Source organism: Rhea pennata, chromosome 25 (assembly GCF_028389875.1).
Source record: "Rhea pennata isolate bPtePen1 chromosome 25, bPtePen1.pri, whole genome shotgun sequence".
NCBI classification, from domain to species: Eukaryota; Metazoa; Chordata; class Aves; order Rheiformes; family Rheidae; genus Rhea; species Rhea pennata.
This window is the reverse complement of record NC_084687.1, coordinates 2,167,724-2,230,298: the sequence shown is the minus strand read 5'-3', so window position 1 is coordinate 2,230,298 and position 62,575 is coordinate 2,167,724. Positions and strand designations below refer to the sequence as shown.

The 62,575-nt window shown below is 52.2% G+C and overlaps 2 protein-coding genes across 2 annotated transcripts; one reads left to right on the top strand and one right to left on the bottom strand.

The window, feature by feature from the left end:
- The first annotated feature begins 2,132 nt into the window (after positions 1 to 2,132).
- Positions 2,133 to 6,062, top strand: MYOG (myogenin). The gene is made up of 3 exons (XM_062595112.1): positions 2,133 to 2,612; positions 5,053 to 5,134; positions 5,941 to 6,062. The coding sequence occupies exons 1-3, from the start codon at positions 2,133 to 2,135 to the stop codon at positions 6,060 to 6,062; spliced, it is 684 nt and encodes a 227-aa protein (XP_062451096.1).
- Positions 6,063 to 7,036: 974 nt separating this feature from the next.
- On the bottom strand, positions 7,037 to 44,783 carry PPFIA4 (PTPRF interacting protein alpha 4). The gene is made up of 29 exons (XM_062594763.1): positions 44,547 to 44,783; positions 34,690 to 34,791; positions 34,403 to 34,567; positions 33,425 to 33,499; positions 32,068 to 32,163; positions 31,340 to 31,561; positions 30,640 to 30,786; positions 29,534 to 29,617; positions 27,663 to 27,794; positions 26,083 to 26,145; positions 24,628 to 24,719; positions 21,859 to 22,000; positions 21,388 to 21,593; positions 20,682 to 20,922; positions 20,384 to 20,419; positions 19,565 to 19,698; positions 19,230 to 19,393; positions 18,402 to 18,495; positions 18,018 to 18,099; positions 17,159 to 17,359; positions 15,547 to 15,609; positions 14,396 to 14,422; positions 13,366 to 13,541; positions 12,358 to 12,455; positions 11,454 to 11,629; positions 11,113 to 11,181; positions 9,788 to 9,965; positions 8,470 to 8,561; positions 7,037 to 8,178 (listed from the first exon to the last, which is right to left on the bottom strand). The coding sequence occupies exons 1-28, from the start codon at positions 44,781 to 44,783 to the stop codon at positions 8,503 to 8,505; spliced, it is 3,561 nt and encodes a 1,186-aa protein (XP_062450747.1). The 3' UTR covers positions 7,037 to 8,178; positions 8,470 to 8,502.
- Positions 44,784 to 62,575: the final 17,792 nt, after the last annotated feature.

The window sequence follows — 62,575 nt, the reverse complement described above, 5'->3', positions numbered from 1 at the left end:
TGCCACATGTTCTGCAGACCTCTAAGCCTGTTATGTCACTACTGGTTTCTTTATCCTCCAAACAGACCTCTCAATTAAAAAAAATTCCATCTATACAGCAAAGCCTGAGTGGTCCTATGGTGTCCAGGTCAATGAGCTCATGAAGACTGCATCCACCAGCAAGGACAAAAGTCCACAAAAGGAAGGCAAATTTCTTCTCAGTCAGTTGATGTAAAGCTCTCGGGCACGAGTTAGCCTCTTGTCATGGCTTTGCGCCCACAGCCGTCTCTAACTATGGTAGTGTAGCAGCGCTGCAGCCCAGCCAGCTCCTCTGCAAACTCTCAGCGACGTAACTGCTTTACTGCTTTTACCTAATGCGTGAGCCCAGCTGGGGCGTTGACATGTCCTTCTTATATATTGAAGGAGTTTTGTTTGATGTCAGGGTTTGCAGGGTTTGCACAGAGGCCAGACTGGACTTGATGCTGCAGTTCCTGCTCTTACTACTGTTCTTCTCCGGTAGTTTTATAGATGTAAAAGTATAGGCTAAGAAATCCTTGTGGATGCAATGTTCCCCATATCTGGGGCATGCAGAGATCAGTCCTTCAAGCCCAGTCCTCAAAAAACTCCAATGATCTCCATGGGACAGCAAATCCCTGGTGCTAAGACCCCCAAGAGAGCTAAAAGCAGGTGTAGGCCACATTGTAAGGCTCTTAGCGCCAAAGAAATCACTGCCACAGGGCTGAGTGGGCAGGAGGTTTGTGGTGGGCTTCCCGTTCACCAGCCCATGCTGGACCAGCCAGGCTTTGGGGGCTTTTAGTGGGTGAGGGGCAAAGAGAAAGCCCTCAGTGGAGGTGGGAAAGAATGTGCTTGGTTTAGATGGGTGGCCAACCCCTCGACATGGCTTTCCTGGGCAGCCTGGTTTAGGAGTCAACAAGAAGCCACCTGGCAGCAGTTGGAGCTGGCAAACAGCCAGCCCCTGGTCAGAGACCTTCCTTTAATGGTGACAGGTTTGAAACAGCCAGAAATCAACTCAAAGTCACTGAGGGCTCAAGCAGGCAGGCCCAGAGAATGCAATGTGGCACAGCCTCCGCAGGGAGGGGGATTTGGGGAAGGAAAATCTCATCATATTTTGTCCTTCTCTTTGCTGACATTCTTTCCGCTGACCGATCCCTTGGCTGGAATTTGGCCTGGAGCAGGAATAGGAGGAGATGGGAGATGGTTTCTTCTGTTCCCAGGGGAAAATCCCCCTTTGAATTGAAGACAAAGCTGGAGAGGCACAGTCCAGAGGTCAGAGTCACCAGAAAGGGCAGGGAACCAGATAAAATCCCAACCCTGCTCTTGCTCAAATGAGGCCCATTGTTGTGCCCCGGTTTCTCCATTGGCAAGGTGGGCATGATGTGCCTCTGCCAGGAGAGAGGGGTACGACAGGATTGCCTAGGCTTCTGGACAGGGGCTTTTACTATACACATGTGCAGCACCTAGCACCAAAGGCCAGCTTGGATTAGTGGTGGCAGAAGGACAGTGTCAAGATGGGAGGGGACCAGCCCCTTGCTTGGTTCATCTTCCAAGCTTGGCCAGAGAAGGGGTCCTGGAACAAGCAGGAGAAGGTGTCCTTTGGTTTTAGGGATCCAGCAGGATCCCATGAGGCCGAGATTGGCATGAGACTATCTGGCCCAGGGTGGGCTGGAGCCGCCTGGGGGCTGCTGTCCCCCAGCCCAGCCACGCTGGCTGCAGGTAACTGAAAGCACCAGATGATGCAGGAATGTGGGACGGAGCTGGCAGCCCTGCAGCCGCCCGCCACCCCCAGTGGCACCCAAAGGGCTCAGACGAAGCCCTTGTTTGCGGGGCGGCCGAGCTGCTCTTCCCGACGTGCCAGCTCCCCCAGACCACCCCCACCCCCCCCACCACCACGGCATGGCCGCAGCGTGGCCCAGGCAGCGTAATCCCCGCGGGGAGAGCACATGAAATCAGATGGACAAGTTTTGATGTGAGGCAGCAGCTTAGGGCAGGCTCAGGTTTCCTTTAGGTTTTCTATATTTATCTCCGTGATTTAATGCCAGCGCCGGGGTTTAAATGGCACCAACCAGTTGGCGTGAGGAGACGGAGCAGCCGTCCCCGAGCCGTGCACACGTCTCCCCGCCGCCCGCCCGCCCATGGAGCTCTTCGAGACCAACCCCTACTTTTTCCCGGACCAAAGGTTTTACGAGGGGGAAAACTTCCTGGGCTCCCGCTTGCAGGGCTATGAGCCAGCAGCTTTCCAGGAGCGGCCTGATGTGGCCCTGTGTGCCGAGGGCAGGGTGGGCATGGAGGAGAAGGACTCAGCCCTACCTGAGCACTGCCCGGGGCAATGTCTGCCCTGGGCCTGTAAGATCTGCAAGCGGAAGACGGTTTCCATCGACCGGCGCCGGGCGGCCACCCTGCGGGAGAAACGCAGGTTAAAAAAGGTGAACGAGGCCTTCGAGGCCCTGAAACGGAGCACTTTGCTTAACCCCAACCAGCGGCTGCCCAAGGTGGAGATCCTGCGCAGCGCCATCCAGTACATCGAGCGCCTCCAGACCCTGCTCAGCACCCTCAACCAGCAGGAGCGGGAGCAGAGGGACCTGCGCTTCCGCAGCACAGCCTCCCAGCCAGGGGTAAGTGCCTCTGTCCACCCGGGGTGTGCAGTCCCAGGGTACCCAGCTTTGGGCTGGGGCCACCACTGACCTCGGCAGCGGTAGGATAAACTGCTAGTGGTTCTAGAAAGAGGAACCAGACCTGGTGCATGGGGTCAGGGACCTGAAGGCAGCAGACCCAACCCTGCTGGGGGGATCAGGACCTGGACCCCCGAGCCCTTGAGACAGCAGAGCCAAAGCAGATGATGCTACCGCGGGCTGGCAAATATGCTCTGCGTGGGGCAGCAATGACCCAGCCCAAGCCATGCTCTCCTATCCCCCGGCAAAGTGGATCTATAACTCTCTTTCCCTATATACACACATAAATATTTATATATGTGTGTAGTGTGGGCTGCATGCTCCAGTGCTGGATACTCTATGGAGCATGGCACATGCGCCCTTAGTTGCCAGAGCTAATAAAGGCATAAATAAAATAATAAAATATCCTGGATGGCCAGTTTGGTGTGTCCTGGGCGGGGGACAGGGTAAAAGGACAAGGAGGCTTGAAGCAGGGCCGCCTGCTGACCCCTTTTCTCAGCTCAAGGAAGCCAGTTTGAGAGCCAGGCGGGGATGCTTGCAGAGGCTGTGTTTTGCCATTAGGGCTATTGGCCCCAAGCAGACACACGCGGTAAGCCAAGACCCTTTGAATCACCAGATTTTGGAGGTTTAACCAGATTTTGAGGGTACATTTTTTTGTCTGCCCTCTGATTCCTGGGAGGGAATATGTGGGCATACTTTTCCCTGCTGCCCTGAGAGTGACAAATGGACTTTATAAGAGGCATGGAAAATTGGGATTCACAGAGATTCATCTGATCCAGGGCCAAGGGATTTAAGGGAAAAATCATCAGATATTAAGGTAGCCCAGTAGGGTACATTTAGAGGCTGTGTAAAGGACTGAAAATAGTCTTAGGCATCATTGCAAAAAGTTATTGAGACTTCCCAGTGTATTACCAAGCTATGTACTCACATTGATTTGGATTTTTTTTCTGCTGTCCCTGCAAACATATTAATGGCAAGCGTTTGCCCAAAATATGACCCATGCTGAGCAGTTCTTGTGTAACTGCTCCTCCTTGCGGTCTCCTTCTCTAGCTGTGAACTAGGCAGAAACAGGGAATTCACGGAGTAAGTGTGAAATTCAGTATTTTTGGCAAAAAAAAAAAAAAAGTCTGCATGAATGTCCTCTTGTAGTGAGAAACAAAGTGAAGTGAAAAAAATCACATTCTCATCCCACTGCAGATGGACTTTATTTCTCTTTGTTTCTGTACAAAAGGCAAAAATCTAACCCATCCTAATGTTCACATGTGGTGTGAAGTCTTTAATTCAGTGCAGAAGCTTTGTGGAGACAAGCTGAGGTTGTTTCTCCCTCCATTTTGGCAGCCAAGGTATACTAGTGACACCAAATTTGAGGTTTTGCCAGCTAGCTCCCTGGCTATGAGTTACCACAAACTAGCTCTATACAGGTGAACTATCTACCTCCATTTTCGGTTTGCAGTCGGTATTACTGTTTTTTTTTCTTTTTTTTTTTTTTTTTTTTTAATCCCTGAGGAGCTGTTTTTAGACGGCTACAAATAACAGATGGTGCTTTGGCATTGCTGCCTCAACTGGCAACACAAAATTGCATTTCAGGCTCAACACAGGTCAATGAACATCCAGACTGAGAGATGAAGACAAAAAAAAAAAAAATTAATCTAGAGCTTTGCTGAGTAATTGTCTCATTTTTTTAGGTTGTCACTTCCTCTCAGTGAAACATCCAATTGACCTAAAATCCAAAAATCAAAATACCTAAAGACCTACTCTCCAGAAGTTTCCCTTTGATGGTCAGAGGATTATCAGCCCATATGACAGCTCTATTATGCTAATTAGGTAATTTTTCAGTAAAGAGTTGTTTTGCCCAAGGATGGGCATCTATCTGTAGCCCTTTCTCCCAGTCATTGGGTGAAAAGACACTTTTTCATCTATAGCGAGCTGATGGCAGCAGTTTTCACTTGTTGACCACAGTGCCAAGCCCATCCAAATGTTTCTCAACTGCTTTGATTATTAACCAAGCAAAAAGATACCTTTTCTCTCCCTCCCTAGAGCAAACCACCACCAGTAGCCTTGATCCCAAGGTTTATCCCTGCAGGTTGGGCTGGACCGTGGTGCTGGAGATGCTTGGAGGGAGTGGGCAGGTTAGCCTGTGATGGATGTTCTCACCATTTGGGGATCATGTTTCCATGGAGACAGCCAGCTCTGGCTTCCCTCGCACTGGTATTGGGCCTCGATTGGTCCCCGGGACCCTGAATGTTTCACCTGGTCCTGCCAGCAGCTTTGCAGGGAGGATGGCAAAGATGCTGTGCTGAGGCCAAGAGCGACAGATGGGCTCTGGGGTGTTTAGGGAGGCAGAGGCAGCAATGCTCATGCTCAGCATCTCGGCTCCTTGCAGGCGGCTGGCGAGTGCGGGTCCGGCAGCTCCTCCTGCAGCCCCGAGTGGAGCACCCAGCTGGAGTTTGGCAGCAACCCTGCAGGTAGGAGCCTCCTCGTGTCACCCCAGGGTCCCAGGGACCTGCAGCCTCGCTGGGCCTGGGGCGAGGGCAATGAGGGAAGATACTGACTCCAGGCAGTGCTCAGAGAGGACAAAGGGAGCCTTGTCCTTCTCGCTCTGTTCCGCAGACTTCTGCTCGTGCAGAGACATGAGCCCCCAGAGGCCCATAAATCCTCCAGTGCCTTCTTGGCTCAATGATCAGTGAGTCCTCACTCCTCTTAGTGCCTGGAGACTTTGATTTCCCCAAGATGCCTGCTCCTAACCAGCCAAGAAGCTGGACTAGAGCAGCCCGGAGCCATGCTGGCTTGGGCCCCATGAAGAATTTGCTCTTTGCCTTGGCTTTGCTTTGCCCACTGCACCCACCTGAGCATCTCCGTTCCTGGGCTCCCCTTCCCTCGTCCCCAGCCCACCCCTAGAGCAGCTGTTGATTTTCTTCAGTTTTGCAATTACTCCCTGCTTCCATCTCAATTCCACCTGTTTTTTCCCAGGAGGCAGAAGCTTGCTCTTAAGTCTCATTTGCCAAAAGGGAATAAAAACAAAAAAGTGTCCCAAAGTTTTGCTCCCCATTGCCCTCTCTGAAGGATAGTCTCATCTCCTAACACTCAGGCACAAGCCAAGAGCAGGTCCCCAAGTCACTCTGGCCATGGGGGGCATCATGGGACATGCCCTTTATGGGAGCCAGGAGCTGTCCCCAACCCTGGAGATCCCAAACAGGAGAGCATCCCTTGGACACATGGTCCTTGTCCCACCCCCATCTCCAGCAAAGATGTTATTCCCTGTTCCCTGCAGATCACCTCTTGGCTGATGATGCTTCGGAGGACCGCAACCTCCAATCCCTCTCCTCCATCGTGGAGAGCATCGCTGTGGAGGATGTAGCAGTGACGTTCCAGGAGGAGCGAGTTCAAAATTGAGCCAGCAGAAACCCCGATGGCTCTTCAAGCTGGTAACAGAGTGGAAATAAGATAGTGTAACAGTCCAACTTCTGGAAAACATATTTACTTCTCTAGTGCCATGGACTGCACCGCTTAAACCACTCGCCTCCTTTCCTACTCCTCGCAAAACGCTCCCACTTTACCAGCTGACAAAAAAGGGGAGAGGTGGGATTTCAGCAGCGCTGTGTCCCCATGCTGGTGGCAGCCCCAGTTCCCGTGGAGGGCGGCCGGCTGGCGTGGGGTCTGTGTTTCGTTCCCCGTCCAGGGGCGTTCGTTTCCTTGGGGGCCAATGTGTGTGTGCTGGGTTCGCTTTCTAATTTTTCCAAGATGCTCTTCGACCAACGTCTTTTGTCAGCTGGCATCTCGTGGGTGCTGAGGTTCCACGAAGACTGCCCTTGCCGTCTTTTCTACTGAGCACTGTGTGGAGTTGCCATTTTTTTTAATTATTATTTTTGCTAACTTATTTGGACTTTTTTAAAATAAAGGCATTCTTGTTTGAACAGGCTTGGGGGTCTCTTATCACTTGAGGTCTTTTTTATTGTGGCTCTCTTTTGTGATGGTCTCTCCCACTTCTAAGATTGGGGATTTTTCCTGATTAGAAAACTCCAGGCTCCCAGGCTGTGGCTGGACCTCAATGTGGTCACTCCACAGTGGGAACATAATGGGTCCCACAGTTAAATCAGCCCCGCAGAGACCAGTCATTTTGCTGGATTGCAACTGGAGCCCAGGCCTGTATCCCAAAAGTGCTCAGGGAAGCAGAGGATACCAACTCCATGCTCCAAAAAGCTTGTATTTTTTTTACTTCAGCCTCTAGAAATAAGGCACAAACCAGAACTGCTTTAAAATCCTGTTTATTGGAACACACATACATCCTTTCCTGACCCGATTCAGGGTTTGGAGTCCATGCAGTACCAATAACATGATGAAAGAAATAGGGCATCGATATAAAGGGGTCACCAACTCTTCAAATTAAAAAAATATTTAATACTGTATTAGGCAAATAATACACCGAAAAGACATCGTGACTGTATAGCCTCTCAGATATTGCACTTCCAAACAGCACATGATAAGTATAGGTCATTCCAGCCATCAATAAATATCACATCAGAAATAGGGGCCACACAAGGCAAACGTGGCATGAGGAGATGAATAGATCCTACCCTACGAGGATGAAATGGGAAGAATTAAGAGCTTCCTGGATTGATTCCTGCCTGTAGCCTGGAGGCAGGAGGGGAGAGCCTCTCCTCTGCACCCAGAGAGGAAGGGATGGGTATTTCCTGGGCCCCTCCCAGGTGCCCACAGAGGGCCCCTATCCCATGGGTGCTGGGCACCGTCCCAGCTGGCAGCAAGCCGTATGGGGCGGTTCCAGCCCTTCCCCATGCAGCCCTTCGCGGACCCGCTGTGCATGCGCAGCCTCTCCCCAAGCAGCATCCAGTCCCGAAACACAGCACCCCGACTGCCTGCCCCTCGGCAGATGGCTCTCATCCTCACCCCCGCAACAGCTGGGGCCTCTCCATCCTGCCTGTGCACGGCGTGCATAGCACCGACCCTGGTGCTGACCCTGGCCCCTTGGCCCCTCCAGCATGGCAGCCCATCCAGGGGGCAGCTCCTTGCCCAGTGGCTGTGGCATGTGCATTTTGATGCCGAGTTGAGCCTGAATCCTCATCTTTGAGTCCTCTGGGCAGTGGTGTTCCCGATGCCTGGAGCTAGGGCGAGCCAACGTGGCAGCCGATGGCGTAATGGCAAACAAACCAGTCAGGAGAAAGGTTTACACGTATCACAGCCCACTTTCAAGGTGTCTCTGCAGCTCACGTGACCTCCGCCAGTGACGGAGCAGGCGCCCAGCAAATGTGTCCGTAACCTGGCTGATGCAGGAAAGGTAGGCAGAGAAGCCACAGATGGGAGCTCAGCCATGGGGAGCCAGGGGAAGTAGTGGGTGCACAAACAGAAGGGAGAGCAACCTTTTCAGTCCATGTGGCCCAAAGCGGCAGGACTGCATTGTCTGTTGTTTTGGGCCAAGGAACAGGCACGGGCTGGGCTCTGGTCTAGTCCCCAAAGGCAGTCAGCACATGGCCATACGGATAGTGCAGATGTGCTGAGAAATAAAGCAGAAAAGGCTCCTTAAGGACAGCAGCTCACCTCCATCTGGGGACCCATAGACCAGCAAATCCAGCCAGAACTGGTGGTGAACCCTCCTGACCCATGAGTCTCATGCAGTGGTGGATTGTTCCTCCACCATCAAGGTCTCCATACACCCTGCTGCAGAGTCAAACCTCAGCAAATGAAGAAACTCTGCCTGAGTGATGCCCAGTAGAGGACACCAGGCCTCATGCTTCCCTCTCAGCCCCTAGTCCAGCTCTAAGGCCTCAATCCTCCTCGCACTTACCCAGGGCTGGGCTGGTTCCTGTCACGCTGACCCTCAGCAGGAGTACGTCCGGACTGTGGAGGTCTCCAGTCTTGGCGACCCAGAGGCACCAACTAGAAGTGAGTCAAACAGAAGAGTATGCAATTAGTGACTGCTCCAATTAGCCCTGAGATTCCCATCAAAATGTTCATTGCTGCTCCCATTAGGCAGTGTCCAAGTACTGAAGCCATGTGAAGATGAGGGTCAAAGGAAGAGATATGTCAAGCCAATTCCAATGCCCCCAAGGCTCCAGGATATTTGGAAAGTCGATCCCTGCCATCTTTAATCTGGGTGCTGTTAATCCTTGGAATTTTGTCCAAAGTGGTACTCAGCTGGGTGGGAATCACAGTTTTCAGGTTTGGGGTGGAAAGGGTTAAGCAGAGGATTGACTCAAACTGTTGGATGAAAAGACATGAAAATTGAGTGAATCAAATCTGAAGTCAAGTAAAGAGCTGAGCTCAGAACTTGGAACTATAAGGTGACAGCACAACTTTTAAATTCTCTTCTACACACTTATTTCTGAGTGTGTTGAAGCCAGCTCTGTACCTCTAGAGATGGTGGGTGATTTGGGGCAGTGTCACCAATGTACCTGGTTCCAGGGAATAGACCAGGAGTGACCTGGCTGGAGCTTGCACCTCCTTGCAGCTTCTGAAGGGACCAAGATAACTCGTAGAAAGGAGTTGTATGATCATGGCATCCTATGGAGCCCCAGAGCCAGGGACAGCGCTAAAGTGTCCCAGGCTCTGCTAAAACATGCATGACAACCAGCAGGACGAGGAATAAGCACGTCAAAGCAGGTGCCTGCCAGCCCTAGAAGAGTGGCTGCTCAGCAGTGCTCAAATCAAGTTGAGTAGGTTATTTCGAAGTCCTGCTCTTTTGGGGATGGTTCCCAAAAGGCAGGATGGACAAGCGTGGCCCAGATCTAGTTGCCATTTCCTGGCAGCCCCCAACACTATCCCAACACGTTCTGCCTTGGATGCCATTCCTGGAGTGGGTAATACAGATCCCCATTTAATGTTATAACTTGTCACGGTCCTAGTCCAGTCTCACCCCCATTTTGTTGCTTTGAACCGAAGAAACCACACACCAGACCAGAGTTTGAAATAAGCCCCATGAAGTAACATCTACAGCACACAACAGCTCAAGCATTGCATGGCTTCAGCCTTGCAGGTGATCAGCGAGCTTCTTCCCCTCTCCTTTCTCAAGGGTATGTCATTCCCTGGCGGTACACACTGGAAGGTCTGGGCATATGACCCCACCACAGTGAGAGAGGAGCCCTGGGAGAAATGAGGCAACCTACCTTCTGGGGGCATTTTCTTGGCAGGGGCAGATGGAGGTGGCAAGGGAACCAGGCTGGTGACACGGAAGCCAGCAGGCAGTGTCTCAGCTGAGCCACTGAGCATATTGATGCTGTGAACATCTCGTGGGCGGAAGCGCTTTCGCCAGGATGGGGTTCGCCGGAAGGTTTTGTCATCGCTCTGTGAGGGAAAAGCAGGTTATGTGGCATTGGATAAGCCCACACTTCTGAGTAGTGGTTGGACCTTCCACTCTTTGAGATACTGGCACCCTTTTCCCTTAACTGAGGGTCTGTCCATACATGGAGACCAACTGTATGGTGCAAAGTGCACAATCAAATTGGGCTGAGGACATTGGAGACATCTCTCAGATCCCATAACAGGAGCATAAAACTTTTCAGCTTACCTACCTCTTCTCTCCAGCCTGCCTGTGAAGATGCCCTCACAATATTGACACATGAGCTGCCATAAACACCCAAAGGGAAGCATTTAACTTAGGCCAGATAATGGCATCTGGAAGTGTGTATTTCTCTCTATGCTACAAAGAGAGCCCAGACTAGCTCTGCTATCTTATCTCATGGAAGAAATCTATACGTAGGAGAGGTCTAGATGAATTCTCATCTCCACTGGCTCAACGACAACCAACTGTGCAGCTTTCTGGCTGCCTAATGGGGCACCTCTAACATACCATCTTTTCTGGTCACAAATGTGCCATGTCCAGAACATCTGTGCCTTTGGAAGGTGATATTAAAGCAGCTGGAAAGGAAAGCCATGTGGGTCCTCTTGAAATTCAGACCACCGAGTGTGAGGTTAGGAAAGATGTGCAAGACTCCACCTCTCCTGCTTCCAAGGCCTGGCAGCTCATTCATTAGGGCCTCATCTCTTGGGGACTTTGGGACTAGGCCTCTCTTAACTTATTCCACTGACACTGTTCTTGCAACTCCTCTAGAGTCTGTGACGTCCTACTTGGGTCTCTTAGAGAAGAGGGAAAGTGCAGAGGCCTGTACCCACTGATGTTGTAAAGGGGTGCTGGGATGCCATAAGCGTTTTCTTGATGCAGAAAGCATCTGCTCACTAGCATGAATCTCTCCAGATCAGTAAATCAACATCATGCTTCCCAGACAATGCCACCAGATGTGACTACAAGAGTCAGAAGATTTTGCCAGCTGAAGTACTCTCCCGCAGAAGGTGAAAAGAGCAAGCATTACTGCATTGGCCTAGTTACCGTATCCCTGTCAGACTCCTCCTAGTTTTTTTTTTTTTGTTGTTGTTTCTTGCTCAAGAATAGGTGCCCATCATGATCTCAACTTGGAAGAGGTTTGGTACTCACATCATCCAGCCTCCGATCGGTGCCTAAGGCAAGCAAGTTGTTGAATTCCCTCTCCAGCACCTGTCGAGCCTGCAAGTAACATCAAATGAGTGTTCCCTGTTGGTGGGAATAGGTCTCAGCACAAATCCTCATCCCAGGAAAACTCTGAGAATGACAGAGAAAAAGCCCACATGCCAACCGAGACCTCCACTTTGAAAAGCAGAGTCAAATTGGTGAGACTGGTGGAGCTGCAACACAGCCACATCCATGCAGCACCCAGTGCAACCTGGGGTTTGGATAAGGGGACATGGTGAGTTGGCTGTCACTGGGCCCCTGAGAGCCCCCAAGGCTGCTCCCTGTACCTGTGTGTTCTGTGTGGGGATTTGCAACACAAGCGCCAGACTATTATGGTCAAAGTTTTCATCGAGGGCCAGGAGCGCCCCATGCACCCCACTCTCAACGAGGTTGTTCGCGTACTCGCGGAGCCCAATGGACTGGATCCAGTGAATGACTTGGTCATTGGTCCACACCAACACATCTGCAAAAGAACGAAGGCATGTCTCAGGGGCCTCGGCCAGCTCAGGTCACACTCCTGGTTATGCAGGGACCTGATGATATCCTAGAGCCCTGTCACATGGTCTCATGCTGATTCTGGGATGGAATAAAGGGATCATTCCCAGATCAACGCTGGGGATGTTCTCCTTCCTTGGCCAGCAACAACACTGAGTGCCCAAGTGCCAGGGTGGCTCCCTTCTATTTATCAAACTAAATGCAGAAATTAAAGGCAGAAAGCAACTGTAGAAATTAATCCTAAGAATCCAGGGCTGCTGCTATAATTAAGGGCATTATCAGTAATGAGACATAATCTAAGCAGCAGCCAGATGTGCAGGGAATCCCAGGCTAGCCAGCAAGGAAGGAGAGGCTGAGCAAGCTCAGGGATGTCCTGAACATCTGAATGGGGTTGGAGAAGCTGATCCAGAGTCTTTCCCATCTTGACACTCTTCCTCTCTTCTCATGCCTGACTAGGTAAACTGCCTAAGGGTAAACTGCCTAACTATAGCTGGAACAGAGTCTGCTGGGGAAGTACTGCAGGGAGGTACTCCACAGAGAACAGGCCTGCAAATATGGTATTGCTTGGGAGTACTGACCCCTCCCTGACAAGCACTGTGCTAAAAATAAGGGAGAGGAGAATGAGTGCTGCTGGGCATCTCTTGGGATGTTTTTCATCTCCTTTTCCAGAGCAGGACCTTGTACATGGCTGCTGACCTTTGATTTCATGCTGGGTCTCTTCTCGTCTCCTCTCAAGCTCTTTGCGGTCGTAGTTGAGCCTCTTCAGGCACATGATGCCATACTGCAAGCTGGTGCTGCAAGGACATGAGGCGTCACGCAACCCTCAGGAGGGCTCAGCATCGCTGAGGCAGGCAGCTTGGAAGGACTCCAGGGAGGTCTCTGCTTGCTCCCCATGCACCTGAAGGATGCTTCGGTGCAGGGTTGGGTAAGCATAGACACAACCCAAAGCGAAGATCTTAACCAAAAACCAGGGAATCTCTCTCCCTCTCATCAGCTTCAGCCTGTTCTACCCACCTGAGAGTGTGTGGATCCAAGCAATGATGCTCCATGCTCAGTGGCAGGGAAGGAAGGCATAACCAGCCCACGGGAGCCACTCCATGCCAAAGGCTTCACCCCGAGAGCAGGGAGGGCCTTGGCAGGCGCATGGGACATGCCTCTGGTTCGAGGTAGATGGTGGTACCCCATGACAAGGTCAGGATGCTGATCTACTCATTCAAAGGCCATGCCAGGACATGCTCCCCATGCACCCTCTTTCTCTCTGCATGCCAGACAGATGAATGAGCTGATGCTCATAATTCCTGCTGCAATAGATCTCAAACTGGGCTGAGTGCTGGCATGCAGAAGACAAGACTGCTGGCACTTGGGCAAGGTAGATGAGATAGCGTGAGCCTTCTCGAAGCTGAGCAGCCACTGGGTGACTGCTCTGCCTGTCAGAGGCAGACTGGGTGGGATGAGCCTCTTTTCTGCCTGTGGTTTGCTCCACAACAAAGAGGTTTTTTCCTCTCCAGTTTTGCTGCAGCGACTGCGCTGAAGAAGAACATTTGCCTATGTGAGCTGTCCCAGACCAAGCAATTGGATTTAGCCTAGAAAGCCATCCTCCAGCAGTGGGGCTGCCCAAGACCCAGGAGAATCCCTCAAAACCCCTGTCCTCTGCTCCATGCACAGGTACTGTACCCTGGGGATCTCCCAGAGGACAGAGCTCACCGGTGGAAGCTGTCCACCATCTTCAAGTGCACTCTGAGGTCTTTCTTGGTGAGGTGATCCAGCATCCGAGCATCAACAAGACACTCCATGAAATAACTGCGATACTGTGGGAGGCCCAGACTGGGCAGCCACTCATTCCCAATCCATTCGTGGTTCATATCCCCGTAAGCCAGTGTCTGTGAAAGCAAAAGGAGAAGCTAGAGAGAAACTAGGGCTCAGCTGAGCTGCAGACAACCCCAGGAGACCAGCATCCGTTCAATGCTACAGCCTGAGGAAACTGTCTTGAGGACCAAACCTGGGCCAGAAGAGTTTAACCCTATTCTGTATTGATGGCACTGGAGGGAATAGTCCTGTTGGCAATGGTCTGTGCCCTACTGATATGCCCTGAGAAGACAGGGCAGCAGGCTAAAGGCAAATACAAAGGATTGATGGAATTTATGATCAGTTTTTTTAAAAACTAATTAAAAAATAGGTTTCACTGCATTTCAGATTGCTTCAGCTCTAAAAGGTTCAGAAATCAACAAAACATCTGATTTTACCCCTTCAAAATGAAAAAAGTCAGTTTTGGGTAGCAAAACATCCATTCATTTTCACTGTAAGAAGTTGATTTAGCATCCAAACAATGAAATAAAACCTGCCAGAAGAAAAACAAAACATTCAGGACTGATTGGAACCAGAAGTGGTGGATCCAAACAAGACTTTTTTCCTCTCACCTTTTCAGTTCATAGAAATATTCCCTATCCTGAACTTGAAGCCAGAAAAAAAAGCAAAATGTAAATGTTTGTGCAACTAGAAAGCTGTCTCCCTTCCCCGGTGGCTGGTCACTGTTACATGGAGGTGTGCAACACCAGACCAGGATCTGACAGAGGTGGTCCCTGAAAACACTGCTGTGCCTGGAGCAGCAAGGGATGTTGTTTGGTGAGAGGTCCCAGAAAGAGCTCAACCCCAGAGGAGTCCAGTGGCATCCATCTCTCTTTCCCACAACCTCCCCACGTACCGCCCGCAGAAAAGGGTGACGTAAGGATCTCACCTGCGCCCAGCTGCCTTCCTCTGTGTCCTAAGTGTGACACACGCAGCATGTCAATAGAAAGGACAGGTAAAGTCAGTGATTCTGGCAGTCCCGTGCTGTGAGAGTGCATGTCGCACACGCCAAACGCGGGACCCCTCGGTGCAGCATAACCTAGAGGGGATGGGGGGCAGGCTTGTGGGTGGTGGCTCAGGGTGCTCTGGGCGTTTTCACAGGCACCCCTTTCTTCAAAGCCGCATTACACCCTGTGCGCTGAGCCTAGAAACGGCACAGATGCCACGGCTCACACACTCCTCCTGGCAAACACAGCCCCCCCTGCTAAAGACAGGTGAATGCAGTGAAACACCCAGGCTCCATCCACACTGCCTTGTAGGCTACAACCCCCAGAGGCACTGGCCAACCCAGTTTGCCAAGTTTTCAGCTATTTTTTCCATTGTCAGTCTGTGCTGGTTTTGCTCAACCTTGCAAAATGTGCTAAGTGCTGCATCCCTGCCGAACTCTGAGCTCTCCATCCCCCCAGAGCACCCACCAGCTACAGGCTTTGTGCTGCCCAGTCAGTGGACACAAGCTTCAATAAAACGCCTAATTCACACAATTGATCTGAAATGCTGCCCCTGCTCTGAGACATAGAAACAGGATCATTAAGTTGCAGACAGGAGAGCATGGGCACATATCTCCAAGGGGCCCTATACACTCACCTGGAGTAGTGACACCACCTGCCCATGCAAAGGGGATGATATTTGGACCTGCAAAGGTCCCTGGGAGATTAGCCAATAACTTCTCTAGGTGCAGGATGACAAATATGTGACTCATTCTCATGCATCTATCTGAGCTCACTCCTGGCTTTTCATCTTTCCTTCTTTTTTCCTCTAACTCACAATAGACAGACAAGCTATTCTGGAAATCCAATAAAAGCCATAAGATTTTGACAAACCAAAATGCATCTGATGGTTTTTAACCAAGCTTTCAAAACTGTTCAGATTTTAAAGCCTGAAAGATGGTTTCTAAACAGGTGCATGGTACTGGTCAAGAACTGACACATGAGACACAGCTAAGACTGCTTCCCTCTTGGGGTTTAGCATATTAATGCATGCCCAGAGCTCAGTTTGGTGACTGATAAACTGTGTAGCGACAGCGGCACTGGCCAGACTCACCGTCTTTGTGGAAGTTGCCATATTCTCCATCTCCTCATGGGTGACCCAGACATTTCCAGAGGACTAAAGGGGAAAGGCACAGTGATCAGGTTAACTAGCCATGGAGCTGTGGCCTAACAGGTTGATTCTGGGACCAAATGAAGGGACTGGACCAGGAGTGACCCAGCTGGAAGCAAGCCTGGCTTGAGATGTTTTAGGGTCTCCTGCTGTGTGGTAGAAGCAGGACAACCCAGAGAGAGGCTGCCAAGCAGGAGCAGGGAGAATCAGGCCATCCTTGCTCTCAGTGCTGCCCTCAGTGGTATCTTGCTGCATCCTCCTAGCTCAGGCAGCCAGCACCCCTGTCACCTGCAGGGAGCCTGGGCCATCTGCACGGCGAGGAGCACAGCTCTTTGCAGAGATCCTACAGCGGGGACCATGTGGTTCATGCTTTTCCCTTGCCCTTCTGCAGAGGACTGCATGACCCAGGAAGGCAGCCCTGGGCTGAGGTGTGCACATTGGTAGGCACGGCAGCACCTGCCACATCAAGCCATGGTAGTATGCCACAGCCAGAGGATGGAGAAGCCCCTCTGGCTCTTTCACTGCTTTTACACTTTGATTTCATATTCTGAGAGCTTGCAGGCCCTTCTCTGAGGGCTGTGACCCCTGCCTTGGCCATCTGAGGGACACATCATGCTTGGAACAGCAGCAGAGTGTGTGGGTAGAGGTGGCTTGTGGCCCTTTCTTTCTGTTGACTGCTTTTCTACAGACACATCTGAGCATTACTGGGACACCACTGTCTCCTAAGAATGTTAGGGACCAGCACAGGCCACAATCTCTTCATCCATCCTATGTCCTACCCAGGGGAAGGCTGGGTTCTGCACTTCTGACCTGATCCAGGAATTTCAGATCGTCCTTGAAAATATTTATCATAGAACGGTAAGGCTGGAAGGGACCTCTGGAGATCATCTAGTCCAGTCCTCAGCATAGCCCATACGGGGACTGAACCTGCAACCTTGGCTTTAGCAGCACCACACTCTAACCAACTGAGCTAAACCTGCCCCCGACACTTTGGTCAAATATTCCCTGTGCCAGCAGCAGTGATAATCATAGAACCATAGAATGGTAAGGTTGGAAGGGACCTCTGTGTGGAAACAATTGAGAAAACAGCTGTGAGCATCTGAGCTGGCAAATACAGCTAACACGCACTGTTTCACTCAGATTTTATCCTTTCCAGGGCAGACAGTCCCTGAGCTTTGCTCTTCGCAGGGTGCTTGACAGGGTTAGCTTCCTGCTGACAACCTCTGTGTGTGAGGATAAGAGCATCTGCTGGTGCTCAAAGATAGGGAAGTGCTTCACACTTGACGACAGTAAATTATCTTTGCACCTGAGGATACACGTCTGGTGGCTTGACTGCTCCATGCAGGGGTGTCACCTCCTCTATGGCCTGCTTCAAACATCAGTGAGCCCTTCCTCGCTGCATTTGCCTGAGACACTGGGATTCTCTGGGGACTGATGAACCACTGTGGTCCCAAGGAGCTGGGGGAAGTGGAGCCCAGCCACATTGCCTTGTCCTGTTAGAGTCTCTTTTGTTGGGAGATGGTTCCCAAGTGGGTTGGTGGTGCAGAGCACTTACCGTCCGCGAGGTGGGTGGTGCTGATGGGCTTGTGAGTGACACCATCTCCTGGATGGCCAAGCGCAGCTTCAGGCGATGCAGGGCATTGCTGATGCCAATCTCCCTCTGGATCTCAGTGTCAGACAAGGCTGACATGATGGCCCCACTCTTCACATTGGCTCGGCAAGCGGCAACGTACCAGGCTGGCATCCCCACCCAGAGCTGCCAAAACAGGGCAAAGCTGCTGACTGCCTGGGGGACAAACCCTAACTTCATCTGATAGTCTTCATGATGCCCTCTTTAAACATCAGTACCAAAGTGGGATGCCCATGTGGAGCTCCTTTGTTTTTCAGACCTTGCACAGATGTCCTGGTGGCAGCGCAACTTCCCTACATGTCATGAATGCAGCACAGGGAAAGAGCATCTGCTAAGCCTTTCAACTCAACACCATTTTCCTTACGCTCAGGCATAAAGAAACCCCCACCCACAACTCTACAGACTGAGAGAGAGATGTGGGTATCTGCTCTGCTCCATCAGTGCTCTTTGCTTGATCCCACAGTGGTTCTAAGACAGCTTCTCTGCCACATCTCTGTCCTGCTGTCCAGCCAGGTCAGCAAATATCTCCAGGACCAGAGAGAGGTCCCTGCTGACACCTGCAGTGACCACCTACTCTGCAGGGCTATTTGAGGGGCTCAGAGCTTTGCAAGGAGAAGATGTTGGACATGAGCTGCTCTGCAACTGCTACCTGTGTGAAAGGAAGGATCAAGCATGGTTGGAGTGCAGACCACCACACCCTGTGCTGCGGGAGTATGCTACAGACTGACTGCAACTGCAAAGCAACTGGTGTGTGGGGACAATGCGTGGGCACGCTCTGCCTCACCTCCAGCCAGGAGACAACAGTTGGGCCATCCCAGTGAGCAAAGGGTAGTCCTTTCCTCCGAGCCTCTTCCAAGAGTTCATGCCTGGAGGGAACAGCAGCATAAGAGTGATTTTGGGGGGGCTTGTGGGGAAGGGAGCAGACGTGGCTTGTACAGCCTCGCGACATGAAGGTAGGTGAGAAGGACATCTCAACAGAGAGGAGACTGCGGGCAGTAAAAAGCAGCCAGCAGCAAAGCAATAGTGGAGCTAATAGGGCCCCAGGAAGGGTGAAGTTGAGAAGATGTCTCAGTTTAGGGCTTTTCAGCAATTCTCACACCCCTGCCATGGCTTAGCAGCCATCAGGTGGGACATTTCCTTGCTGGGGCAGGGAAGGAGGGCCACTCACTTCTTCCGCAGGCGTCGATCCTTCTCGGCCTGAGCCCCCAGCTTGCCAAGTCCCAGGGGGTCCTGCATGCCCACCTCTGTGTCAGTCAGCAGCACTACTGAGCAAGCGAGACATTCCCAGAGTCAGTGCGACATCCCCGGGATCAGTGTGACATTCCCACAGTTAGCCTTGCATCCCTAGGGTCAGCATGGGCACTGCTGGGGTTCCCACACCATGGCATTGGGCATGCACAGTTGCAGCACAGCAGGTGATGGCCCTTCCTCCCCGATGGCCCTTCCTCCCCCATTTCCAACCCACTCCGACAGACCCCAGGTCCCTGGGGAGTGCCAAGGGGATCCTTGTCTGCCATCCCTTCTGTTTCAAGAGACCCAACTCTGCAACAGTGAAGGATTTAGCTACAGAAACCTGGTGCCCACTGAAGGGCTACGCAAGATCAGGGGAGTCCCACGGGGAGGGAAACAGATTTGGGGAACATTAGAGATAAGATACAGTGATGGGGAATCATTACTGTCACTGCAGCTGTTGAAGAGCATGAATTCTGATAACGTGCTCACGCCAGAAAGGGACAGAACACCCCACGATACACCTACTCTCAGACTGGGGCTGTACTGTCAGACCAGTACAGAAGCTGCACAGAGATCAGAGACAGTAGACTCTGGGCACAACTCAGCTGTGGCCCTGATGTCTCCAAATCAGATGGGATGTCCCTACTTCTCTGCCTGGCACCCACAACTGCACCTCAAAGCCAGACAGTGTCAGAAGTGTGTGGACAGCCTGGCCTGCGAGGACACCCGCTCAGCGCGCATGGGAATGGGGCTGCTCACGGACCCTGCCCTGTGGCCCCTTCTCTGCTCAGCTGAATCAAGCGGCCCTTCTCTTTTTTCCCAAACAAGCGCCCGATGGAGGATTTGATCCCCTTCCTCTTGGAGCCCTTGTGCAGGGAGTCCTGGCTGCTGTTGCTGCTGGGGTTGCTGGCCTGCTCCTCCAGTGAGCTGGGGATGGAGGAGGGAGAGGAACAGCAAAGCCTTTAGGTTATTCCCGAGCAGCACACAAGCCACAGCAAACCCCAACCAGTCCCATAGCCCCACGCTCCCTCTACCCCGAGTCCTGGGGCTGTTGGAGCAGCCACTGTCAGTGCAAGACCTAATGGATGCTTCACATACCTCTTCCCATCCTCTTGACTTAGTGCAGGGTGGCCCAGCTTCTCCAGCCGCAGTGTCCTGGGTGAGGATGGGGGAGAGGTCTCACATTTGATGGTAGTTTTATCCTCTCGACTCTCATCCCGAGCTGCAGGTGACTGAACAGACAGAGGAGCTGTGAGGTTTGACAGCAAAACCCCTGGCCCCATCGATGCCCTGCTGGCTGCCCCAGACTGACCCCCTCTCTCTTGCTCCATAAAGGCATGGCCAAAAAAGCTGACAGCACCCTGTGGCTTTGCCACATGCCAAGATTAGCCTAAACCCAAGCCCCAGCAATGGCTGGAGTTGCCAAGGCAGATGAGAAGGTCACAAAGGCCAAGATCCTGGTAATGGGGAGGAGAGAGGATGCAGCCCCATGGTTCAGGTCAGGATGTGGGGATAGAAACTGCCAGCTGTAGCAGAGGGCTCTGAGGAGCACATACGGGAATGTCCCCAAAACACCCTGTCCCCAGTAGGGATGCATGATGTTTGAAGACCCAAAGGCTTTCCGAACATCCCGTGTCCCACCAGTATCCACAGGCTTCTGGTCCCAGCTCCCATGCCAGAGCAGGCAGTGCCATGCAGATCAAAGACGAAAGGTGCAGCCAAGGAACACAGAGGACATGGGGCTCAGACTCCAGTGATGTGGCTGGCATGCCTCCAAGCACCTGATGGGATCCCCCTGAAGCTCCTGCTGAATCCCTGGGGTCCCCAGCTCTGTGCAGCCTGACCTGGCATGGACAAAGCCAGGAGCAGACTGGAAAAGGGGCTTGGACAGAAACCAATGGGATGGGAACGACTCACAAGCAGTTTCCTCCGGTGCTTCCTCAAGTCACTGGGCTGATTGCAAGGGGGAAAGTGAGAGAGACACAGAAAGGGAGGTGGTCAACAAAAAACACTTCCCGCAGCAGCCCTCCATGCCCCGGCACGGCAAGTGGCACTGGGGCCAGGCAAGCCAAGCTAAGAGAAGACAAACACAGGCACCCCATTCCATGTCACACCCCCATACACCCGTGCACACACCCTAGTCAGCCACACGTGCACCCCCTGTTCAGCTTCATCCCCTGCCCTAGGCTCCCACTGGTCCCGTGTGCCATCTCACCAGCGTCATGATCCCCATACGGTCGAGGTCCTGAGCAGCGCTGCGGGAGGACAGCTTGGGGGTGGAGCGCCCACTGAGTGGTGGGGATGAGCTGGCCAGGGACAGGGCTGTCAGTGAGGTGGGGATGGAGGCTCTTTTGCACAGTTGGGTGAGGTTCAGGCCCTCCATGCTGCCACTCGTCACACGGGTCTCCAGCTCCTCTGCACGAAGCTCAGTAGACTCCTTCTCCTCTTGGATCATCCTGGGGGAGCATCAGAGATCAGAGCTTCCGGTTCCCACCTTTCTGGTGGCAGTCCCTGACCATTTCACACCTCCCAGCCATGGGCTTTTTCCCCCACACCATGTAAACGCACCAAAGGTGCCATGACTTGAGCCCCTGGTCTCTAGGAATGGCAGCAAGACCCATCAGGATCCATGGAAACCAGGGCACAGAGGGATCCCAATTTCATTTAAAATTTTACTGGAGGGCTGCTTTTCAACAGCAATTCTTTCAGCAAGCCAGCACTGGCATAGCTGAGGGATAGGCAGCCACAGGAAGGGAAGGACAGAGCCCTGTGGCTGGATGTCCTGGAGCTTCTTCCCTGGCTGAAGTCGGACCAAGACCTCAGTCTCAGGGCATCAGACCTCCTCCCACGACCTGGCAGTCCGTGGCCCCATGGAGCCATTTCAGAACAAGACAGTATCAGTTTTTGGCTGTGGATACTACCTGATCTCCTCATTGATGGCGTCCAGTTGCTCCTGGAGCATCATGGCCAACGTCTGGGCATCTGAGTGCCCGCTGGGAGAGAGCACATCCATGGAACTGAAGAGCGTCTCACGGTCGTCCTCGTCCACATCAGAGATCTCGGGGTCACTGTCGAATGCATGAGGCCCCGCGGCCAGAACGCTGCCTGCCTGGGCCTGCTCCCAGTCCTGAGGGGAAAAATTCACTGTTCATGCACAGCAACCCCATGTCTCTGAAAGCCAAACTGGAAGCCTCCAAGTAGCAGTCAACATGATCCCAAGGCAAAACCTTTCCTGCTGGATTACTCCCACGTAGGCGCTAGGTGAAGGAAATTGCCCCATGTCCCCAGTTCAGTGGAAATGCCCACATGTGAGGTCAGCATCCAAGCCAGGAGACCACAGCTAAGCACCTAGAAGGTGATCTCGAACCAGCGGCAGCATGAAGATGGGTTACCTTGGCTGGCTCCTCTCGCCGCGTGGCGAATCGACCCTTCTGGGCCCGAGGCAGGCCTGGGGCTGTCCCAAAGGTCTCAGTAGGGGCATGGACCACGGTGCTCAGCGGAAAGCGCAGGTCTGTGGTGCTGCCCATGTGGGACCTGGGAGGAAAGAGTCCATTGTGGAGGCTGCTCTGTGCAAGGATGCTCCTGGTTGCTCCACTAGCAACCCAGTCTTGCCCAGTATAGAGGAGCAAGAGGATGGTGCTGCTCCAGGATGCCCCCCAAGCACTGCCACTTGCTCCGAATGAAAGAGGGTGCAAAATCAGACTCTAGAAGGGAAGGGAGCCTTGCTCTCCACATCCTGGCCCTGGAGATGTGGTTGCAGGCTGTAGCACCCCTAGCCTTGGGCACTACCCTGCTGCTACCTCCTCCTTTGCTACAGTACCTACATGGACATCCAGCTAGATCTGGTTGAAAACACAGTATAGCAGGTCCATTACAAAGCCTTTGGCTGCACAGTCCCCTCCTGTCTTCTCCTCTCCAAACACAGGAGAGGGGAAGACACGTTGAGCACCTCTCAATGTGTATAGCCCCAGAGTCCCCTTACGCTCTTCCTCCCCATCCCCAGGGTGCAGAACTGGAGCCAACCTGGGAGCTTTCCTTCTTTTTTTTTTTAAGTTTTCTTTAACATTTTCACAAAAAGCCCTGATGAATAAAGTCCCATTTGAAACAGATTTTCTGGGTGTGGGAACATGAGCATCTCTTGGAGTCCCCCATCAGAAAGAATCTGGGAATTCTTCATTCTCTTCTTCCAAGCTCGGGCAACGCTCGGCAATGGGTTCATGTGCTGGGCAGAGCAATACAGTATTTGGACATGAAGACACTTTTTGCCACTTGTGGTACTAATTGGATACCTCCGCCTTGCCTTGTCGCATAGAAATGCCTGTAAAGGTGATCCTGATGTTGCCAATTCAGTGACATTTGCATGAGCCTGTAGAAAGTGCAAGGCAGCAATGGCAGCTCTCCATGCACGGAAGATGACTTGTTTATCTAGTGGGGGATGTGTGACTGGTGTCTATCCCACTGGACACTGAGCTGATGGAAAGGCAAGTAAAAGGCAGCTATTGGGTCAGCTCTCCTCGCCTTAGAGACCCATTCATGCTGCTGAGTGAAGCCCCTTTGCAGAGAATAGGATCGTTACTCCCTGTACGAATTGTAAGAGGAGCCATAAGGATTTTTGGTGTGATTTAAGGAAAAAGGACCCTGGAATACAGGCTTTCCAGAGCAGATCAGTATTTTTCCACCATGGTGGGTCTGGTTCCCAGCAGAGATACAGGTCCAGGCTCCCTATCCCAGTATCTTACTGAGCCCAGACAAAATTGCTAATGTGAGCAGCTTGGCTTGGCATCAGCTAGGTGTTTGCAGATGAAGGTGCAGCCCAAGGTTTCAAGGGGATTTAAGCGGTGGAGCTGCTGACAAGCTGCTTCTGAGCTAAAAACAGATAAAGAAACCTTAGACAAAAGCTGACATTTCATCTAGGGGATTACTTCAACCTCTGTAACTCAAGATTTCTGCTGAATTTTCCTGAGGAAAAAATTGTCTCTGCTGTTCTTACAAACCCACACAAGGAAATCTCACATTCACCCCAGACACTTCACCAGCACTTGGTTGTCCTTCATCCTCACAATCTCTTCCGCGTTCTTCCTCGTTTCTTCTCTCCATGGCAGACACGAAGCAGCCAGTCCCTCTCCTCTCTGTCCTAGCTGCTGACATATTTGAAGCTTTTACATCAGCTCCTTTCCATCTTTTCATTCCTTCATAAGAGGTGAATTTTTGCAGCTGATGGTCAGTACTGGCATTCCCTCGCTGCCTGTAATCCAAGTTGTGAAGGCTCAGGAGAGGATAGTGTGCAGCACTAGTAGCCTCCTTTTCTTACTTTCCGTGGCTGTTCCTGCTTTTCTTGCAGTGGTGCTCGTCCCCTCATCCAGTCCTGGAGACTGAGACCTAATGGACTCACCTTTCCTCCTGCTGCTCTAGGCTGGGATTCCCCCTTCTCCCAGCCAACTTTAAACGCAAAGGTGTGAGAGAGCCATCATGGAGAGGAGATAAAAATCGGGAGGTTCATTCTCTTTTGCCTCCAACACCTTGAAAGCACCATTGCAGAGCACAGCACTACATGGGGATCTCTGTGCCTCTGGGACATCACTGGGTGAGAGCTTTCTCCTTCCCCACCAACCCATTCCCAATGTACCAGGAGGGAAAAGACATTTGGTGAACATCCAGCTTTCATAGGGACTTTGCAAGACTAAAAATTAGCAGGAAGGAAGAAATCCCTGCATAGTCAGTGCCAGTTTGAGCCACGCAGCGAGGATAGTACTGTGGCACTGACTGCCTGGGTAAAACCACCCCAAGACAACTGAAAGAGGTTGCACCCTTTGCATGGAAAGAAAAATGATGCCCAGTGTTTTCTTTATCCTCAGAAGAGCAAAGTTTGGGCCATTCAGTTCAGCTGGGCTTTTCTGAAGCGTCAGTGTCTTTCCCCAGGACAGATCCACACTGGGGACAGTGCAGCTGTAGCTGACCCTGCTGTGAGGAGCCACCCCACAGCCCTGGACTGAAGCTCAGCAAATCCATGAAAGTCTGATGCCAGCTGCATTTTGGGGAAGGGGAGGTGCGGGGGAGGGAGGGTAAATCGTGCTCCAAGAGCAAACCACCCCCAAAGCCATGGATGCATGGATGCGAGCCAGCATGTAGGCTGGCAAAGGCTTTGGCAGCTGGACCCTTACCTTGTGTGCACGCTCTCCACAAATGTCCCACTTCTGGTCTTGAGCTGATCAACCTCCAGTCTCAGTTTGTCAATCTCGTCTGACAACCGTCGCTGTTCGGGATGAGACAAAAGACAGACAGGGGTTGGTTTTGCTCTGTAGAGTGGCCACATTTTGTGCAATCCATGTCCTCAGCTATTTTCATATTTATATTCTCTTTAAAAATTCCCTTCCAAGGTTCAAAGCACCTTTGATACATCAGTAAAGAAATAGCTCATGCAGGCGATAGTGAATGACCATGCTGGAGTGATGCCGCGAAGGGAGGGAGTGATCACAGGCCAGACAGACAGACAGACACGCGTGTGCTGGAAGCAATGCTAGTTTGAGAGATGAAGGAGAATCGGTCCCACTAGGATGCTCTGGCTTTGCTCCAGGCTGAACGCATGCATTCACCTCGGCAAAAGGTTGGCAGTGAGGAACCTGCTAGACAAATCTAACAGTGGCCCTATTCCTCCCACTGCCAGCCCCGTCCTCACCAGGAGCTTGGGTCTGTGCTAAGTGGTCAGGTTGTACTGTGGGAGACGCAAGGAGGGAGGTTGCAGCTGAGCAGGGAGGCAGGGCAGATGGGTTCCTCCAGGCACAGCAAGATCCAGCCCTCTGTACAAACACACCGAACCGGGGCTGGGCAACATGCGAGCAGCATCACATGAGCCTCCAAGCTCTGACTCTGCCTGGAGCTTATCAGCCATGGCCAGGGAGCTGGACCTTTGCCTGTACATCCTCGCCATGAGCAGGGAGCAGCTGGGAGAGCAGAGGCCCTGGGTGACAGGAAAAGCAGCCCACGGATCCCCCCAGCCATGCACTAGACACAGGGCACATCCCAAAAAGTCCCATCACTTCCAAAGGTGCAGCCCCCCTGGCTTTCCGGCTCAGGACAATGGGGACTCATCTTGCAGACCCTACTGGGACACCTCATCTAAGAGCAGGAGAGGCACAAAGACCTGCAGGGCCTGTTGCAACCTGGATGTGGAGCAAATCTTTCCCCAAGCTGAGCAAGGGGGTGAGAAAAGCCTCAAGGGAGAAGGCTTGTGGCTGTCTTGACAGGACTGTCCCTTGCGGCCAGGCCACACCAAAGAGCAGCTAAGCACGCTGGAAAACCCTCTGGAAACACAGGTGAAGCAACCCCTGCCTCGCTGCTGTCCTTGGTGGGGGTCAGGGATGGATGAGTGTGATAGAAATACGGAGATGGGACTGAACGTGCCTGTTAGGGAACCGAACCAGGGGTCTCCGGGAAGGCGGGTGGCAGCTTCCATCCAGCCACTGCGTGAGTTAGTTTGTGGCCTCCTGCTGCTGGGTGCTTTGGGATCCCAGCTCTTCCGTAACTAGGGTATTTTTAGGAGGCGTGATTGCCACTAGCCAGGGATTAGGAGCGAGGAAGCGCAGTCACTAGGGCAGGCTCCCTGCAGCAGCATTTACCTTGTCGTGCTGGTGTTCCTCTATCTGCTTTTGTGTATTTTCCAGCTCTTGTAACAATGTGTTCTTTGAAAAATGAAACAAAAGAAAAGGGAACAAAAACAGGAAAGAAAAAGAGAGACCATTTAGGAAGCAGCTGTGGCCTTGTGGCCTCCCAGAGATGGCCAGTGTGGAATCACCGCATGCACAGGGTGATGGATGTGAGGCAGGAATGATGGCAATGGTTCCCCGACCTTTTCCTCACCTACCTGCCTGCAAACCAGTCTTCTCTGCAAACCTCCTGCTCCTCAAGTAGGGCTGCTGTGGCCTGATTCCTGTCTCACACCACAGCCACAGCACAGCCATGGTGGGTGAGTGGTGATTAGAGATTTGATAGGCAGCATTTAAAGACTAGGAAATGTAGATGAGAGGAGATCAACTCCTCGAGCAGCTGGGTCAAGGGCAAAAGAGTCCCCTGCATCTATGCTAGCGAAAAGGCAGGAGAAAAACGTGGTGAACTTGAGACTGTCTAACCTGATGCTCTTTTTTGGGGAAGTATTGACAGCGCTGACAGCTGGGCAGGCATTTCAGCATCATTTTTGCCCCAGAAAGATTCAGACAAACTCTGTGGGTGAACCAGTGCCAGCAGCAGGCTGGGGAGCCAGTGATGCCACTTTACAATGTGCCACCACTCTGGTCCCTGTTCCCCACCAGGGGCGGGAATTTGGACTCAATCTCATCTGCTGGGTCCTGCTCTTTATCCAGAGCTGCTCAGATGTCAGCCAAACAGCTGGACATGCTCGTTCAGCTGGCTCTGGTTGGGGACAGGAGGTGCAGAGCAGCTTGGAGACAGACCTGGTCCCAGATGCATCAGCTTGAGGATGCATCTCTGCATGATTTGATTCATGGGGGGAGCCTGGCTCCTGCAGGAACCGAAACAGAGGATAATTATCAAGGGCTGATTTCCCCTCTGCAAGGCAAGGATACCCCTTGCTCTGAGCTACCTGCTCTCCCAGTTAATTGCAATCACACTGGGGCAGCAGCTCCTGCAAAGGAAAGCCCAGCTCCCCCGGGGCAAGCAGGGTGGGAGGCGGAAGGCTGCTCACGGACTCTGCCCCAGGCTGCAGAAGGCAGATGAGTCCACCAGCAAGGCTAGGGGACAGGAAAGTTTCAAGGCAGCATGTGCAGGGGGCAGGATGTGGGAGAGGGTAAATGCTGTGTTTTCTCCTGCAAAATGCAGTGAGGGTTTTGTTGTGCCAGCCAGGCACAGGCTGTGGTTAAGGATGAGCAGAGGAAGGCACAGGGAAGCGAGGGAATAGAGCAGGGCAAATCCTGCTGCCATCGGACGTGAGAGGGGGTGGGGAATGGGTCTTGCAGGGTGAGGGCTGGCCAGAGGCAAGGGTGCAGTGCAGAATGCACTTCCCTGCATTCCCATCAGCCTTGGTGTCCGGCTGGCATCCTGTATGTGATCATTTCTCCATCCCTGCATGAGTACTTCCAACCTTTGCACTGCAGCTGACTGAGGCTCTGCACCAGAGGGGATGCAGACCCCTCACCCTCCCGAGGACCCAGAGGACCCCTTGCTCCAGCACTGCAGCCACTACCTTCTCCTCCAAAGCTGCCATCCTTTCCTTCAGGTGCAGTTGCAGTCGCTCATTGGACTCGCTCAGTAGACGGTCCACAGTGTCTGAGAGCCGCTTGTTGTGTTCCTCGTTCATCTTCTCCCGCTGGCGGGCCTGCAATGGCAAGTAGCGGATGGCCACATCAGTCCTTGGGGCTGCTTGTGGCAGGAGGGGACTTCATACCTGCTCCTCCGACCTTGGAGAGTCAGGAGAGGTTCAATGTCCCCTTACTACATTGTTTCCACTGTTGGTGTAACAGGTGATCCACCGCGCCCAGCTTTGCGAGGAAACCCACCCTTATAGCACAGATCACACCCTCCACTGGGGCTCTGCTGCTCTCTGCCCCATATGTTTCCCAAGCAGGGTTGAAGCACGGAGTAGACAGCATCCAAAGAGATGCACCTTTATCTGCCTGACAGTGCCCAAAGCTTGACCCATGTATCTCCAACTGCCCCGGGACACTCCAGGGAAGCTGGGATGTGCAAATAAAATCACGCATGATGCAGTGTGGAGACCTCTGTGAAGCATAGCATGGGTGCAAGAGCCCCAAAGACAACCGTGATGCCTGCATGGAGGATGGTAGGCATAAAGCATCGGTGGCAGTGGGGCTCTGCCTCAGTTCATGTCCCCCAAACAAGCAATGCCAACAGGTCTCTGTCTTGTAAGCAGCAACCCCATGTGATGATGCTCAGGAGTTGCCCAGCCAGGGTAAGGGCAGGTCCCACCAGTGCCTATCCTTGAGATCAGCAAGGAAGAGGGTAGGCTCAGCTCTGACACTTTTGGTCAGCTCTTGCAAACAAATAAAGCTTCAGTGCAAAACGTGATTTCAGAAGAGTGCTTTGCACTCAAATGCCTTCAAAACATTAGTGTTTTAATGGTAATGGGATGTGGGCTGAAATGCACAGCAATACCATCAGCATCAGGAGGTCAAGAGGACAACCAGCTATTTGTAGGTCTGCTTCTAAAAAGACAAGGCAGGGCCCAGAGATGCTCTCCAGAGAGAATCCCCTGACATGAGGACAGTCACAATTTGAGGACACCTTCCAGACCTCAGTAAGTACCAATGCTCTGGATTCACAAAGGTTTCTCCAAATCTCTGCCCTGGGGCACCACAACCTGGACCTTCCCCAGCAGGACCCAGAGCTGGGTCACGTGCTGTAATGCTGCCAGGGTAACCTAAGAAATGAGCATCGCAAAAAAAAAAAAAAAAAAAAAAAAAAAAAGCTTGACTGCTGGTGAGGAGCATGGCAGCAACTGTGTATCCTGTAACACCTTGGCTCAGCCTCCCACTTCTTTGAAGGGTCATGCTCTTTACTCCCAAAAATCCTCAGTCCAGTTCTGTTACTGATCCAGGTTGGTGCAAAAAGCTGCCAGAGCCAGTCTGGATACTTCATGGCTTCTGCCATGCTCCATCTGCCAAGTAGCCCAGAATGCAGATATGGGGATGAGCTTCCCTGTCTGCCCAGTGTTTGGGCTCCTGGCTTGGTGCTTCTGTCCATGCCTGGCACTGCCTGGGCAATGACCTGAGCTGCAGGCATCATGCAGGGAGCAAGGGGGTGGCACAGGGAAAGGAGTATAGGAGACACATTAACAACAAGAAAGGATGCCAGGGAGACAGGAAAATCACTGCCCAGCTGGCAGCAGAGACCATCATCAGCTTCTGAGTGACTCCAGACAGAGAGATCCTGACTGGGAAAGGACTAACGAGACCTTTCTCTCCATTGTGCACTGGAGATATCAGCTGAGTCAGCCTGTTGCGGTATGCCCAGGCACCTGCATGCCAAAGTGAGAAGGAACTGAAGCTGGACCAGGACCCGCAAGGACTCCCCCCATCTGGGTTGAGCAGCACTTACCCTTGCCAGCTCCTGGTTCTTCTCCTCCAGCTGGCTCTCCAGCTGCCGGAGGTGCTCCTCGATGCTCCCGTGCCTCTCTTCTGCCTAGGAGAAGCAGAGCAACCCTCTTCGATGGTGCTCCCCAAAATTTTGTGGTCCCTCCTGCCTTGTGGCATCCCTCCCCAGAATGCAGCATTACCTCCCACTGCCTCTATCCCCACCACAGTTTGCTGTGCTGTCAGCCCCCAAATGACCATGCTAGCAAGGGAATCGGAGATGGAGGCACTCCACAGCTGAAATGAGAGCGGGGAGCCTTGAGCCTGCAAGGATGGCTTGGGGACTTGCCAGAACACTGAGGAGCAATGGGCTGCCGGCTTGGGGCTCTGTCACTGGACACAGGTGGCCAGACCTGTCTCTCCTCTGGTTCCTTCATGCTTTCCTGGCCTGGTCATCCCTCAGCACCCTGCACACTTGCCTTGGTGAGTGCCGCGATGCGCTGAGCCAGCTCTGCTTCCACCTCAGGCAGCGTCTCTGCTTTCCTCATCGTCTGCTGCAGCTTCTGCTCCGCCAGTTCCAGTAACTCTTGTAGGTGCCGGGCTTTCTCCTCACACTGCAGGATGAAGCACAATAGGGTCCCTGGCACCAAGGCTTGCCCACATCTTATCCCCAGTGCCTACTTCTCCCTTCCAAATGTCTGGAATGGTAGGAGCCTTCAGGTCCAGCTGTGAGCTGGTCCCAACTGGGAGGGACTAGTCCCAGGTTGGAGGAAAGGGTGATGGGGGAAAATACATTCTGCTCCCACCACTGTGGTTGACACATGGCTGGACCAGGAGGGTCTGATGCTTCCCATTTCAATTCCATTCCAAATCCCGCCCAAGATGCTGTCTGCACATGCTTCCTACACATGGTGCCACTGAGTCTGTGGCTACAACTGCATCTGGAACTGGTGATTAGCCCTGTCTCTCCAACGTCTGCTCCTGGCTATCATCTGACACAGTCTCAAGCACACAGATGGGGTGTTTCAAGGTGGGGGAAGGATGGTGGTTCACCCAGCTAGGATGTGCCAGTTTGGTCTAGCCCCTTGCAAGACCAGTGCTGCACCACTCCATCCACACCAGCAGTGGTACCTGGCGGTGCAGGGACTCCTTGTTGGCCAGCTCGCTTTCCAGCTTGTCGTTGAGGTCATGGATGGAGGTGGCTTCTCGCTGGGCTGCCAGGTAGCGTTTCTCCAGTGTGGTGATCCTCTCCTCCATGTCCTCTTTCTGAGCCAGAGCCTGACAGAGCAATGGGGCAGTCATGTCCCATATGAGTGGAGCACTAAAGTGGGGGTCCTGGTGCTTCCCCAGCCCTTTTCCCCATTTGTGGTCCTGATCTGTAACCTTCAATTTGGGAACCACCAGCCATACCACTCCTGTAAGCCTGGGACACCCTCCAAGTCCAAGCACACAATAAAAATCTTGCTTTATACAGGGACGAAGGACAGTAGAGTGGGGGAGTAACAACAGGTTAGTCAGCTAATCACAGCAAACCCATCCTTTCTGCTAGGATGAGCATGGCTCATTGCTCTGAGTCTGCAGCACACTTCGGTTCCTTGGCATCTACTCACAACCTCAGGGAAGTCCTGCTGATGGACTGCCTAAAAAGCCCCCAAAGGTAGTGGTCTATTTTGGGAAATGCTGGCCTTTCCCATGCCTTCACCCTCCTTTCTGCATGTACAATAGGAGTTACAATCCCTCCCCAGCCCAGAGTGTGGAGCAACTGTGAGCATCTCTGAAGCTGCAGCGGGGCCTGGGATGGGGTTTACAGTGTGACAAGACAGTGCCTAACCTCTCTGAGGTCCCTCTGGTACTTGCTGCTCATCTCCTCCGATTTGATCAGATCTTTCCTGGCAGTGCCCAGATCCTCCTCCAGCTCGGCGACGCTGGCAGCCAAAGCAGAGATGCGCTCCTTCGCCTGGACCACTTCAAAATTTTGCTTCTCCAGGAGCTCCTGCAGCTCCACCACACGCCCTGCCTCATCGTCGGGGTGGACGGAGCCGTTGGAGAGCCGCTGCAAGCCAGCAGAGAGGGATGTGGATGCCTGGCTGTCCCAAAGCATGGGCTGGCATTGCCTGAGACTACCCAGCAAACAAACATGGCCCTGCAGGGAGCTAGTGTGATGGGGAGATGCTGGGGAGCCCAGGGAGGTGGCGCTCTGGGAACCGCTGTGAACAGTCTCCACTAACCAGAGACACGGCTCCTCGCAGGCTCAGTGGGACAGGAATAGTTGAGGGATGAACTCCTGAATGCACAGAGCATCCCTGGGAAGCAGAGTCCTAGTAAGTGTCCAAATAGGAGCATAGATATCCCTGCACTGGGAAATGGCCTACTTGGCCTGTATCCACCTAGCAGGGAAGGGCATTTCCAAAGGGAAATGTCCCAATTAGACCCAATGGAGAGGGGAAAAGGTTTTCAAATGTCCAGGGGTGATTCAGCTTCCTGTAGGCAGCAACATGGGGATTGGAGAAACTGTGGCTCAGCGAACACAGCCAGAGTAGGTATTTTCAGGGCTCCTACCTTCCAGGGAAGCTTCGGTGCTGGCTCCTTGGGCTCCCTTTCATCCCGTTCTCCTGCTGGGGCCTCCCGCACAGGGCCTTGCTGCAGAGTGGCCACCTGCAAGACAACAGGAGTTAATTGATCAGAGAGAGCTGACAGGACTAGCTGGTTGGGCCCTGGGTGACATCAGTCTTGCTGCACCCAGGTCTGGTACAGGAGGACAGGGAAGGCAATCGACCCCTGCACAGTGTTGGGGAGGCAGATAGAGGCCACCAGCCACCTACTGGGAGAAGCAAAGGCAGATGCTGTTTAGGATGGGTTCCACATCTGTGGGGCACAGATTGGGTGTCCTGACCTCTCAATTGCAAGTAGCTTCCCAACAGCTTCCTCCATCTTTAAGAGCAACCATCATATTCAACCAGTGCCTATTGCTCAGTGTAAACTGGAGGGAAAGGCTGAAGAAAACAGAGGGAGGCGGAGGTCCTATGCAGGGTATGAGAGGGTGAAATGAAGGCACAGCACTGATGCAGGATGAAGCTGCATCTTGTATTGACAAAGTGATGCTTGTTATGGCCATGTGAGGAGCCTGAGCCCCCGCAGCGAGGTGTTTCCACATGAGCTGAGCCCTGCCTCCTGGGAAGCACTTCAGATACAAGCAAAATTACCAGACCCAATACAACATAAGCAGCAGGAGCAGGAGATAAACCCTTGTTTTGTGCCTTGCTCCACTGTGAAGGATGGGGGAAAAGCTCTTTGCAAGGGATCCGAAAGCCAAGTGCTGTCTCCCCATCAAGCCCAGAAAATTATTGAGAGATATGCCCTGGCAACTGGAAATAGCAAAATTTTGCCAGACTGAGGCCTTAATGGGTCAAGCTAGCTCTTTTTGGCAGCCATGGTTGGGTTCCAAGATGAACAGGCTAAATATTGGAGGGAGACAGAGGAGCCCTGCACCAGCGCTATGTGAGACAATGTGCTTGGAGCAGGGTCTTTGCTAAGGCACAGAAAACCTCAACAAGCAAAGTCACTATCAGCCAGCTGAAATGATTCAGGTTCTGCTTGCTTTTGTCAATGAAACGAAAACTCAAATGGCAAAAGAACAGAGGAAAACCTCATGTGTGAGAAAAAAGGTTTCATGGAACTATTGGTTTCTTTGTAAATACTAAGCATGCACAAGCCTTGATATGAATTAAACCTGTTACATTAAAAATGTTGAGAGCCATTTTTCCAATTTGTATGATCATTCTGGGGGCTGAATTTCACCAAATTCAACATGAATTCACAAATTAGGTCTAACACACTCTCTAGTGTATCAAGCAGTCCCTGCCCACCAGTTGCCTCAGCAAGGGCCACAGCACAGGATGCCAGATGTCCCTCTTACCTGCCGATGGGCATCCACAAGCTGCTCCTCTAAGGCTGCCACTCGCTCTAACGCTGCTCGCAAGCGCTCTCGGACCTGCAGTTGTGCAAGATAATGGGAAAGGCTGTTACTTATCTGTAGTGAAGGTGTCCAAGAGCCAGGCAAACTCCTAGCCCCTTTTATCCAGCTGACTGCCAGGCTCAGGTGGATCACATCCAGGGCACAGGCTCAGTAATCTTAGGGCAGGGATGCTCCATCCCATCACCTGAGGGAGAGAAAGCACACTGGAGAGGAACAGCCTGGGAAAAAGTGACTCTTGGAAGAGACTCAAGGCTGAGGTACCTTCAAGACATCTTTAAACAGAGCAGGGAGATGCCCAAGGCAAATGAGTCAGAAGGAGCAGTTGTGGGTCCTAAGGCAAAGACCACATCAGGGTCTCAAATGCCAGTACTCACTTCCTCCAGGCAAGAGAGCCAGGGAAGAAAGATCCCTGTCCCCAACAATCTCCCTGCAACTTAAACCCTGCAGCATCCACTCAGCAGCCCCATCAGCTTGATTCTGTGACTGCAGCTCAGGTCTGAGCCATTGTATTTCAGCACTATCAGCCTATGGCTGTGGGGATAAGTCTGCACAGGGGATGCCCTGGAGCTGGAAGTTGAGCGCTCTGAGCTCTGCTCAATCTGATGTTCCCATGCACATGCAAAGGCAGCTGTGGCACAGATTGCTACGCTGAACTTAATGGCAAACCCGTCTGGAGGACTGATGTGTAACATCATGGTGCTGCAGCTTTTGGCTATCCAAAAACTTAAAACTTGCTGCTGAGGCACCATGTGTCACCACCTGGTTTAACAACAAAAATGGCATCCAGAGGGAGAGACAAGGCCAAGCCACCCGGGGGAGAAGGAGGAAGGTTGGGTCAGAAAGCCTCGATGGTTGGTTCTGAGTGAAGGATGCTCACGGAGTGAGCCAGGAGGGAGAAGTCCCAGTAGCTCATCTCACCTTTTCATCTAGTGCCTTGTGGTGCTCAAACAGCGACTTAAGTGCTTTGAGCACCTCGACCTCACTGGAGACCCCAGACGGTGACTGGGCCTGGCGCTTGACCACGGTCATCCTCAGGGACCGCTCATGCCTTGACACCAAGCACTCCAGGTGCTCTAGCAAGAGCTGCAAGAGAGTAAGTGCAAGGTTCTTACCACCCTCACCATATGGATACCGACTCAGCAGGTCGCAGTGCCCAGTGTTGAGACCTGGGAGTTGAGACCTGAACAAGAGAGATTTATGCTTACCCGGGTGTTATTGCGCTCGGCTTTCAGCTCTGAGATCTCCTCTTCCCTCTCCAGGAGCTGCTCTCGACATGCACTGAGCTCCCGTGTCAGCGTTGCAAACTCCTACAGAAATCAGGGCATATCACAGCATCAGAGCTGTAAGCAGGGAGCACTCGACGGAGCGAGAGCCAGTGTGCTGGCCCTGCCACCAGGATCCCCAGCATGGAGCAGCTCCCATCTGGCACCCGGTCAGTGAATGAAGGGGATGGGAAGAGGGGAACAGAGAGAAATCGAAGGAGAAGCACAACCAGGCAGGGAGGTGATGTATTCCTGGCCTCCCCAAGGGCTTCATGGGAGAATGCAACACCTTGATATTTATCCATTTGCTTTGATCAATAATGACACAAGAAACCGCTTTGCAGCTCCAGAGGCACTTGACAGCATTTGAAGCATCCCAATCAAGGCCATCAGTATGCTCCCATCCTCACTGTCTTCTTGACACAACCCAGCAGCACATCTGCCTTGGAGAGTCCCGGCAAAACTTACTGCAAAGCCACAGCCAGTCAGGATGGATCCGCTGGCCCTGAGAAAACCTCTGTCCATGGCCTCAGGGTCTGGCTTCAGCCAAAATTTTGTTCCAAGGATAATGATAACAACCACTCTGAGTCAGTGTGTTAGCCTGAGATGCTCAGATTGCACTCAGAGAAAGGCAGATTCTTGTCTGGTTTCATCCTTGGTGCCCCAAACCACTCGGCCAGCTTTCCAAGTAGACTTGTCCCTCTTTGTGCCTTTTTACTCCCGGATTTTGGCAGCCTCTGGGATGCAGGCAAAAAGGGACAAGGCTGACCCAGCAGGGTTGCATGCACATCTCCCCTGGATGAAAGTAACAGGTTTTGGAGCAAAGCGCCGTTGTGCAGCTGTGCTGATGCAAGCCCTGATGAGCTCCTTCCAGGCCCAAGTCCCAACCAAGAGAGACAGGTCATAATGGAAGATGTATCCCACCGGCTACCAGTCTTGCAGATGCCAGCAGTCCCTGCTCCGGCCACCTGACCTTCCTGGTAGGTCACTGCCAGGAAGGAAGAGCTGGGCACAGAGCAGTACCAAAGCAGACCCATAAACCCCCAGCACAGCTTATGGGTTCCTTAGAAACAGAGCAACTGCACTTGTGACTATACTGGAGGGGAAAGAAAACCTGCTATGAACTTTCCGTGGTGTAGGAGGGTTAATTTGTTCTTTAAAAATGAAAAGCAAGTGTCCAGGTTAGCCCAGAAGCATCCTCCCACTGCTCTCAGGGCTCTGTTGCTGGTTTAGTCACCAGTACATGCTGAGGCTAAGCAACACTTTGCAGCTGGAGCTTTTGGGGGTGTAAAATGCAAACGGGCACCACCAAAACGCTTCATAAATTTACATTGGTTTCACACCACTGCTGAGAAGAACTAAAAAGGAAAAGGGTTTCAGAAGCTGAGATTTGTTTGAGCATTAACAAACCAAATTTCAACGAGGGGCTGAGAGCAGTTTTACAGTGTGAAATTCTTCTTCACTCTAATTTTCATGTTAAAAAGCCCCAAATCTTAAAATTGAAGCAAAACATTCAGGCTTAAGCTGAATTAAACACTGATCAACTTAAAGTGAAACCTCCTGCAACAGCTGACATCTTGCCAAGAAATGAAGAGCTTTTAAACCTATTTGTCCCAATCAATTTTTTCCTCTCCCTTCTCTCCCCATGCTCCACACAGCTCATACTGATGTCTAGTCTCTGTCTGAAACCCTCTTCGACAGCGCAAGAGCGTGACTGTGTTGGATGGGATTGTTTTTACCTCCAACGGCTGATTCCTGAACACCTGACCCTGAATGGAGGCACCTTTCCCCAAAAGTCATAATTTTTGGAGTTGTTTGCAAGGCAGGGTTGCCTGAAACCCCAACACTGGTCCTCTCCCAGGACACGGCACCTCTGTATGCCAGGCAGCAGATTTCCTGTTGTTTCATCCTTGCAGGCTAATAGGAGATTCCCTGGACAAGGGTTTAGCTTTGCCATGGGAAGAGGTTGACCTGGCCTAGGCCTTCGAAGAGATCCTGCCCTCTGCATCCCCAATTCCTGCTCTCACAGTGCTTTTCAGTCTGCGATTGATATGAGGATGATGGTGTCAGAGTGACACTCTGAGACCCCATGGTGGGACAGGACCTGAGTCTGCCACATGCACCAATGGGGAGGAAGGGAAAGAGCAGTCACAGCAGCCAAAGTTACTGTCTCTATAGAGTGCTACCCTTCTGCCCATCACCATACCTCGGGGCTGCTGCCCCTTGACATCTTCACTCCAGGATCTGACCTTCCAGGCTCCTTTCCAGCCCTGCTCCTGCCCTATCACTTCCCCAGAGACTTCTCCAGCCCCATCTCCATCCATCATTCCCCCAAACAATCTCAGCACCCTGCTTACAGCCCCAGTCGTGCTGAGTGACCATCCCACGTCTGCTCTCGGGCCATCTTGCAGCTCCAAAAAGTACAGCAAAGCCTACCACAGAGCCGGCTCCTGGGGAGGTCACTGGACTTGGCCAAGGCTTTCCCAGAGCCAGGCTCTCCCCAGCCTCCGGAGATTAAGGCTTGTCAGAGGCCAGTGGCACACGCTTGCATGTGCGTGTCCTCGAGTTATGCAAGGGCTGTACGCAAGAGCGAGTGGCTTGTGAGCATCCGTGCGGATTACGCTGGACTTGGAAAGCTGGCGAGGGGAAAGCATGCAAGAGCTGCAGCAAGAGCAGTTAGCGGTGCCGAGATTAGGTGCCCATATATTGATGGCTGGTTCAGATTTAGGGATACGTCACTCTCCAAGTCCCTCGATACACCAGGATAAAGACAGGGAGGCTTATGGAGCTCAGTAAAAGCATCCTCGCAGCTGTGAAGTCCCCAGGGCCTGTTGTCAGCAGCCTGAGCTATAACAGGGAGCGATGAAGCACATCGGCTGCTGACTTTCCTCCAGCACTCGGCAGGGACCTCAAGGCTCCCACATTTGTGGAGGGCTAAAACACTCGTTCTGCCCCATGGCTGGTGGGGGAGGCTGGGGTTGCAGAGGTGGATGCTCTCCTCACTCACGCTCTTTGGAAACCTGCAGGTGTGTGGGGTAGGAAGCCCAGCTAGGTTAGAGATACCTGATATATTGCAAATGCAGGGTACAATGAGGCAGCAAATGATGCTGCCTGCAGTGTGGGAGAACAGGACAAAGCTTTGGAGGCAGGAATCAAAGAGGGATGCCATGGCAGAAACAGTGATTGCCAGTGCTCACCCGTCATCACTCGCAATGCCTGCATGGCCTCTGGGGCTAAAGAAGCTGTACAGATTGCACCAGCAATCATGTTTTCATCCCAAAAGGTGAGATTAAAAGAGAGCAAAAATCTGCTGCAGAAAGACATGCAGCCCCCTCATCTAACCCAGCATAATCGATGGGTGAGCAGGTCAAAGTGGGCAACAGCTCCAGACACAGGCACATCCTGAGCTGACAGGGGCAGAACATGAAGATCCTGCCCCAATCCCACTCCATCAGGGTGCCTGGAGTGCCTGGCCCTCTCCTAGCCCTCCTCCCTGCTGATAATTTTCTTCCAGCATCAGTGGAACTGCTTCAAGCACTGTTGTCGGCTCAGCGGGGTTTGCCCACGCCCTGCATGTGGCTCTGCTCCCAAATTTAGAGCTATGGGTAGCCCAAGAGCAGCCACAGGGTGCAAAGGTGGCCCCTGTGGGGTGAATATTCCTGGGTTAACCTGTGTCCTGCATGGCCCAGAGGAAGTAACAGGACTCAAAAGATTGACACGTACATGGGTTTGTATTACCCGACCCATGCCAGGAACGACTGGCCAGATCCCTCATTCTGTGCAACAACCAGGCTGTCAGGCTTGGGGCATCCATTGCTGCAAAAAGAGACAATAACTGTCCTTTCTTGGGGAAATTCTGGGAAAAGGAGACTTTAATCACTGCAACTAGCAGCAGTCCCAGCAGTAAGATGTGACAGCAGGAAACAGTAAGGGAGACGATTTGCAAGTCTCAGTGTGATGCCCTCAGAGTCACACCACCACTTCATCACCTGCCCATAGCTACCTCCACTAGCCCCAGCTGTGCCAGATGCCTGACCCAGCACAGTGACCTTGCTCCCACGTCAGGGTCACCACATGAGCTTGGGGACCATGAGGACAAGCCATCTCTGACTCCCATCTATAGACAATCCCTTGGTGCCCAGGCTGGGGCTGAAGGAGACTGGGCTACACCATCAGCTACAGCTTTTACCCTGATCCACAGGCACAAAATTTCCCTAAGCCTCAGCAAAGTGGCAGAAGAAGATCTGCATGACTTTCTTCTTCCTTTGCCTTGGCAAGGAATATTCCAGGAGATGCAGTGGTGCCCGCTGCCTGCACCTGGTTCCAATAAGCTTTCAAACTAAGCAGGGACACCTATAAATGGATTAGAAAGTGAAGAAGAAGTGCCTGATCTTCAATCAAATGAATGACGATTAGACACAGAGCTGGGAAGCTCTGAGAGTCCTCAGGAGCCCTGCGGGAAGCCCAGCAACCTGGGAGACGGCTAAGTTGGATTAAAATCAAACCATCCAAAGCCAGATGAGCATGACTGAAGATGAGCATGAGAAGAACCCAGAGCACTGCACAAGATATTGAAATGATGCATGGTGGCTCAGTGCTGATCACTATTTGGTCAATGCTGGTCATGTCCTGGGTTTGGGGATCACCCACCTCAGCCATACAAGCTGCTGAATGGGCACTAGTGACAGGAAAGGGAAGGATGTGCAGGGTGGCCCTGCAGTCACTGACAGTGGGAAAGGGATGGAGAAAAGCTGGAGGGAGGCCAAAAAACCAGCTACATGGAGACAACTAGGAAACCAAGGAGAGATTTATGAAGCTCAGTCCCTTTGTACTGGCAGAAGACAGCTCGAAGACAACCCAATGAAAAAGAAGCATGACCATTCTCCCAGGAGCTCCCAAGCTGAGCTCCCAGAGATATAAGGGACTTCAAGAGCTATAACCTATCCAAACCCACCTAGATGCAGAAACATCCTTCAGGAAAAGGCCAAGAGGCAAAATTGTCAGCTGCAAGCTGTCTTTTGCCTCTTGCAGCACAAACAAGGATCTGCCAGGATCTCACCAAAGCAAGCAAAATCCCCCATCTCATGGTATGGGCATGGTGACTGCTCCAACACACCCAGGAATAAATTGGCTCCAGTTGCATGATTAATGACATTTTAAGGCCCCTAATTGGAATGATTGCACCTGACAGCTGGGTTTTTGCAAACAGAGGGAAATGTGGGAAGGCTGCCTGTGATGGGAAATCAGTGTTGCTTACTTGGTGAGTGAGGGATGGAACTCCATCCACCCATGTGGATGACAGGCTGGGAGGAGGCAGACCCATCCTCCCGGTTTCTCCTTGCTGTCCCAAGAGCGGAGCAGAAGAATTACGAGAAAGCCCTAAGTCACTGTCTGGGGGATAAACACAACCCCTGACAACATGTGGCATGGGATTATGAAGATTAAATCCCACTAGGCAAACCCAAGGCTTCAACCATTGCTCACTGTCAATGCCGGGCAGCACAGCAGCACGTCCTGGCCCTTCCAGCCAGTGCCATGACTCTGTGGGGACCATCCATGGGGAAGATGTGTCTCCCACTCTTGGCATCCAGCTACGACTTCCATATTTCTGCCCAGCATTGCTCAGAGGGGGATATACATACAGCCAAGCAAGCAGGAATCCAAACCTCAGCACCCTTGTCCCATAGGAAAACAGCCAGCCCTAAGGGTTCAAAGCTGAGCTGCGGGATCCCTCCCTCCTCATCCAAAATCTTGAGATGCTTAAAAAGCTTCTCCTGTTTTCCCCCAGTTAGAGTCTTTGGGGTTTGTATTTTCACGTTGCTCTTTGTAAGCATGTACGCTAGGCAGGTTTGTTAATGAAACGGGAGGAATTGGGGGGATGGAGGTGGGCTCACAGGCACCTCCAGGGACCTCGGGGATCTTAGTGGGTCTGTCCATCCTAAAAGCCCTGCTCTCTGCTCCCTAGGCAGCTCTGAGACACAGCGAGGGCATAGCAGAGAGGGGCCATAATGGAAGATTTGCAGAAGGTTTCCAAGGACGTTGGTACCAGCAGCCACTGTGAAATTTGGGAGCCTGATCTCCCTCTCATGCTGCTGGGGACAGGGAATCTTGCAAGCCCCCAGTTGTCGGGGGGCAGGGAGAATTGCTGTCCCACATGGGACCTGCACTGGGAACACATCTGGACACACCTGGTGTCCTGCACCTTGCATTCCTGCATCACATTTACAACAGAAAAGCAGGGAGGGGAGCTGAGCTGAGCAGCCAGACAGGAGGGAGCTGGCACCATGCCCAGGGCCCTGGAGTGCTTCTGAGAGCACCCATACCCCCAGCCAGGCCTTGGTCCTCAGCACCAGCGCTCAGCTGCACACCCGCCGAACAGCAGGGAGGGGAGAGGGATTGGAGTCGAGAGCTTTCAGTCCGATTAAGTCGCATTCTGCGCTCCCACATGAATAAATAAATCATGTAAGAAGCATTAAGGCAGCTTAGTCTGCCCAGGAAATCGCCCTGCAGTTCTGCCTTTTAGGGGCTGCAGGGTGCCCCCACAGGTAATGGGGGGGTGGAAGCTCAACCATTTGACACCTGGCCCCACAAGGGCATGAGGGACCAGGAGCTGCAGGTTGGAGCATCCCTGGAGCAACCTTGCCTGCTTCATTTGTGGGTCTGCCCCAGACACATATGTCCCCTATCTGTTCCAGCTGGGGAGAAAAGACTGCTTTCACCAACCAAGAGGCGACCTGGCATTGCAGCCTGGGACCCAGTACGCCGGTACTGGAGAAGAGCAGGCCCTAGAGCATCACTGGCCTTTGGGATATGCCCAGCCGGTGCTCTGGACCCCATGCAGAGGCAGCAGCACCTGGCTGCCCCAATCCCCTAAATGCATGCAGACTGCCACATCCCCTTGCCACCAACCTGCCCCCCCAACCTCCCTACGCACATCCTCTGCCCAGCCAGGGCTCGGGCTCTCTAGAGATACCGGGAAGAGTTATCAGGCTTGTGGGTGATAATCGAGGGTTGTGAATGCCCAACCTGCCCAAAAACCAGGGTTTCTTCAGGCAACCCAGCAGTCAGAGATTATTCTGTCCTGATGGAATCTGACTCGTTGCAATAAACACCAGGGCAAAGAAGATTTCAGGAGGTTCACAGAGAGGGAGGAGGAGGAGGAACAGGACGAGACATGCACCTGGAAAGCCTCTGACGTGTGCCTACGCCCTGCACCCCAGAGGAGAAACCGGACGCATCCTGCTTACCTGGTACATGCACATGCTGGGGTTAATCCCATTGGGCAGGTGAGAGCCTTTGGGTTGGCTCCCCGCATTCATGCTGAGGCCTCATCTCCGATGAAGGCTGGGGCTAAGGGCGCTGGGGGCCGCCGTGCCCGGGTGCAGAGCCGCGGGGTGGACAGCCTGCCCGCCAATGCCAGGGAAGAAATGGGGCTTGTTGGGAGAGGCGGGCGGCAGGAAACAGCGGGAGCTCAGGGAAATTCCCCATCTGCCACCTGCACTAATCACATCCCTTGCTGAGGTGCAGGGGAGCTGGAGGGACCGGCAGCCCTGGCCGGGCGCAGGGCACCCAGTGAGCTCGTCGGTGCAGCGTGTTGACGCAGAGACTCTTTGCGGTGACCCAGTTTGCTTTTCTCTGCTTGTACATTGCCCGTGCCGAGGCATGGGCGACCCTTTATTGCAGCCGCAGCGGAGACTAAATCCGCACGGTCCCTTAATCCGAGGCGGCTGTGGCGGGGCGGGTGGTGTGTGCTCAGGGTGACCTGGCTTGCTCTCTCCAGCCATGCGTTAGCAGGGGAGCCTGGAACACAGGGGATGCGAGCCACCAGCACACAGAAGGTGACAGTGGTTGTGCCTGCACACTGGGCACTTGGAGAACCATCTGCGGGGGCAGCGGGGGCACTTCACAGAGCATCTCTGGGGACAGGGAGCAACCCATTCACAGAGGCTCCAGGAGCTCCTGCGGAAGCATGTCTGGGCTTTTTGCTTTTGGCAAGCTGAGGAAAGGCAGGACCAGTCCAGCACCATGCACCGGGACATGGGTTGTCTTCCCCACAGGCTGCTTCCCTCCATCCAGAGTAGAGGAGGGATGCTGAGAATTGACTGGCCATCAGCCCAAGCTCTGGCCAGAGCTCCTGCCACCTATTTCAGTCCATTGACCATCTCCCAAGCTGGCTCTCTTGGGTGACCCACACTGCAGCAGGCAGCCAAAGCAACAAGATTTCAGGAGCAGCACAGTCACATGGATGTAAGACTTTCAAGCCTCCTGCTTCCCCTGCCTGCTGGGCTCTTGGCTGGCTCTTCCTGCATCACACCCACAACAGAGAGGTGCAAAATTTCCCCGAATCCTGTTCCCCACAGGGTCCTGAAGGGAAGGTGGGCAGCTCAGATCTCTCCTGTGCATCCCTGTAACGCTTCCCTGCTTCCCTTCCCAGCCTGAGCATCTCTGCTTGCACAAGCAGAACTCAAATCCAGGCCTCTAGAGTACCTGCAGCAGGGCCTGTCAGTGGAGGAGCCAGGGGAGAACATCACAAGGCTCTCAAGCAGAGCCACAAATCCCAGCAGGGCCATGGGCAAAACCCAGTTCCCCTGTGCCCCAGACTGCTCACTGAGCCCAGACCTCCGGCAACTTCCTCATGTGCTTCTTTCTGCTCCAGTTCAGGGAAGAGATAGACCCATCACATTGCCCTGATCTCCACACTGTGCCAGCATCACAGTGAGGCACCACAAAGGAGGGCTGGTGGCACAGCTTGCCTCAGTGGGTGAATGCTGCCAGACCTGGTCTTTCCATGTGCCCACCCTGCCCAGGTCGAGCCAAGTAGCCTGCTCAAGCATCCCTTTCCCATGGCTTAGTCCTGCCAGCCCCTTCAGAAAGTCTGTAGAGCCAAGCCTGGATCCCTTAATGTGTCCAGAGTAATTTCTGGGTGCAAAGAAGCCCCATCCCACTGCAAAAACTTTTCCTGTGGCATTGGTGCCCACAGCTGAAAGGGAGCAGAGCAGGGCTCTAGCCCTGATTTGGGGGTGAAGACCTCTTGCTCAAGGAGAAGCAAAGCAGTGCACTGAGAATATCCTCCAGAAATTAGGATCTTGGGACTAGAAATAAGTTGGGCAGAGAGAGGAGGCAGCGGCCTTTGCTTGGCAGCATCCAACGTCCCCTCTCAGGCACAGAAAGTCTATATCTCTCCCTTGCCCCCTGGGGCAATGGAACGGCTGGAAAGGAGCCCTCTCGGCAAGAGAAGGGACAGGGAGAGGATTCCTTCCCAGCAGCAAAGAAGGAACATGGCTGATGTCCCTGTTCAGAGACTGTAAGCAGAAGGGAAGTGAGGTGGAGATGGGCAACTCATGAAACCAAGGGCTGCCCTATGCCTTGAGGGGCCAGCTGGAGGCAGCAAGCCAGACACACCACCCGAAATGCGTAATCCCCTCCCCATGTGCTGTTTAGTACCAGAGACCTAGTGTGAGCTCCGAGTCTGCCTCCCCATCCTCCTTGGAGCATCCTCAGGAAGCTTCCACCCCTTCCCCATACGCTAACAGGGGGATTATGGTCCCATGCTTCCGCACACAGGCTAACAGGTCAACAGAGTATGGAGGAGAATGGGAGATGTCTACCCTGGTTCTGGCTTGGCTTGGGAGAGCTTACACGTTTTATTCTTGGCATGAGGTGCAACATAACTGGCACCATCACCACTATAATACCAGGACAGCCTTTGTAAAAGAATGGGCTAAAAATCACCCCAAGTGGCTGATCCCCCTCACGTACCTCAATACACGTTCTTGCTCTTCTTGGGGCTGGATCCTTACCTGTGGGAGGGCCGAGTTCAACTGCCTCTGAAGCTGATCCCGCTCCCGCAGGGTCTCCTGCAAGCGGCTCTGGGTGACAGAGAGAGTCTCGCGGGTCTCCCGCAGCGTATCCAGTAGCTTGTCCCTCTCATCCAGCATGTTCACCATCAGCTGCTCAAAGTCGGCATCAGCGTCGGGGCCCTGCTGGGGGCCCAGAGGGTCCCCCTCGCTGATGGTGGGCATCACCTCGCACATCATGGTGGGATACAACGTGTAAGGTGAGGGTTCTAGAGGTGCTCACGGGGCAGGTAGCAGGCACTGTGGAGCTGCAGGGCCCCAATCACATCACTATGGGCTCTCACAGACTGTGGGGAGCCAGTGCTGAAGAGGGCAGCAGGCAGGTGAATGTTGGGGGCTCATCCATCCCTCCTGCCTGGGCATCCACTGAGGCTTAAGTGGAAGCCAGCGTCGCTCCCATGGGGATGGAGAGATGTCCTTTCCACTGAAGAGGCTCTTGCAGATTGAAATCCCTCCACTCAGCTGTTCATCACTGCTGGGCTGCTGCAGCACCTTGTGCTGCTGCTCTGATGCCTTTTGGTGGGGCTAGAGCATCAACAAGCCACAGAGATGTTGTTCAGAGGAGAATGAAGCCACCCTTGGAGACACGTCTCAATGGGGAGCCCAAGCTGAGAGTAGAACATGGAGCATATGGGGGATATTTGGGCTGCCCAGACATGCTGAGAAAGAGTCAGATGAAGGAGGGCTGTTTTCCTCCAAGGCTGAGCAAGATGGTCACTTCTGGTATGGGCACGCGTCTCTGCTTAGCATCACAGCTCTTTGAACTGAAGGTGGTGACCTACAGGAGAGAGGACAAAGATCAGATCCCTCCTGCTGCCTCCAAGACCCCTAGGGCACCTCCAAGCAACCTACATACCCCATCAAAACTTGGGTGGCTGCAAACAGCAACTCAGCCCCAGAGAGGGCAATGTCTCCAATGACGTGATATGGACAGCGGTACCCACTACTCCCTGCCACATGCCGGCCTGACACAACACCGAGCTGCAAGGATCACCATCCCCGGGAATGCAGACAGACACATCAGCACCCTCACAAAAAACCTGCAGCAGCCTTTGGGATTCACATATCCCAGGTCAAGATCTCACAGACCTCCTTGGAGCATCTGGCTGCTGATGGAGCCCACGGCCCACATGTCCCCCAACTGCAGATACTCCCCATTAGCCTAAAATCAGGATCAAACCCAAGAATTTGGACCAAGCCTGGCATGAAGTCAAAGCAACAAAAGAACTGAACGGTCAGATAAATGTTCACCCTCTCTCTTCTTACAGCACCAATGGAGACAGATGCGGTGGGACTGGCTATTCAGCATTAAATCACAGATGCACAGAGAGTGCATTCTCTGATGGTCATACCTCTGCCTGAGGGTTGGAGCTGGCAGCATCTCAGAACTACTGCTGAAGCATATGCACCATCCCTTAGCCAACACTAGGGGTGAAAGGCTGCAGGGGAGAGGCAGAACCACCAGTTTGGGCAGCAGCCTGGATTTATGCTGGTTAAACACTGGTGGTCCCATGGGACCTGACCCTGTGGGTGATGCTGGTACAAACTGCCTCACATCCACTTCTACAGCCAAAAGCCAGCAGGGATAGAGGCTGGGATGTCTCCCAGCTCACAGCCTGTGAGCAGAGATGTGGAGCCTTAAAATAACAGGAGGAGAGGGGATGCTGGTAAGCGCCTGGAGCTGCTACTGCAGGAGAAGGGCCAGACGGAGATTTCTGCTGATGCAGCCCTTCTGGGAACGTGTCTACTCATCACAGACAGACAGGGGGCTCAGCAACAAGGGTTGGTGTGCTGCTGTCATGTCAGCCACCTCAGGGATGCCAGCCACCCCAGGGACCTGCCAACCCCTCACTGCCATCTTTGCAAGGTCTCATTGGCAAGGCCATGTCATGCTGGGGGATAAACCAGGGGCAGGACTTGAACCAAGCAGTAAAACCCAATGCGGTGAGCTTGGTGTGTGGGCAGCTTGGCTAGCAGCAGCTATAGGATAGTCACTGTTAATTTAGCAATTTTCAAAATCTTTGCAATAGATAAAATGCCAGAAACTAGGTCTGAATCTCCTTATATCACCTCCTTTCCAAGCCAAAATACACACATGGGGGAAAAGGACCTGCGTGTGGTAACAGGCCCCACTAGCCTTTGCTAGACCTTTGAGCTGGAATAAATGCCTGTGCTTTCTGTCTGTATATCAAACAGATCAGTTGCACAGTGGGGCATTTCTCCGTGTTCAAAGACAGCGTACATAAGGAGACGGCGTGTGTGCTTGGACGTGCTGACACACACCGCTGCTGTTGAGGCCAGGGCAACTGTAGCTGAATGCAAAGTTCTTGGGATGACATTGTCTCACCAGCTGATGGGAAGTTTGACACAAAAAAAACCCTCTAAAAATAGAGAAGCCCTGGCAATAGCACTAGCCCCTCAACGTTCATCCAACACACTGTGGGTTACGCTGAAAGGCAGCTCGCACAGGCTGGGGACATGGGACAGGCACTGTGTTGCACAGGTGGCTGTCCCACATCCCTTCCTTTTACGTATTTAAGTGATATTCCTCCAGTGGGGTAAAAGTCACTGCAGGCACGTAATGCTGTCCTGAGTCTTTGAGGCTGGTTCATGCTCCTCTCTGGCCATTAGGACATAGGTGTCTGGGGTAACTATGTGCTGAGGGTGTCCCATCCCCGCAGCATCCTTGCAGAAAAGAAGCTGGAGGAGAAAAGGGCACATACATACAAAGATCCACTCCAGCCCCCAGCTCTCCCCGCGTTGAGTTGGACATGAGTTCCTTCCCATAATCGAGCAGGTAGAATGTTCTCCAGTCCTCTGTCCTCTAACTGGCAGCCCTAGCAGTACCCGCACATGAGCATGGTATCACTGCCTCCCAGAGGCAGATGCCCCATGCTCTTGGGAGACTCTGTGCAGAGGAGCAGAAATCAGTCTTATCCCATGGCTAAGTCATATTAATTTGGGTGCAAAACCCAAACCAAGCTGCTTCTATGCCCCATCCAGCTGCTGTGCCTCTGGTTCTGCAGCTGAACATGGAGAAAAATGCTTACACCACGGAGAGCCAGACAGCCCCCGAACGCGACGTGATGTGAATGGCAAACTCAGCTACGTGGCCATGTCCCCCCTTGCTGCCAGCAGGGTAGTGAACGAATTAGGGGGTGAATTAAGAAACATTGATCAAGGACTAGAGGGAACAGCCCCATGGGTGAATATTCACAGGTGCTCACGGAGACGAAATGCTGCAGGGAATGACCGAGCCATAAATCTGACGGGAGCAATGTCATGAGGAAAATTTATCCCAGCCGCAAAGGCGAAACTGGCTCTGCATGCCAGCAGCATGTGGGGTGAGCGGCACCGGGAGGCTGAGGGTATCACCAGGAGGCTCTGCAGACTGTGCTGCAGTGGCTCTCTGGGGAAGTGATCCAAGGGGCTGGACCCACACAATGCAGGAGGACACACAGATTTACCCCACAGCTCCATCCCCATGCATCGCCCAAGGGCTAATTTTCTTCTCACTTCCACCACAGCCAAACATGTGCACAAGCAGCAGCAGGGGCATGGGTGAGCCCACATGAGATTTTGCATCATTGTAACCTGCTCCTGCATACAGTTACATCCTGTTACCTTCACTGTGCATCTGTGCTTTGCCCTCTCGAGCGTGGCTCAGTAAAGGTGTGATAGAGCATAAAAATATCCCCCCAGGACAGGCAACACTTGCCTCCCAAGGGTCCAAAGCTCCTCCATACCCAGGTCTGGAGGATGTCTTCACTGGAAAAGGCAGTCACGTTCTCCGCTTGCACACTGGGCTACCAGTCATTGGAGGATGCGTGCCATGGTATAAAGCCTCTTGGAGAGATGCTATAAATCACTGCAGCTGGAGAAGCACTACAAACAGGGATGAGACTTCTTACTGCCACAAAGCACTACCAAAGCACTTTCATCCTGGCCTGGAGTCCCCAGGTACATGGTAACCAGCCAGTTCTGGGCTTTCAGGCTCTCTGTGTGCACTGTTGACACCCCGATGTTCATCCCTGGCTGTCTCCATGCGTAGTGCCAAGGCAGAGAGAGGTTGGCATAGAAAAACCCTGTTAGAACCTGACTGCAGCTCAAGCCTCCCTCTGCCTGTATGACCTCCACAGGCAAATCCAGGCTGATGCTCTGCCACACTCAAAATGCTTCCTGTGCAGTGGAGGCACCAGCTACATCCATAGCCACTACAGATGGATACTGACACTCATTCAGCCCAGCACAATTTGGACAGTACAGCCTAACGGGAAGCACCACTGTCTGGGATCAAGGAAGCTGCAGAGGTGGCATCTGTGATGCCACATAAGGTCACCAGGGTCAGACTGGATTTGATACCTGCTATCTTGGAGCTCTTTGGAGCCAGAAGTGTTCAGTAAGCAGTAGGCAAGGGTGAGCGCACACCGATGTGCATACATGTGAGGGTATGCACATGTGCAGGGATGTGCACAGCGGCACGCATGCACACAAGAAGCTCAAGTCTAGCATCACCTTCCAGCTCCTTAGTGATGAATTGGATCAGGACAGAAGCAAGCATCTCCCCACTTCTGTACCACCCCAAACCTTTGGATTGTGTCCATTCTCCCACAGCACTAGAAAATCACCCATTTTTACATACTTTTTCCCCTATGAGTTTAGGGAAAAAGACATGGATCCCACATTGTAAGCCAGGCATTTCTAGCTGGGCTTGGATGCCCAAATGGTCACTTTTAAGCATCTTGGAGACGATAAGTGTGGATGATCACCCAAACCCAAATTGGAAACTTTGCTCACAATTTCAGCAGCAGCAGGGGCAGACCCAAAGCAGCCCAAAGGTGCTGGATGTCAGAAAGGTCTGAGCTTGCTTGCAAATAGCAGCAAAACAGTGCCTCTGAATCTCAACCTCTACAACTGTATCCGTTAAAACTATGTAAATGCTAACGTCTGGGTTAGAAAGCCTTAACTGATGGGATAATCATTGGCTGGAGGAGTGAGGATGCGAGGAGACAGCTGGTGAGCAGAGAAAACAGACACTGCACAGCTCTAGCCCTTTGCTGCATATTTTTAGTCCCACAGGGCTGCCAGGCACAGATTTACTGGAAGCAAGTATGTCGCCAATGAAAACGTGCTTCCTTTATAACCCTCCCAAAATGTTGCTTTTGCCACCGATTAGGAAAGCAACATAATACGGCCACGCACTGCCCACTTGGAGAGGCTAGTTTGCAATGATAGTGCCCAGATAGGCAGCTGCTGATGGAAAATATCTGGAAAATATCTCCCCCCCCCAGGCTGATATTTGTTTGGTGCAACTCTGTAGAGAGCCAAGCCACTGGCAGGATGCTCGGCCCACAGTGTAAGACAAGGCACCCACACAGTACCCTCCCTAACAGCCACATGGGTAACCTGGAGAGCACCCCAACTGTCACCCCAGGTTGAGAAGCACTCCCAGCATCTATCCATGGACAAAACCACCCACGCACCATGGCAGAGGGAAGCTCCTGAGTCTTCTCTGAACAGTTTCTCTCTCATCTCAGCCCTGACAAGGGAAAAAAACCTTCTGTGGCTCCGTCAGCAAGATCATCACCCCAGCTGGCAGCTGGTAAAGACGGTTTAATGCGCACCTCAGAAGCAGCAAGCTCACAGAGATTGATCATCCCATAAAAACGTCAGTTTGATCTTTTCCGCTCTTAGAAAATCCTCATCAGCTGTCCAACCTAGCCTCGAAAGAGCAGCGTTGTTGGGGTGGGAGAGCCCAGTGCCAGCATGCTGCAAAGCCTCATCCGTAGCTGTGCTGGCACCCAAGGCCCGCAGTGCACCGGCATGAGAAGGCTCTCCCCTGCACTCACTCAGCCACATCACCCAGCTGAGCTGCAGCACAGCAGGTGACTGAGGACAGGGTCCTGACCGTCCTGCACTGACCCCTTCCTGGGCAGATCTGAGAGGAAGAAGGATGGTGATCCCCTTTTGCTGTAGGTTCTTCCTTGCAGCACTTCTTCCATCTTTGCCTTGTGATATCATTATATGGACAGGACACAAAGGAGTCATATCCTGATGTTTCTGGCAAGCACATCCTCATTGCCATTCCCACAGATGCAGCCATGTCCTGGCTTGAGCACAAGCTTGCAGACACGCAAGCGATTGGTTCCCATTGCTTGCACCAGCCTTGTTGCCCGCTGCATCATGGCAGAGCCACTGGTTGAGCATGCCTTCGAGGTGCCTCTACAGCAGGACACCAGCACCACCACAGTCACGTCAGATTTGAGCTGTGCCCTGCTTCCACTGCCCAGGAAATCATCTGGAGATCAACAAAGGGGTTGTGGTTGGGCAGAATTCATAATTTAAAGTACAGAGTCTGGAAATGGAAATCTTCACCCATGGCAAGTTTTGGAGATATCTCTGCCACATGCTTGTGTAGGCCATGTGCTGGGATTTAAACTCCAGAGGCCATGGGATTGCAGGAGAGACACTGGTTGTGCCATGTTGATGGCAGATGTCCAGCTGGGAGTTGTCTGTGCTGAAGATGGTCAGCTGAGCTCTGTATGCATCTCACTTGCCCCACAGACCTTAATGGCCCTTCTCCATCATCTCTTTCCTCCCTCCTTTCCCGTGCTTGTACATAGTCCCCTCTCCATGCACTTCACAGTTTACATCAGCATTAATTAAGAGTTTTACAAGTCTGGACCCGAGTAGCCCTTGCCCACGAGCTCAAACACCTTGGCTTCTCCATCCCGGTGGATCCACAGGAAAAACTATATTGCTAAAAAAGAAGTAAATGGCAGGTCCAGCCCCATCCCAGCACCTCTCCCTAGGTCCTTTGCTTTACTCGCTTGCCTCAGAGGCGTCACTGGCATGCATCATGGCCTCAGGGGACTTCCAATCCCTTAGGAAGGACAAGGGAGATCCAATATACCATGAGGCCCATATGGTGGTGGTGAATCCATGTTCCTTAATGCAGCCCTGCTCACAGCAGGGTACTGAGCAGATGGTACCCATTTGATGCCAGGGACAGCCTGTGGCCAGGACACCCAGGGACAATAAGGGAAATTGGGCATTCTGGCTAGAAATAAGGTGCCAATTCTTAGTAGTAAAGTTAATTAAGGATTGGATCCACTTACCAAAGAGCGAGATGGATTTACAGGGAAAGAGACACTGGCATGAAGAAGGGCTGCTGAGATCTGAGCTATGCATGCATTTGAGCCCTGAAAAAGATTACAGTCCGTGATTCCTCCTCCATTCAGGTCTCAGTACCCATCTTCACTTGTCTGGGCCTCAGTACTCACACCATGGCAGGCGGCACTGGCCCCAGAGCCAGAGATTGGGGGAGTAGGGTGCATTGCGTGGGGCAAACCTCACCTCCCCATCACACAGGCTCACTCGAACGCCAGGCTCCCTGTGAGCCCTGATATTCATGAGCAAGCCCTGATTTGAGGCTCACTGCCTGTGCATCCCGCAGGCTGCCAGATCAGACCCAAGCAGAAAATCAGAGGTGAGAGTGAAGGCTTTTTGCCGTGTTCACATGCCACATGCAGAAATCACCCACAGTTCCTGCCTGCAGCAATGTGTCCTTTGCTCCTCAGAGGACAAAGCCCAACCTGCCCCTTGCTGACGACATGATGCTGCAAGGATATGGATACTATCTCCAGGCTTTGGACCCTGTCTCAAAGGTGGCACGCAGCAGTAAATGTCCTTAAAGTATGGGTACAGAAAACAGCAAAGGATCCTGCAAGCAGTAAGAAGACAGCTACTCGTAATATCTTACCTTAACAGTTACACTTCTGCCATGAAGGTTTTCTCCAGAATCAAAAGGAGATTCCAGTCCTCAGCCTTTGCTTGCTCTAAGCCACTTACTAAAGCAGAGAAGAAACAAGGAGGAAAAATGTCCAGATCTGGCTGTTTCTTTGCAAGGAGAAGTAAGTAAGTGTTGGTATTCTACTGATATTTATAGTTCCCTGTGGGAGAGGAGGCATCATACACAACTTCCAGTGGGTATTTTCAGAAAGCCACCTGCTCCTCGCCATTGTGCAGAAATGCAATTGTTCTGCAAGAGAAATCTCATCAGATCAGCTGAAATCTCTATCAGGTCCTTTGCCGCAGACACAGGGCGCACAATGCAGACAACGGTGAATACTCCCAGCAGGGCTTTGGCACTGCATCCAAAGTGTAACCCACTGGAGAGAGTTGTATCGGTCACGTTATAGTTCATGACTCAGTTTCCCTATTTTGGAACGCAAAACGGATTAAGTGTCCTAAACTGACCTCAGAGAAAGATGCAATCTCCTTTTATTGCTAGCAGGAACTGGGTAAGGGGAAGGAATGCTGGATTAAAAACATGCCAACACTCCTGCCTTTGCACTTGGGGTAAGATAACAGACGGGAAAGAGATTTGGAAGAGCTCCAAACCAGACGGTCTCACTGACAAGTGGGATCCCAGAGCCTGGCCAAGAGACTCAGTAAGCCCAGACTCACCTTTAAATTTGATCTCTGGGCCTGTCAAAAACCCGACTGGTGGGAGAAAATATGACATGTCTGAAGTTACTGCTAAATCCATCAGGATCCCAGTATGGTCAAGAGTTCATATGGGAGCCCAGCAAGCATGTTGGTGAAACAAGGGAATATAGTCACAATAATATGCCTACGAGCTGGATTTCACCCTCTTGCAGAGCTGATCCAGCAGTCTACAGGCTGAAAGGGTCACTCAGGACTGTCAGAAATGCTAAGCAATCCCCTCCCCTCAAATCCTATAAGCAGCATCTGATACCCAGTTATCTGTACCAGCAACATTTTGTACAGATTTCTGCAGAAACCTGGCAGCATCTCTCAACTGATAGGACTGCCAGCATCACTGGAGAAATAACGATTTCTGTAGAGGGCGAACGGTCATGAAACCACAAAAGTTTGCACTGCAAGCCGTCCTCCCTGGAAGGGAGGAGTACGGGCATGCTTGATGCATGACACTGAACCTAAATCCCTCTTCCAGGATGTGGTCTGCAGCCAAATCCACCTACCAAGATGAGGACAGGGCACTAACAGGAACCAATACAATGCAGAAAGCCACAGGCTGCAATGCTGGTTACAATAATTTCCTTTCTAAATAGGCTGGTCCACTTGCCATCCGTGACTCCCTGCATACACACATTTTTTTTTTTTTCTATAACTTTGCAACCAAAACCTCAGTTCTTTGCTCTGTCAGGACAAAGCTAGCTTCTCCTTTGACTTCTGCTTGACTTGAGGTCAGTTTAAACAAGCAGCAGAAAGAAATGTAATTGCTACACTTCCTCTAAAAGCAACATGTCAAGGTGAACCAGCCCCTGGAAGTGTCTGAACTGAAGGTGAGCACCAGGATCCCAGCAGTCAAGCTGGTTTCCAGCCCAAGGTGGGTTTGCTGTGGGTACACCAGTCCTGCCCCCACAATGCTTTCGAGACAGAGTTATTTCATGCGGGAAAATGACACTACAGAGCTAGAAGTTATCCTCACTGGCAAACCAGCCCCTGCCCTGCTTTAGTCATACACTAGGAGCACATGCACTTGCCAATTTATTCAGCGACAAGGGAAGAGTCACCAGCACAAAGTGGCGTTGCCGAGATCTGCACCATGGGCATGCTAAAGTCCTAAGAAAAGATGCAGTGGTGTCTCCTCACCCACCCGGACCCTTGTACCCACATCACAGCAGGCAGCTCGGCTTGCCAGCGATCCTTGCATACCTGGCTCATGGGGACACAGAAGGCCACAGACTACAAGGAATCTCCACAGCAAAGTCCATGCTCCTTGCAATGCGACAGCCACTTGGCTCTTCTCCCTTTGATCTGGGGTTTCTGCTGCACCATCCAGCTTGCTGGCATCTCTTCTGCACCGAGGACCATTACCCTTACCCTGAGAAGGGACTTTTGTGCAATGAGCCTTGGAAATAACAACCATTGCCAACATTCGCCTTGGCCATTTTGCATTATAAAATTTGATTGTTGCCTCCACAAACATTAGAGAGGGACATCTGCTAAATGAGCTCTCCAGGGCATGGAGCTGCACCCAGTTTGCCTGCCCTGCTCAGGTAGCTTTTATGCATTTAGCCGTTATCCTTCTCCCTTCACCAGACTGCACATTTTGAGTGGCATTGAGAAAGAGTCCAGCTAGGTGAGTCCTGCAGCACAATCCACAACATGGAGAGGCCTCCAAAGCTCGGCAATACTACCACATATTGTGCCACAGCGTAAGAAATGGGACAACCATAGAGACACGTTATTATTATAAACCCCAACCAACATCCATGGGGACAGACAGCAGCAACAAAAATGCCTCGCTGGGCAGGCCGTGCTCACAGGGGATGAGCCAGAGATGGAGCTGATGGTGAAGGAAAGGGCAACTGGCAGAGGGCAAACACTTTGCAAGAAGGATGGAGGGACTGTTGCAATGGCGAAGGGCACGGTGTACTTGCTGCGTGACCTCCGAAGGATTTCACTGCCAAAATGGACAGGATCCCCTAGCAACAAAACAATTAGTGCACAAGCAGAGGTAATGGTGGGGAAATCAGCACACTGAGCCCTCCTGACTCCGCAGACCCTCCCATCCCACCTGCCGACAATCCGAGGGCTATCCCCGATACATCTGGACATTGCCTTCCTCCATCACATGGAAGGATTTAGTCTTTCCAATCCAAGAAGCAAACTGACACCTTGGTTTGGGCTTCGGATGACCCTGACCAGAGGCAGCTCAGACAGTTTTGGGCACTCTAGAGGTATGGGGGCTCCCCTTTATATTCATCTCTTCCACTTTCTCTTCCTTATGCTAAGTGCAGGCTGACATCATTCCCCTCCTAGGTTTTGCCTTAGCAAGTCATTTAATCCCTTTGCTGATAGCAGAGCTAATACTAAACAGCTTATGCCCAGCTGCAGAGACTCCTTGGTGGGGAGCGGGGAGACCAACGTGCTACTCAGCTCTGTGCAATTGGGATCGAGCCAGCCCCGGGATTGTAACAGCTCTGCAACATCTGCAGAAGAAAAGGAGACATACCCCATATATTCTCACCCTTCCTGAAACATGTCTGCTGACACAGCTGGGAGGGATGGGATCTCAGAGCCACCTTTGCTCGGTTCCTGCTAGAACAAGGCAGGATCGTGGGGTTAAATCCCCATCTGGCCAAAGCTTGCCCTTCTTCCTGAGCAGCTGTATGCCAGGGAATAATCACAACCTTCCCTGGCCAAGCTGTGGTGCTTGTCCTTTTGGCCATCTCCCATATGGTCTGGAGGGGGTGGATGAAGCTGGCAGAGGAGACAGAGGGCAGGACCAGTCCCCACACGGAGTGGGCAGACGAAAAGATGGACATGAACTGCATCACGGCCCCAATCTGCCCTAAACCATGGCCAGAATAACCCTGCTACCACTCCTGCGCATGTCCGATGGTACGAGCATGACAAGTAGGTGGGGAGGGACCAGTACGCTGAGTGTCAGCTCCTGGCGGCTCATCCCTGCGGTTTATAGCAAGCGACACAGGCAGAGGCAGCCGCGTGGGGACATCCGAGGACAGCGACATTTAAAAGGCGGCCGGGGGCAAGCGCAGACACTAGAGCACTGCCTGCCTCTGTCTAGCCCACATCAAGCAAGTCCGCATCCTCGGCCCACACGCTTCGTTACGCCAAACGAGGCCACAGACGAAGCTTGCCTGGCACACAGCCGCCAGGCACTGCAGCAAGGGAAGAAAAGAGCAGCAAACACAGTCCCCAGCCGGCGGGGCAGTGCTGCATGAAGGCTTCATCTGCAGCTGTCTCTCTCTCATTTTAAGCTTTGTTTCTTTTCAGCAATGAGGTTTCTGCGATATCTCTGCCCCTGCACGTTCCCAAACACCTCGAGGCAGATGATTACGCTCCTCTCTCACTTTGACAGCGAGGTGGACACCCAAAAGCTGCTGTGCTCCTATAAGTTTTGAGAATTGGCTCAAGAAGGGAAATCTAAGCGGTTTGCCTTTGAAAGAACTGTGGAATCAGCTCAACCCTTATCAGCCATCAGAGAATCCACAAGGAGGACCCAAAAAATATTCAGCCATGGAAAAAGCTCCAGCTGGAGCTCACTCCTCCTCAACAGCAAAGTCCAGCTCCCTCCAGAGACCCCAGCTCCCAGCCTGTACTGTGCGAAAGGCTTGCTTTAGGGCTTGCAGCCATTCAGCCAGGCTGTCTTTGCACTCAGAAAGGCTGGAAATCAGGTATTTTATACGCCTGCTGTCACATCAAGATCTCCTTTCCAGGTACAAGCAAGGAATTAACATTAAAACCTTGTCCACTGAAACACAAGACACCAAGGCAAATAGATTCAAGCCCACCTAGCGAACATGTAACGCCAGCCTCAAAGTACCCATAGCCAGGAATTCCTCTCTGAAGGCTCCTGGCAGGGAAGGAGACGCTTGCCAAGAAGCTTCCCTTCCCCTCAGAAGAAATCTGTGTGTTTGCATCCTGGTAGTATCCAATAAGTGACATATAAGGGCGTGAGGGAAATTCAGGGAGGAACAAGTACAGAAAAAGATAAGGAAGAACAAATCGGGCTTTTGTGAATACCACAAGCTGCTGTCAGATCCAGTAGAGAGCTTTTGACAGAGCCATGCTCCCACCAGACCACAGAAACACTGAAGTTTAATTGCTTCCCATAATTGGGTCATTCTCACCGAAGCTTCAAGTCAAGAGCAGAAAAAAATGGAGAAGAAAAAAAAAAAACACATCAAGAAAAATACGCAAATTGCTTGACCAGCTCAGGGAGTTTCTCATTTAAGCAGTGTTTTGGCTCTTTCCTGAGCTTGTATGCAGACACCCTGCAAAATAGGGCCATTAGCACCACAATGTGCCACTCACCCCTTTCTGCCTCACATTTCCTTATGAGGATCCAGCAGTTCCCAGATTTGGGGTCTGTTCAAAATGGAGAAAGACTGGCTCTCACTTGAGAGCAGGGCATCAGCTCCCTGTGATGGGAAGTCTCTAGGCTCTCAGGAGGAGCTTGGAAACATCAGAGGGTTTCCAGTATCAAAATGTAATTACACTAGAATTAGGAAACCCACAGCAAGACAGGAAACTCTTCTGGACCTTAGGTTTTCCTTCATGCCATGATGCCATACAGAGCATCCCTGCTGTTATCCTGCAGGGATCACAGCCCAGGGCTGCCACGAAGGAAGACAGCAGAGAAGTCCTCGCCCTTGCTAGGGACCGCATGCAGCAACGCAACACTCATTCTGAGAGCTCACAAGGTATTTCCATCAACCCAGCCTTGGAAAAAAAAAGGAAGGTTGCCATCAAAAGGGATTTAAGTTGCATTAATGGAGCACTGTTCATGTCTTCTGAGGTGCTGCCCTCCTTTGGGCAGAGCTCAGGGACCTGGAAGTGACAATAAAAACCGACTTGTCCCAAACCCAGGGAAAGACAACATGAAGCCATCAGAGTCTGGCTGTGAACAGGAGAACAACTGGAGGAAACAGGTGCCAGCATGCACTTTCACAGAAGGGCAATCCCCAAAGCAACTCTGCCACGGTGCAGAACTGCACTTACCCAGCACCATTCCCCTATTTTGGGGGACTTGAAAAGCCACGTAAGCTTCAAAGGGAGGGAGCTAACACAAAGTTGCTCCAGAAAGGGTGGCGAATGACACTGTTTGCACCAGGATGGTGTCTGTTCTCTATGCTAGGAGATCTCATTTATTTATTTACTGTCACAAAAGGCAGCACTGGGCATTAGTTCAACTCAATTTCCAACTCATTCCCTCCTAAAATGTCAGCTCCATGGAGCTAAACTAATGAAGTGAGCTCTGCGACCTTGCTGACAGCAGCTCTGCCATGCAGGACCCCTATAGTCCTGCAGCAAAGAGCTCTGAGAGCCTGCGCCCTTATCTCTACTGTGCTTCCTGTGATGTCCATGGCCACTGGTGAGTGCCTCCCCTGCTATGCCCAACTCACCCAAGAAGGCCGCAAGCGTGGTGGGCCCAGTCATGTCCAGCCTGTCCCATGTTTCTACTGATCACCCTCACAGTGCATCCATCCCTGTTACGCTCATGAGCACAGGGCTCCTCAATGCAGTGCTTTGCAATTGCCTTTGAGCACTTCAAGGACCTTCAGGACCCACTAGGTGCACTTGCATGGCAGATCTCATCCCACAGGTCGGTGCCAATCCGGCTCGATTTAACCCATGTCCAAGGGCAATGATGCTGCTGGAAGGAGGTAGGTGGGAAGTGACCACACGGCCAAGCACTTGCAGCAGGAATGATCTTGTGAGCTGGCCTGGCTGGGATTAGGTGAGAACAAGATTTGACCTGATCGACATGAGACATCACTAGGAAAGGGGAGAAGTGCATTTGCAGCTCATCTCTTTTTAAGAAATTAAACGTAGGTAATTATGTTGGTGCCCAACCAGCTAGGAAAGATGCAGGCATGGTTGATGCCATGCAGGTCCCTCAGCTTGAGCAGTGCTCTTACGGGTACTTGGAAAAGTGGTGGCCAGGAAACCTTAAAATCCCTTCAGGGATTCATTTTTTAAGGATGAGGGATAGGGGATGAACCCAACATGTGGCAACACATCTGCTGTCTGAGATGACAATATCATGCATCCTCTCTATTTAAAGCAACAGCATATTAAAGCTCCTGAGCCAACAGGACACATGCAGTGTTAGGAGCACTAATGAGATAGGTTTGAAGGACATTGTGAACTCCTTATTTTAAGAATGTTGCTAACACAGAGGGCATCATAGGAATGATGGTGAGAGTTGTATAAGGGGGATGAATAGGCAGGTTAAGAGCCCAGGAGACAGACACTGAGTTGCCAGTTCTGCAGGGACAAAATAAGGGCTCATGAGCCATATTTGCACTTCCACAGCACTGCTCAACTCCAACAAGCCACACTGCAGGGCTACTTGTAGTGCTGGTGCTGAATGGAGAGGACAGTTAAATTTGGAGGAAAAGTAATATAGCAGGAAAAGGAGGCAGGAACGCAGCAGGGATTGCTCTCCCAGAGGACAGACTGCCAATCCCCCTGCCTAGGCAAACATCTGGCCAGCATGGCAGGGTAGGTAACAGCATCCCAGGAGCCCTGTAAGTACCAGACAGCTCATACCCCTCCATCCTTCTCCACAGATGACCTACACAAGGCAGCCAAGTCAACCTTTTAAAGGTTTTGCAGGCAACTTCAAGTTTTTACTTCTTTTGGACCCTGTGTGTCCTGTAGTCCCCAGTTCCTGTTGGTCGTAGGCCAGGCCGCCAAGCTGAGCTCAGGTACTCCCACCCAGCTGCATCAGCACTGGCCTAGGGATGCTGCAGCCTACAGCAGCACGTCCCCAAGACCCACCACATCACTGACAGAGCATCAGCCACTGTGCTACTGCAACACTGCAGTCCCTCCAGGGCAACATGGGGGAAAAAAACTGTGTGTCAGGGGTTGGTGGGATGCTCACCCAAGCAGAAGTGGCTGTTTGCCCAGCCTCTGGCACCATGCCCTCCCTTGACCTTCCCCAGCTTGGATGCTCCATGCAGACACCAGCCCATCTGAGATGAGCTTTACCTGCTGTGCTGATACAGAGGCATTTGTTGAGCAACGTTCAGCACAAGCACATTTGATAGACAGAGCTCATCTGACCTTCTCTGCACTAGGCAAATGCACCAACTCCACTTAACCAATTTAGGAAGTGACCCAGTTTGGACATTTGCAGCCCCTTCTCTGCCGTAATACAGTGATTCTAGGCCAGCTTGTTTGAAGTGATGCTTGCTGCTGTGTTTTACCTCATTAACATTCATGTTAGGATCTTCAAACTATGCAACCAGAGCAGTAACATCTCTCTGGTGTGGACAGCCAGCCAGTGCAGGGAACTCAAAAGCACTGAATTAACCCCAGACCCAGCAGTTCCTTGACTAGCCTCTGAAAATAGGACATGGGATTTGTAAGCACTGCCCTTTGCAAAGAGTCTGTCCCTGCTAAAGGAGATGAAGGACATCAGGCTTACCTAGGCTCAGACAAGGCATTCACAGCACCTCTTGGTATGCACGTTAACATCCATCCTGCAGATATTCCATCACTACTTCCATGTGATTACATGAAGTGGTGTAGGAGGGCTTTTTTCCCCTCCAGTGTCACAACTGCATCTGCTGCTCACCACATCTCAGCTCAGCAAAGCCATTTTTGTCTATTTGGTCTTGCTCAGAGCTGACATGCAAGGGTAACTCCAGGGCCGGGTCCATCTCCAGCACTGAACTGCCTCCTTATAGGCGACACAAAACACAAAAAATCTCTCCCAGGCTCTTCTCACCCTGGATGGAGAATCACCCCAAAGCACAAAACTCATCTCTCCCTGTAGCTTGATTCATGTTCCTCCCAGGTACTGGGTCCCCACAGCAACTTAGTAGGTCCAAGGCAGAAATCCTTCTGTGCATGGAGAAGACATTGATATTAGCCTGCCTTGCTCCTTGATCTTACGGAATTTCCAAGGAGTACTGGCCAAGCCTGAGAGCTGAAAAAGATAAGGACTAAATCTTCAAGAGATATGGAAGAATTCAGTTCCTGAGGCCCAAGACCCAAATACCTTCTCAAACTGGGTATCAGCACCTGATGAGCCCTGTATACAGCATGTGGCATCTAGTTGCATCTGGTCTGGGAAACAGCAGACTGGATAAGAGAGGAGAGTTTCTGGGTCAGTCTTGGTCTCATGAGGGGGACAGACAGGTTTTCTTGTGGGACAGATGTTGTGAAAAGCAATTACACATGAAGACATCCCCAGTAGGCTCTCTTGTGCTCTGGCCCGGAGCTTAAGTCATCCAGGATTTGGATTTTAATTAGCCCTGTTGTGGGTATCTGTTCCCTACTTCCCTCCAGATAATGATTTAATTATTACAGACATGTATTCAAATTAGCAGCTTCCTCAATGAACTATTCAGCTGGGATCTCCTCACTTACAGAGCCCATCTCACTACCACCAAAATAAAGGCCTGAGAGCATAAAGCAAAACCGAAACCCTTCCTGGAAGGAGAAACCATGTAAGCACTCAGCTCCTGAGCAGAGGCCATGTGGATGTGCAGCAGCTGTAGCGGTGCATTCTTGGCCCGCACCAAGCACTGTGAGCAGCACATCAGAGAGCAGCGCTGAGCCAGAGCAGGTTTCTAAGAATGGCCCAAGCATGATCCACGGTTGTAGGTGTTGCACTCCAGGCAACACTGTATCCAGCAATAACATAGCATTTTCTCTTTGCAGAGTGTGCCCTGATATGTGGAGCTCTTCAGCCCTTGATGCCTATATTTCTCCACCTCTCTTCCTTCTCCCAGGGATAGCTATCAAGCCCTTCTCCTTCCTTTACCCACATCTCATAGATGGATAAGAAGCCTAGCTCCTAGCTCCAAAATATACCCCATATTTCTTTGCATTGTGCAAGAACATGGCAGCATCTGAGCTGGTCTTGTCCTCTCATTATCAAGCCTTGATACCTGTCAGGCCACAAGTAGATGGAGAGTCCAGGCATGAGGAGGATAAAGGGATGCATCACAACTCAGAGCCACTGCTTTGAGTCCCTCCTAATGAGATTGCATGTTCTGGGATTCCCTAGGAGAAGACAGACCATGGGGAGCCTCTGAGGACCCTATTCACCACTAGGCTACAAATGCCCATGTGCTCTTCATAGCCTAAGCACTTCCCAGCAAGCCTCCCATGCTGGAAAGGACCACAAGGTAGAGGGGAAAACATGCTGAGGATTGAGACATGGCTCCCAATAGATCTCTGGGAATTGGACTAGGCAGGGGCCATGCTGAGGTCTAACAAGACTCCAGCCCTTAGGGATGAGGGTTGTAGAAAGCAAAGAACAGCCAAATCAGCCACCCAAAAGACAGACATGCATGCAAAGTGACGGACACAGCACAGTGAGGGTGAAATCTTCAGAAAGCAGCTCTGCAACATGACTTGATGCCAACAAACAGTAACTCATCCACAGAAAAGCCAAGTCCCCAGCTAAATTGCCAAGCACATAGGTTGCT

Excerpts from the sequence above, each read along its gene's own strand:
- MYOG (XM_062595112.1), top strand. The coding sequence starts at position 2,133 with ATGGAGCTCTTCGAGACCAACCCCTACTTTTTCCCGGACCAAAGGTTT. Across the intron at positions 2,613-5,052 it reads GCACAGCCTCCCAGCCAGGG|GCGGCTGGCGAGTGCGGGTC; the intron begins GTAAGTGCCTCT and ends GGCTCCTTGCAG. Across the intron at positions 5,135-5,940 it reads GTTTGGCAGCAACCCTGCAG|ATCACCTCTTGGCTGATGAT; the intron begins GTAGGAGCCTCC and ends TGTTCCCTGCAG.
- PPFIA4 (XM_062594763.1), bottom strand. The coding sequence starts at position 44,783 with ATGATGTGCGAGGTGATGCCCACCATCAGCGAGGGGGACCCTCTGGGC. Across the intron at positions 19,394-19,564 it reads AGTCAAGAGGATGGGAAGAG|CTCACTGGAGGAGCAGGCCA; the intron begins GTATGTGAAGCA and ends CTCCATCCCCAG. Across the intron at positions 8,562-9,787 it reads CAAGAAAATGCCCCCAGAAG|TTGGTGCCTCTGGGTCGCCA; the intron begins GTAGGTTGCCTC and ends ACTCACTTCTAG.